The sequence below is a fragment of the Nestor notabilis genome, unplaced genomic scaffold (genome assembly GCF_000696875.1).
Source record: "Nestor notabilis isolate BGI_N333 unplaced genomic scaffold, ASM69687v1 scaffold11979, whole genome shotgun sequence".
NCBI classification, from domain to species: Eukaryota; Metazoa; Chordata; class Aves; order Psittaciformes; family Psittacidae; genus Nestor; species Nestor notabilis.
The window spans coordinates 27966-94927 of record NW_009944132.1 but is presented as its reverse complement, the minus strand read 5'-3'; the positions used below and the strand labels follow the sequence as shown (position 1 = coordinate 94927).

The 66962-nt window shown below is 36.5% G+C and overlaps 1 protein-coding gene across 1 annotated transcript; it reads left to right on the top strand.

Annotated features, from left to right (window-relative positions):
* Positions 1 to 6398: 6398 nt before the first annotated feature.
* On the top strand, positions 6399 to 60722 carry HMGCLL1 (3-hydroxymethyl-3-methylglutaryl-CoA lyase-like 1). The gene is made up of 8 exons (XM_010022285.1): positions 6399 to 6467; positions 7488 to 7595; positions 12411 to 12506; positions 14702 to 14850; positions 26020 to 26083; positions 30503 to 30691; positions 55314 to 55439; positions 60404 to 60722. The coding sequence occupies exons 3-8, from the start codon at positions 12411 to 12413 to the stop codon at positions 60515 to 60517; spliced, it is 738 nt and encodes a 245-aa protein (XP_010020587.1). The 5' UTR covers positions 6399 to 6467; positions 7488 to 7595; the 3' UTR covers positions 60518 to 60722.
* The last annotated feature ends 6240 nt before the right edge of the window (positions 60723 to 66962 follow it).

Genomic DNA, 66962 nt, shown 5'->3' with positions numbered 1-66962 from the left:
GCAGGAATGAGCAGAGGTTTCTTAACCTTGTGCTGAATACCACTCTTAAACCTCGTCTGTAGCTTTGGAAGGCCTATTCTAAAGGATTTCCAAAGGGAACAGTAATATATAGATGGTATTTAGCTTTTTTAGATTTATAACTGTATGTCCATCACTAGTGTAGTTAAGAACGTGATTCAAATTTTCTAGTTTTGTGTAATAATATTATTCTTAGCAGAGCAGTGTTTTCTTCTGATTTCTGAAGCATTCCCTATTGATGTCATTTGTTACCTTTTGCACTGTCAGTTCATCAAAATTTTGTTCACTTGATAGAATTCTTTTTACAAAATACTGATTTCTAGTTTCTAAATAAAAGTAATAGTTTTTCTTATTTTTTGTTCATTAATATTATTTGCACTTTATGACCTTTGTCTTTACTATTGAAGTCCTCTTTGTACACAGGATAAGATCAAACAACTGGCTACTCAACAGCATAAGCATTTATAGTTTAGTTGAATTCCCCTGTTCAATTTAAAACCATATTTCTTCTGTTTTTATATGAATGACTTTTATTATAAACAGCCATGTTACAATTTAGTAAGTGGACTAGCAGATTATATTAAAATTTAGGAATTAATGGAAATGACAGGAGAAATGTTAGTGCTATTACTTTACAGTAAAAATCCCTCCAGTGAATTCTCAGTCAGTTCAGATAATCTCCTGATATATGTAAATCATTACGCTTTCATGAACTCTCAAAAGCCCTCTAATAAAAGTTGTAAGCACATTCAAATTAAATGAGAAGAGGTGGACTAAAGTAATACCTGTAGGTTTAATCCCCATTATAAGAGAGACGTAGACATACTCAAATAGATCCAGCAAAGGGCCATGAAGATGATTAGCATATTGTGGCTTCTGTCATATGAAGAGATGCTGAGAGAACTGAGGCTATTTAGCCTGAGAAAAGAAGCCTCAGGGGGATCTTATCAATATGTACAAATACCTAGTGGGGTGAATAAAGAAGAGAAAGTCAATGAACTGAACAAAAGGCAATGGGCACAAACTGAAGTGCAATAAGTTCTATTTAAAGATCAGAAAAGTATTTTTTTACTGTGAGGGTGGTCAACACTGGAACAGGTTGCCCAGGAGTTTCCACCCTTGGAGATACTCAAGACCCAACTGAACATGGTTCTGGGCAACCTGCTTTAGTTGATCCTGCTCTGAGCAGGAGTGGTTAAACTAGATGATCTCCAGAGGCCCCTTTTGGCCTCAACTATATTTTGGTTTGTTCCAGATAAGTTAACTCTGCATTTAACTAATTTGATTCTGTAATGATTTACTTGCATTTTATATTTTGCCTTCCTATGGACGATCTCAAGTTGACTGAATTCTTTTTTGAAGCAGAAAGCCCAAAACTAGACAAAGAATTTCTAGTCATTAAGTGGCAGGCTACTGTTTTACCTATGATATCCCTTTTTATAGCCATTTTTTTTTTAATTTTTTTTTTTTGCTTGAGAGCAGGATGTTATAGACTCATATTCAGTTTGTTATTCACTTTATTGTCCCAGTCCTTCTCCACAGAAATATTTAGTCAGGTACTCTCTATCTACTATCTTACAAAAATCTGGTTTTACACTGTCAAAATTGAGAAAATGAAGAAATAACTATAATGGAATCTGTGAAAGATGACATGAACAAATTTTCTTAGTCAGTTGGCATCAGGTAAAGTAAGGATAGTCCTAAGTGTTGTACAATGTTTTGCTTTTTGTTGAAATTCATCAGATATATTTCTCTAGTATGTCAATGGAATTTTGCATTCTAGTCATGTTATCTAAAGCACTTGCAACTGCTTTGATTTTGATATTTCTATGTTGTAATTCAGCTCATGAATATGCAATGTTATCATAAGAAAAGTTTACTTACTGAAAGCTGCTCAAGGGTTCAAGAGTTTTTTTGCTAGTCATGGCCTGTTACTAGGTACTGTTCTCCCAGCAGTCATGTCAGCAGCATACGGCAGAAATTCTAGTGTGAATACTCAGTTTATTTTAACTGAGGGATATTTACCAGGTGTGTCTCACTGCTTTCTGAATATCTATTATTTATATTTCATAAGTGATTCTTCTCCATTTTCCCCCTAGTTGACTTGGGAATGAATATGTTTCATGTCTGCCCTCAAGTAGCATGAACTATATAAACAAGTCTCTGCAATATCACTTCAATCATTATTTGATTATGTACTAAGATTTTAATTTCTTCCCGTTTATTTCCTCTGTGTCTTGCAAAGTTTAGAGACATCTATGTGTTCAGAAAATTGACTACTCTTTTCTTTTTTCTCCTTCCAGCAATTGTATTATTTATCTCAGAGCCTTCACCCACTTTCTGGACACTCGTCCATGTCACTGCATATATACATATGGAGTTATGATGCCACCTCACTGCTCCATGTTTAAAACTACTCTCCTGAGTAATTTGTGCAAGATGGACCTACCTTTGTTCAGTTGTCCTCTGTGCCAGAACACCACCTTGTGGAGAAGGAAAGCAGAGCTTTGTCTTTGGTTGGTTGGAAAGACTGAAAAGACCTGAACCATCAGATTCTTCTCCCTTACTTTTGGGTCCTTTCAGTTACTTTTGAGCAGCTCTGGGTAATATTTGCCAGTGCTATTAGTGGCTATATGAATGAGCTGCATGGAGTAAAAATCAGAAGGCTGAAGGTGCTTCAGCACCTTTACTAGAAGTAGTGAAGCAGTGGCAGAGCTTAAAAAAGTGTATTTATTTAATTTGATTACGTTTATGGTTATGTTGAAATGATTATATTGCTTTAATTGAGGGTTACTAGGATTTCTATAGTAAACTTGAATTTTAAGCTATTTATAGCTCAGAGAAAGTGTTTGCCTACAGAAATTTGGCATTAGGTGTCTCAAGCTGAGTGGTATGGTTTTCCTTTTTCTAATTTTCTTAAAAGGACTCTTTGGCTGAATTCTGTTTTGAGGGAGGCAATTTTTTGTGGTTTTATATGCTTTTTGTTCTCCTTTGGCAAGGCTTGATACGTGGAAAAAACAAATTTTCCAGGCTCTTAGTCTTTTATGTTAACTATTTCCTTTTTGATATTTCAAACAGTATACTTTGGTAGTCATTACTTTTTAACAGAGCTGCTATATAATTCCATAAGCAGATACCACTAAGTATCTACCGTAACTACATTTTATACTTCATTACATAAAAATAATTCATAAAGATTTTTTTCTGAAACAAAATTATGTACCCAACATGTAATGTAAGTACTTGTGTATTTCTGTAAGGTTCACTTTTTTTGGATTCTCTTAAAATATAGCAACTATTTTTTTGCTTTTCTATTTATTTCTGTTTCTTATTTGTAGACCATTTAATGCCATGCTTGAAGGTCTTTAAATTCTCTAAGTTAGTTTCATTGATGGTTCTGTAAATCCTTCCTTTTGCGCCACGGGATGAAGCACATTTGGAATCCTCCAGTTAGAGCTCGGAGAACGTGATCACTCAGTTCATGAAGCCCAAGCCTTGGTTAAAGGTCTAATGCCATCTGGATAGTAAGCAGAGAAGCGTTTAGGGTCTGCGTAAGTTCTTAAAGGCGTCTGAATGCAGATGGCATCGAGCCTGACACAGAATGTGTCTGGTGGCTCAGGTGACTTCAGCTGTGTTTCAGGTTACATCCAAATATTCTGCAAATGTGGCAGTGTGATCAGAAGACCTCCCAAGAAAGCAGGGAGTTTCTTTTTTCTTCCCAACAACTTTGTCAAGTATATATCTCCAGAGTCTTGGAAGAATGTCCTAACAGCTAGTTACTGAGCATTTATAGGACAGATGGGATTAAGGTGAAGAGGTGCTCCTCTACTCCTCTGATTCAGCTTGGGCCACAGAATAGAAAAATGCTAGAGTCCTCTTAGCAGAAAATGGTATATGTACTCTATAGTTTGTAATTTTTTTCTGAGTTTTATCCAGTGATTAAATACTGTAAAATGCGTGAATAGCACACAGCAGCCTGAGCCTAAGTGTTCTGCCTCCATTTTACTTGTTATATGAGCTTCATCAATGCAGCATGAGAGAAATTATTAGCTATGCTGGGGAGAAGGATGATCAGAACAGAGCAATCAATGTACTCTAGGTGAAACTAGATGAAATTCAGTGCAAAGCAAGACTGTTCTAGACTTAGAGCTTAGAGTCCAAGCAAGATGTTGACTCTAAGCTGTTAGTTCATCTTGAAGAATGTAAGGATTTGTCTGTAGTACTGCCTTGATTTTCCACTATGTGGCCCTTGTGAGAGTCATCCTGTCCATGGTTCTCAGTGTTGTTTTCAAGAACAGTGAATTCAAGTTGGGACTGCTTAGTGGACAGAAAGACTATAGAGAAAATGAGGAGGTGAGAGGCCTGAACTATGTCTCAAAGAGTTTATATGCCTGTTGTATCACAGATGGAGAATAAGAATCAATACTTGAATGCCATTCTGCAATGTCCCTTCTAAACTTCTGTCCCCTATGAAATCCAGCGGCTGCAGACACCCTTGTGAATGGCTGTGTGAATGTGCTGTGGCTGTGTGAACTGTTCTGTAAAGACAGGTACAGATCTTTGATTACAGCAGAAGTTTAACCACAGTAGGAACTGAATAGGATTTACAGGATTTGGCCTAGAAATTGAACATTTTTGCCACCAAAGTTTTATATATATTTTTCATTCTCTAAATTAAACTTTGGTTCACATAATCTATTTTACCTTCTTCCCTCCCCCTGCCCCCAGTCACAGTTTTACTCATAGTGCAGCTGTGTCATTTGTCTTGTAACAAGAAGGATCTGATAATCATAAAATAACCCAGATTTATGCCCGTAGTGCTGAAGCAGTGCCATATTTGTGAAAATAACTTAGGAGAAAAAATATGCAGCAGATGTGAAGGTTTTACCTTCACATTTAAGTAGGTTTATACTGTCAGCGAGTGTGGGCTTAGCACAGCCTGACAGAGTTTTAACTTACCAGATGTTCCCTGTGATCAAATAGATACTATACAGCTGTTTCCCATTCTTTCTACCGGGCTTAGATAAATACAAAGTAAATGCTTCGAAATATGTTTACTGTATTTTGGCTAGTGCTGCAGAGAACTTACTTTTATCCATGGGCACCAAGAATGCAGGGAGAAACCAAAGGTGCTGCAGTAATGCTCGTATTCTGCTACTGTGAGGAAAAATCAGCAGCTGTTTGGTGGAACGAACCTTGATGATACTAGCCGGTGAGGGATGAAACTTGGGTTTTTCATCTGTTTGTGGATGATGTGAGATTAGTGGCCATATTTATGTACTGCAGAAGTGACTTCTGATCTCTGGGCAAGCTGTGACTCTGCAGGCTGGACCCATCCCCCTGGGCTAACTGTTGTCCTTCCAGTGGTGTTTAAGTCTCACGGGAGGTGGTGGGTGCAGTGGGAGCAGCTGTCCCATAGGCAGCTAAACTAATCCCAGCATGGGCTTTCAACACTGGAATGGAGACCTGTCTCCTCCTCTGGGCATGGGCAGCTTGCCTGAAGCTGGCCATTTGATGTGTTTTTTAAGACGTGAAGCTTTTGGGGGTCAATCTAAGCAACTACTCTCAACTGTATCAGGACTTAAAGGCCCAGGTTACATGAACTGCCATACCTGTCAACTTAATTCAGTAACAGAGCAGCTAAATAATAAAAAAGGAAGTTTCATTTCCCTTCACTGGCTTTTCTGCTTGCTTCTCCTTTCTCCCCCTCCAGCTCCCTGTGCTTTCCTTAGCCCATTGACCTTACTGGTGCCTTCCTTCCCTCCTGTCACTGCCAGCCTCCTGCCTTTCCAGAGCTGTTCTTACACCCAGCAAATTCTTCTTGTCTACCAGGAGCCTGCCTTGTTCTCCTTTAAATCCTTCTTTAAAACCTTCATCCTCAGGCAGAGGATTTAATTTCATCTTTCATTAATAATCTCTTCAACATTTCTTGGCTGCTCTGTTCTTTTTGGATTTATAGCCTAGTCTTGCAAATGTTTACAGACAAGTAAGTGTTCAGTTAAATTGAGAACATTCAGGTAGAAGTTTGGAGGACTGGGTTGTTCATTGATAAGCTTTTCGAAATGGGAATATTTCTCACTCTGTAAAACACAGTGTTCATTTATGATTCTATATACATTTTTATAGTAAACATTTGTGGCCTCAGAGGAGCAGTGGAATATGCACATGGATAACTTTGGCTTTTAACTTTTATTCCCTAACTCAAGGTGCAGAACATGTTCTCACAGATTTTTAAAGGCCGTGAGCAAACAATGTTGACTTTATACAGTATGACTTTATACCTAGAATCATATGAGAAGACAGGTACAAGCTGTACCTTTGATCTCGGTGACCTTCATTGTTTTGTGTTTTAGAATTGATTTTTCTTTCAGGAATCTCAAGCATCTGGACTGCCTGAGTACATAAAGATTGTAGAAGTTGGGCCAAGGGATGGATTACAAAATGAAAAGGTAATTTTCATCTGTGGGTTTGTTTTTTTTTTTTGTGTATGTGTGTGTGTTGTGACATGGATATCAGTGTTATTTTCATTGTGTAAAGCACGTACACGCTGCTAATCATGTTTCTTCTATTAGGTACTATAAATATATTTATTTCGTTTTATATTAATAACTGTTTTGTATATTAGAAGAGAAGTATATTACTATGTAGCCAGGTGTTAAATCATATGATTTCTTTCTATACTTGGTTAACTAGCCTTTCTGTTACTCAACTGCCATATCTTATTCTAGAATTTGTCTTGTCAGTCAATAGCATTGTGTCATGACGTAATTGGTAATGCAATAAAACACTGGCTATCTTCATAATACATGTTTGTGCTGGAAGTGCTATGATAATAGGAATAGTACAGTAGGTTTTGTCATGCTTCCTCCTGAACAGGCATGGAAAAAAAGCAGGTATTCTTTTGATTTTGTTGTTATTTGACTGAAGTGTGTCTTGGAAGAAGATTAAAAGAGACTGTAAAATGGGGTACATGTATCAAAACAGTCATCTGTTTCCACAAACAGGAGGATATGCGGATAGGCTTGCATATATTGGTGTGCTAATATGAAAGATGTTAGTAGTATTAAGAGAATGGAATTACTCTGTCCCAGCTCTGGAGCTTTTTTTCCTCCATTTTTCTCTGGTTGGACTGTTCTGTGTTACTATTTCCTTTGTCGCTTCTTCAGTAGGTTGGTGTTTGGTTACTAAGAATTACTGAGGCCAGATCTTTAAGCAGTTACAGTGGTTATAAAAGTGCTTCCTCATTCTTTTGTGGTGGACAAAAAAGGGAGTAGGATGATATATACTGCCTGATGCTTTCCTTATGCAGTATCTTCCTACTGTCAGGAGACACTGTTGTTAATGGTATAATGTATGAGTATAGTTCATTATTTTAAAAAATATTATTGTTTATGTACTAAGAACATTTGACTTACAAAAGTTTCTTACTGAATGAAATACTGTACTATAGTCTGTCTCCATGTCCATAGGTGATAGTCCCAACTGATATCAAAATTGAGTTAATCAACCGGCTTTCCAAAACAGGCCTGCCTGCAATAGAAGTGACCAGTTTTGTTTCATCCAAATGGGTGCCTCAGGTATGTAAATCATCACCATTCAGAACTATTTCAATTGAGATTTAAATGCCATTACATGCAGTGGAGTTTTTCAATAGTATAGCCTGTATAATTATACAAGAATCAGATACAGTTGTCAGACACAACTTAGGCAGCTTTCAAGTTTTATGCTTTTATTTAGATTGGCTGAGGTTGGGATAATTATTAAAAAATAGTTAAAATTGAAGAAAATTGAAGTAAGCTGTGCAGAAAGCGGCTTAAATCCCTAATTTAGCAGCAGCAAGAGCGGGTTGCTTCAGAAGAGAAGGGGAACTGGAAGCTAAGCATGATAACAAGGGAGCCAAGATTGCAGCCTTGTTGACTAAAAGGCAATCCAGCAGTCTGTGAGAGCAGAGCAAATCCAGCGAGGGTAACCAGGGCAGCCAAGACTACACCCGATCAGGTGAGTTCACAGTGATGCGGCAGGTCCCAGGTTAAGCCAGGAACTTAAGTCTGGTAGACATAGGACCCAGACAATAAGCTACCTGGCAAACCATGGGCTTGGCTCTTGCTCTGCAGCTGCATTGTTTCTCAGGCAGGGAGGGAGCATGACAGTGTCTCAGATAAAAGTTTCTGTGAAGCAACTTTTGCTGTGAAATTGAGTGAAAGGGGAGGGAAGGCCATGTTAAGACTCCTTAACAGAGCTGTTTGGGGAGCCTTCGCTGATCTGCTTTCCAGCTTTTATTGATGATCTCTAAGGCTGATTGAAGCTTATCAAGTTGCCGTCTTATCTGTGAGCTGACCTTGAGTGCAGGAAGCTAAACTCTTCAGAGGGGAGCACTCCTGGCCTGATCAACAGAAATGCTAGGTGTACAACTTGTCATGATTACTACATCGGGTGTATGTGTGTATATGCGCAAGGAACAGTAGTAAGTGTGGAATGAGAGAATTGGTCACAGGATGCTGAAAGGGCTTAAGAGATATGGGGATGATGGATCAATACCATGAATAAAGGGCAGCTGGGATAGAGGATACTGATTGTAGCTATAGTGATAAAAATCTGAGAATATGAAGCAGTTGGGATGCAGAGTACTGAGTGTGAGTATCCAGATGAATGGCATTGAGGCTGATCTCTGGGAAACAGTCATGGTGGAAGGGACTTCTTGTGGAAGCAACACCAGTTCAGAGGCCTAGAATCAGGGCAGGAAAACCTAGATGCTTGTGCAAACCACATAAACTTTCCAGGACTGCTCCCTAGCACCAAACCAAGAGAGTAGACTCCCCAGGCCTGGGGGTTGTGTGGACTGTTGTGGAAGCTTTAGTGCCCTGAAGCCAAATACCCATTTTTGAATGTCTGCTGCACTTGGTACATTTCTGTGTATCTATCCACCATGCGGTCCTTCTTTTTGAGTTAGCTTATAAAAGGGCAATGACTTTTTGCAATTAATAATACAGAGAAAATACAATCAATGATAATATTGTACTGTGGAATGGAAGCAAAGAAAGTACTTGTGCATTTTATTTTGCTCTTTATCTCTGTAAACATTCAGTTCTAACTAAGGAGTTGGAATGGTAACACGTCATTCCTACCTCTTTTCTACTCTTCCAAGAACAAATAGTCATTGATGTAAAAAAGAAAGATAAAAACCCTTTTGTTTGGTTTTTTTTTTCCTTTTTGCCTAAATGAAATTTCGTTTTCCACATTTGAAAGTGTGTTTGGAAGATCTAAATCTGGGACTTTCATATATGTAGCAGTACTTAGGCACGTTAGTTATCTTGCAGATCTAGCACTCTATCAGCCATCCATACTGAGTTTTGATGAATCACGAAAATTTTCTCATTATTTTCCAAAATTAATTTTTACACATGGTACAATTCAGCAGAAATCCTAACCTTTCTGAAGTCAGCAGCAAAACTACATTGGCACTAGGAGTGGCAGGTTTTCATTTGAGATTTAACACTTAGTCCTGAAGTATATATTATGTAGCTCCTGTTTGTGCAAACTTAATTATTCCCTGCAAGTAAGAAAATAAGTCAATACTTGTCTATATAATTTAAACTAATTTTCAAGAAATTACACACTTGTTTTCACAGAAACATTTAAGTATTACATGTTTAGTAAGGACCACACAAGTTATTTATAAAATAAAACATGAAATTAATTCACTTGAGAAAATATTTTGATTTTTAACATTGTTTATTGCACATCTTTTGTCCAAATGTATATAAAGTTTGTCTGTTTTAAACTGAGAATACATCCTGGGCCTGGACTGTATTCTAAGCTTTCCTCTGGGAAAAACAGTACAATCATACTTTTTCTTATTCATGAGTTAGCAGAGCAAACTGTTCAGCACTCTGAGGGACTCCTTTGATTTATTTCGGTGTTCTTGGGATCACTAGGGAAGGGTCTAAAGAAACGATGATAGGAAAAGGGAAGAGCAACAATGCAGAATTTCTTTGGTGTCAATGTAGGGGCAATGATACTGTGTCTGTTAAAAGTGACTAGGCTTAAGTTTTTCCAAGTGCCATCAAACTTTGGCAGTTAAAGCCACAGAGAGTAACGTAGGTTTTTAAATGTTAGAAGGAAAAGTCTAAAGCAAAGGTGGATTTCTTCCTTTCTACTTTAATTATTTCCTTTTCCTGTGAACCATTAGGAGTACCAAATTTAGCACAGGTTTGTCAGGTTTGGAAAAAAATGAACAATCCCTTCTTATCTTAAATTCATGTCTGAATACTTTATCTTAATGGCTTAATTTGTGTTTAAAATGTTTTTTATTTAAAAGATAAGATTGTGTTGCTTTGATAGGGAATGCAGTCTCAACTTTGTCTTTTCTTTGCTCCTTTTTTCTTTTCATAGGTCATGGGAATAGAATTCATGGTTATGTTTAGTTCACTCATTCACTTATTTCTTTTTTTAGTATTTTAAAGCTCTTTTATGGTTTCCCATCCACTGTTCTTCTTGGCAGAGATTTTTTTACTTAAAAAAGCTAAAAAGAAACAGTTCCACAGTAGCAAGGTGCCATATAAAACAGGATCCCACACCTATAACCTAAATGGCCAAAAATTATAAATATCTACCATTAGAAAGCTTATTTTTAAAGAAATTTGGAAAAGAAATATTTTATTATAATTTAAAATCTTATAACAGGCAATATGTGTTAAAATGGGATTTTACTTACAGGAAAAATAGTAACGGGACAAACGTAATATGTATAATATTATTTGGATCTGGCAGCTTTATACTGTGGCAGCTTTATAATGGCTGAAAAAGTGTCATTTTGGTTTTCTAGTGTATTTTAAGTCAGGCCATAATTTTAAAGTGTGGAATTGCTTCCAGCATTTACCATTTAATTAATCATTTGGTTTCAAACATTATTCCCTGTCCTGAGAAATGTAGACATTATTTCTATTAAATTAAGGAGTGAAAAATTGTTCATAAAAAACTAAGGCATTTACCAATGTATTTTGTGAGGGTGGTCATACTGCTTTAGTTTATGTAGAAGCAATTATAAAAAGTTGTTTTGTGCCATCACTTGTTTCCTGATGAGGAATGAGTTGTGTCTGGCTCTAAGGCACTTTTCATACCACACATCCACTTCCTTATAGGTACATGTTGAGCTTACGTTTGAGGAGAGATACATGCATTTTTCTGATATTTTTAGTCTCTTCTTTTTTGTAGTAGGAAACCAGTGACAGGAAGATTTCAGGTTGCCAGTAGTATTGTCACTTAATAATCTGGTATAATTTAATAATACGTATTTAGAATTGGGGCACTGCAAAGCTATCAATAAAATATCCATTGAAAATAAGGAGTAACAAAGGCTTGTAGTTCATATATCTTTTCATATGGTACCCCTCAAATGACTTTTCATCAGTGTTGAAAGAATCAGAAATTGAATTTAATATTGTTTGCTTGGAAGATTTACTTTTATAAGACCTGATTTAAAAAGCTTCTAAAATATACTATTAATTTCTTTAAACTCAAAATCTGTAAGCCATGAAATAAGAGGGACATGTTTTATCAACTCTATTGTTTCCAGCCATTGCCACCATTAAAATAATACTAATTTTTCCTTCACTTCTTTCAAGAAAATTTGCTTGTCTAAATAATCTACAATTTATTACATGAATAAGACTTTGATCCATCTTCTTGATTAGTATATGGAGTTTATTTAATCTTGAGTGAGAAAAGTACAAGAATATCTCGAAAAGGCAGAGTTTCTTTTGTGAGGGGAGACTAAAGAAAATAAATGCCTAAATACAGTAACGGTCTTCTTTTGAAAAAAAATTCTGAGTATATTAAAATGTTACATGACACAGAGAACTGGATTTTGCTATATTTTTAAGGATAAACTTGTGATTAGTCTTTTCAAATACGCTGATTAGAGTGTTGGGTAATTCAGGTCCACTTAAGATTGTGAGGTCACATTTATCAGAGTGCTGACATTTTCAGGATTTAGATGATTTTTAAATGTCAATTATTCCATTAATTCCAGCTATTGAATCAACTGAGTTTAGTTTAACGTTGCAATAACAGTTGATGATGGGCATGATCACGTCTGTAAATTTATGATGCAAATTATGTTTTTACAGATACGTGCAAAAAAACCCACTGTAGAAATCTTAACCCCAATTCCATATTCATATAGAACTGGAAAGCTTGCAACTCAAATACTCGAAGGTTAAGAAATAAAAAAATGAACACTTGTAAAATATCCATTTAACCCCTTGGCTGTTATACTTTTTGTTTGAAATGTATACCCAATGAAGGCAAAAGCACAGTCTAAGCCAATTTCTGCTTTGCTGTGTAAAATCAGAATTAACTCCTGATCAATAAAAATGGTTTGTACATTTTAGATGGCAGATCATAAAGAAGTAATGAGAGGCATTGAGCGGCATCCTGGAGTCCAGTATCCTGTCCTTACGCCTAATCTTCAAGGTTTTCATGCTGCTGTAAGTGCCTTCATAGATGTCCACAATTAGCTCTTTCATGTTTCAGACACTTTCAGTTCTGTACTGCCTGTCCTGTTAAAACTAAGTGTCCTGGGTTCAGCTACAGCAGTCATTTTTTTCACCTTCTTAGTAGCTGGTGCAGTGCTGTGTTTTTGACTTTCAGTCTGGGAACAACGCTGATAACACTGACGTTTTTAGTTGTTGCTAAGTAATGTTTACTCTGACCAAGGACTTCTCTCAGTCTCATGCTCTGCCAGGGAGGAGGGGAAGCCAGGAGGAAGCAGGGGCAGGACACCTGACCCAAACTGGCCAAAGGGGTATTCCATACCACAGCACGTCATGCCCAGTATATAAACCGGGGGGAGTTACCCGGAAGGCCCAGATCGCTGCTCGGGTTGGGATGGGTTTTGGTTGGCAGTTGGTGAGCAATTGTATCCTCTACCCTTGTTATTTCCCTTATCATTATTATTGGTAACAGTGGTGGTTTGTATTATACCTTAGTTACTGGACTGCTCTTATCTCAACCTGTGGGAGTTACATTCTCTTGATTCTTCTCCCCATCCCTCCAGGAGTGGGGGGAGGAAGAAAGGAGGAAGTGAACAAGCGGCTGCGTGGTTCTGAGTTACCGTCTGGGCTTAAACCACGACACTAAGCTATAGCTTTTTAAATTAAAAACTCTCAGTTTTCATTGTGAAAAATGGGCAAAATCACGGATGTTAAGTTCTGTATATTTTAATGGAAGTATTGATCAAGCAGTCTCTGCAAGTTCCTATAAATGTATTAGATTTCTTAAATTCTGCACTCCACTTTTGTAGGGATTGAAAGTTTAAATTGTTTCAGTTCATATAAAGTAATTATTCAAAATTAGAGGCTCAAAGTGTTTGGAATTGCAATAATGGAGCAGTTCAGTCTTCTTAAAACATACATACACACACATTGCTAGTAAAATCTTTACACTTTTTTGTTTTCTGAAAATTTTTCATGCTTCTATGCTTTTGTCTTGATATAGGACAAGCCATGTTTGGAAAGCATACTGCTTGATGGACATCTGTGATGTAGTCTATCATTCAGTTTCTATACTACGTATGAAATCTCTCTTAAAACAAAATTCTGTACATAGGCAAGTCAGTACTCAGATTGATAGTGCCACAACTTTGCAATAGTAGTTTGTATGAGTTGAAGTAAATCTGCTATATCTCTATACTGTAGTTAGTTATATGATGAAAGGAAAACAAAGCAAATATAGTTGTTGGTGTTTGCTGAGTTCTTTCTTGCTGCTTTTTTTTTTTTTTATTTCTGTTTGGAAGGGTTACTGTTTCTATAAGTGTTGCTGAAGCTTGGACATTATCCTGCAGAAGCAGAGTACAGGGAAAAATTCTGTTCCTTTTCACAGAACAAGAGTATTCTCACTAGAGAATGAGAATTAATGAATTGGGTGTTCTCCTAAGGTTAAATATTTGCTCTCCTATCATTTGGCTTTCGGCATTCTAGTTTGCCTCATGTTAGCTGACTTTACTGAGTATGGAGTTACTGAGTACAAGCTCAGACTAATTGCCTCTTCAGTGAAGTCACCAAATTTACACATTTTCTAGACTGCTATTTGCTCTGGGACTTTTTCTCAGCAGACTCTCACATACATATTTTCCATATTGTTCATACTGACTATGACACCAAGACCAACGGAGCCTTTGATCCTAGAGCTGGCTCTAACAAGGAAATCCCTTTTGGTTATTGTTGCTGCTCTAGGCACATGCAGGCACAGAGCTTTCCTAAGCATAAGAATGACTTCCTGGCATTCATGAGGAACAGGTTTTGTACAGAGGATGAATATTTCAGAGTTGTTATATGATCTTTTCCTTTTCTGAAAAATGAATACAAGTATCAATCATTGTTATTTTCATTGTTGGTTCATGTGATTTCCTTTTGTAATGCCTTAATCATTTGTCACCTTAAAGATATGTTTTCCTAATTGCTAAGAAAAGGAAGGAAATATACCATAGTGAATGAACTCAAAATTTGATTCAATCTGGTTTTATGCAATAGATTTAAAAAAAATTGGAATGAAATGTATATTTTAGATATGGATGATGTACCTATAATGTACTTTCAAATTCTAGAATGTCTTACAGAATTAAGTGCTTAACAATCTTTTAATGTAAAGTTATGATTCTGTTTTATTGAAACGTATTTTTCAGATTGCAGCAGGGGCCACAGAAGTCTCAGTATTTGGTGCAGCATCTGAATCATTTAGCAAAATGAATATTAATTGTTCAATTGAAGAAAGCATAGAAAAATTTGAAGATGTTGCTAAATCTGCAAGGAATATGAATATTCCAGTGCGTGGGTAAATACAAAAATTCTTAAATAATACAGAGTTATTAGAGTTGCTGTTACAGGATGCTTTTGTACCAGTAGGAAAGTAATAATACCAATTTTTATATTTTAGATGTATTGAAATAATAGTCTTTATTGTGGGGTGTTTTTTTGTTTGTTTTTCTTTTTTTTCTTTTTACAGTTGCATATACTTAGTAATTTTTCTCTGTGTTTGGTAAGTACTAATAGTGACTAGCTTTTTCTAGAAATTTAAATAAATAAGCTGTGTGTATAAACATACCTGATTTATTATACAAATTTATTTTTATCATCGCTGATGCCAGAATAAAATTTATTTTGTGCTGCTGAGAATTCATAACATTGTTGCCTGCACCTTAGAAAAATACCATGCATACTTTTATTTTATTATATTATTGATAATATATCACTTCATACACCATAGAATCAAGGTAAAAATTTACTCCTAAGAAAAAAATATTCTTGATATAAGTTATTCCGAAAATTCCAGGTGTTGAAGTTTTTGGAGCCTCTAGTGCATGAAACTGGAATTGTCCAGTATTTATCTTTCTCTAGAGTACCTTCTTTTAAACTTGAAATAATCCTGAACGTTACTCACTCTTGAACATTCATTTTATGTCCATTTTCTTTTGCATTACACAGAGCTACTTACCTAAGATTATTTGTGAAGGTCCTTGTGAATTCAAAAAAGGCTTACATAGTTTCAAAGAGAAACTCAGCAATGAGAGTCCTTGAGGATTACTAGTAATGTATACTACTACATCATGCTCAGAAAATAGCTGGACTTGAAAATAGGTAGAGGTAGATACCTCAGAGATGAAGTCTGACAATAATACTGGATCTCTCTTTGCTTCAGAAATAAGTAATCCTACTGCTCACTTTCTGCACAATAATGTGGTAGTTTGAACATTTCCTTTGAGAGAGAGGTCTGACTTCTAGTTATACCTCAGTCTCAGAGGATCACAGAGTAACAGAATGGTTTAGGTTGAGAGGGACCTCTGGAGGTCATCTTGCCCACCCCAAGGATTTTAACACACATATCCAACTAACGATAGTTCACAAATGCTTGGGTCCTTTTTCCCTAGCCTGGTTATAAGTTTCATGTGGAAAATCATTGAATAGAAAAGTAAGGGCTTTCATTGTATTAAGAAACAGTAACTTGTACCAGAGCTTAAATACTTTAACTAGCTTCTAATCTGTCAGATAGAGTCAGGGTTTGCCTCTCTTACAAGAGATTTGTTGTTTTAAAGGTCTCTGTCACCACTGTTTGCCACATTTTTCTGGTACTAAATTCTGAGTTGAGAACATAATGGACTTTACAACTGGTTCAGAACATGTAAACTGCAGGTGATAAAGAAACCCCTGTGGTGTACTCTAGGTTAATGTTGGAGCTTCCAGTGTCACCTTATCTTCTGTTCACTTGTTTTCACGTTTAGGAAAGTGGCAACCTTCTGGTTTTTCTTTTTCCCACAGACTGTATATCTAATGCATTTGTAATACGCCAGTGGCAGTTATTCTGGCACTTAAACACTGATGTGATGGAAATGACTGTTCCCATGACAGCATCCTGCAACATTCCCGTATATTTATTGTCTATAATCTGATGAACTGTGTGGCAGGTGTTCTGCACACAGCAGAAAAAAGTGAGAGAGCAGCAGTATGAGAAGGCATGTACAGAGAGGAAGAAGTACGAGGCAGAAAATGCTCAAACAGAATCAGAGCACTCACACAAACAAAATAGTATTTTAATAATTAAGAATAAAAAGAAGGAAAACAATGCAAGGACATACAAAGAGAGGAGTATTAAGAACCAGGTAATAAAGCAAACAAAAAAACCACTGTTTTTCACCATTGTACACAGGTGAAAAAAAGTGAGATGAGGTAATAAAAAACTATAAAAACTCAAAGAAAATACAATCTGATTGTGTTTAAAAGTGCTTGCTTTGTGCACCCAGAACAAAGGTCTGTAATTTCACTTCAGCACGCACACCCTAGCAAACTTCACAGAGTACATGCAGGACAATTTTATCAAGTCTGTTGTGCTATATGCAGTACATTACACAATGCTTCAACAGTGGACTGCATAGTACCAGGTACGCTACAAAGTGAACAGATTCAAAGAAGTCATGAATGAAAGTGATATAAGTTTGCTCCAGCTATAGCTTTCTTCCTTAGGCTTACAGGTCTAAGAAAAGCGAAACATTCAGAAGTACGAAGCCATTGACAGAATCATTTGATTTGTGGGATTATAACCAGGTAAAGAATCCAATTAGGGAGGATAAGTATATTGAAGAGAAACTACATTTATGTTTATGTGTAGCTATCTTCATCACAGGATATTAGCTTGGGAAGCAATTTGTCCAGTGAAAATTAGAGGTTGAGGCATGAGGAGATAAGATGCTGGATTAACATTACACTTCAACAAATCAAAAATTTTATATAATAAAGCAGCTAATCTGCTAAAAATCTGATGAAGATCTAAATTGCAGAATATGGAGCCTTATTTCATAACAAAAAAGTAACTAAGGTAATAATTCTGACTGTCTAAACCATCCATTGAACTTGGATTTAAGTATATCAAAATATTAGAAAGAAAGTTTTGGGCGTGCTTATGGTTAACACAGTCTGTTTGGACTTTGAATGCACTTTAAAACAATCCCTCACAGGGAGATTTTGAGGAGGCAAAATAGCAATTAATGAGAAGTAAAATGTCTCTATGGATCAAGGATTAGCCCCTTGTAATTTGTGTAAATAACAAAAGATATAAGAAATCTATTAGGCTTTGTGCTGCAAGGTAACAAAATGAAGCTATGGACTACATGGATGAGGATTTGTATTCTGTGCACTGAGAATCAGTGTTTTGTTTTTCATCACCCTTTTAGAGATTGGCTACTTTTAAAGAACCATGGCCAAAACCTTCAGCCTTTGCTCAAGCAAGCTCCCAGGACTACTCATTTTGGCTTCTAAAACAAATTTCGTATGCTAAATATTTTGCTTTAATTAGTTAGATAATAAAAATATTAATATGCATAAATTGTATTTATATTAATTTCAATACAGAGATTGTTTCCTTTCTAAAGCACTATTATTGTTTGAAGTTTTATTTATTTTCAGGAAATGGATAATTTAGTGCCTTGCCCTAAGTCCTTATGTATGCAGTTGAAAAATACTTCCAAAAATAATTTTAAAGGGTTCAAATTTTATTTCCTATTTTTACTGGCAATTTAGAATTTATGTAGTGAGCATAAATCATTGGCAATCCTTGAATCTTATGAAAAATGTGCTCAAACAGTTGAAACTAAACTTTAAGCCTTTGCATGTCTTACTGTTGCTACAGCTGCACTAACATTGACTCGATCATCATCCAGAAAATTTATGTTGTCAGCTGTCACATCTAAAATCTGTAGCACAGTACACAGTTTTCAAAATGTTTCCTAAGTTAGTTCAGATGTTTATGAAATCTTGTGCATGGTCTTAGAAGTTAGACTATTTATTAACATCATTAAGTTTTTTTTTCTTTTTTTTTAACATGCATAAAAACTTTTCAATAGTATCTCTCTGACACATTCTGAGAAGACACTGACCCAAACTGATTATAAACTGTGTGGTCGACTAATTACTACTATGCATATTTTGCATTTGAAATGACACAAAATACTACTAGTTTTAGAACTGCATAATTCAGGTACTATTAAAAATATCATATCTTTTTTATTGATTAAAAATGAAGTCTAACAGCCAGGAGTGGTGAAAAACTGTGGCAAATGCTAATTGTAAGTAGTCACTTGGATTGTGTTTTAATTTAAATGTAATTGTAATGTACAAATGAAGAAAATGTTAAGTAAATTCTGGTTAAACTAGATTATTCCAAGTTAATGTATTCCAAAATTTAAGGAGACACAGAAATAAATTGCAATTAGTACAATAGAACAGTATGGGAGAAAGGATTGGGTTTTCCTCTTTTCCACAAATGATACTTCACTACATAGTTTGTGTCCTGTGACAGTGAAATGAAGTCAGACTCTCTCCCTCTGAAATATTCAGTTCTGTATAGGACAGTCTTAGTCCTAATAAAAATTAACTGGGAATAGAAGGGCTGAAAGGTTGTTGGTTTTGGTTTTTGGTTGGTTTGAGTTTGTTTTTTTTTCCTACTAAAACACACTTCTGCATGACCAGCAATTAAAAACTCTATTTTACGTCCCAGTCTTGAAAAATTTTCATTTGAATAGTCCCTTTGAGGCCATTTGTACTATTTGCATGTGCAAATCTGAATGTAGATGCAAATGTTTAGAGGTTCAGTGTTAGAAAAACAGATGCAAATGTTTACTGTAAAATAACTCTAGAAGCATTTCCTTACAAAGCTGCTGCTTCATAAATTAAATACATAATTGCACATTAATTTAAAGTGGTGTATATAATGCTATATATAGTGCTATGTCTTTTAAGAAGAAGCAGTATGGTGAAGTTCACAATACTTAAAAGCATATTGAAATATGTCAATATTTGGATTACATGTGTGCCTATATCAGATTCAAATACTGGTTGATATATTTGAAATAGCAACATTTTTTCCTATGACAGATATCAAACAAATAATTGTATATAATTTTGTTATTACTACCTTTTATATTATGTTATAATAAGGGTTATAGGTTACAATATATATAATTACTTTTGACTATAGGACATAATTATTATTTAACTTTGATGCTAATACACAAGGTAAGACATGAAATAGTGGCAAGTTAAAGAGAAATAATTGATTTTAGTTATCTTTATTTTGTGCTAGTGATGTTTGGATTTTGGGAAAAAATAAATAAATCCAAAAAACAAATGTGGAAGTACATAGCAGTTTAATTTTAGAATATTTTATAAGAAGTAATTTCAGAAGCTAATACGAAGTCTGTTTTGCTTATAAAGAAACATCTTAATTATCTGAAACTTCTGGTTATCAAGAAAATCTGATCTTTATAAGTCGGTTCAATAATGCTCTTATTTTATTACAGCTCATCATAACTAGCTTAATTCAAGATATTTGGATGGCCTTAAAATAGTGTATTTTATATACCTAACTAAAAGTACAATGGGATAAACTCCAACAATTCAGTTTTGCACAAATCAATACAGTTTAAAGCTTCACATGTTTCACAAATACAGACAGAAACTTTGAACTCATATTTTCTGGTATTCTGGAATACTAAAGGCTGAAGTACACATGTTTTTTCACATTGCTTTAAACCCCCATTTTTAGACTACACCGTGTAGTTTAACATAGCCACAATTATACTGATAATAGGGTGATTTATACCATTATAATTTCTTTAGATAGTAAAATCAGTTTAACACCTTAATGTCACTGTAACTGAGCCCATATTTGATATTATGGGAACAACAAAATATAGATGAACATTTAATAGACTTGGGAGCAATACATTTTCATATGTGAATGGTAAACAAATCTACAGGGTTAGATGGTCTTAAGCCAGCTGGTTGCAGTCCCTAGGAGAGGTTTGAGAAGCCAGAGACTGCTGGGGTGTGGGGACTTGGTGCATTTCTCTGTACTGGGGACAGATTAAGGAAAGGATGTAAAAGCCATTGTACTAACTCTATCATACTAGGTGGTTGCACTATGTAAGAGGAGAGATCTTCCTTAGGAATAATTTTATACCAAAGTTTATCCATTTTTTTTTGTGCTGCAGATAGAAATTATTATTAGGAGGCCAGAAGAAGAGCTGCTTTAAATAAAAAATAAATAAATAAATAAATAAAAAAGAGTGGGATGCCTGTGGAAACTAAAATTGATCTCTGTTTCTTTTTAAAGGGTAGCGCAAACTCAAACTTGAAATGTTAGTACGAAGTTATGAAGTAACGATACAATGTGTTTGCATTTGGTCCATGAATAATTTGATATAATTATTAGAAGTTAAGTAGTCCTTCATTATAGTACAAAACAACATTGTAGTACAAAATAACAGTTTTGTTCTGGATCTAGACAAATTATTTTCTAGAACATAGTTCAGAATGTAATGTTGTTTTCTAGATAGTCTAAAAAAATAATAACAAACATCATTCCTATAGGATTCGCTTTGAAGAGCATATATATGACTTGCAACTGGGCACTAAATACATGGAGAGATGTTTTTTTTCTCTCTTTTTTTTTTTTTTTTCCTAATGAAATGGGGAAAAAAATCCTGGCCTTATTTACACATTTAGGCTTGGCTTGGAGATTCTGTTTCTGGAAGAATCTTCTTTCCCTCTTCTTTTTATTTCCGCTCTTCTTACAGTAAAGATTGTTTTTTAACAAATGGCTTCCTTTGCGAAGAGACAGAATATATCATTCTCAATAATATGAATTCACCAAATGATAGGCATATTCATTTTAGCACGAACATCCAATAAAAATAAATACATCTGCAGTGAACATGGTAAATTATATGTGAACTTACACTATAATAATAAACAGGAAACAGCAGCATCTGAGTCTGCAACTGGCTTCTCAGGAGGCTTCATGCTTCCAGCTGTGGTAGCAGCTGTGGATCTGGCTCTGGAGCTCTTGCTGAAACAAGCTGACAAAGGGCTGATTACAACATGGAGTTCAGTTTCTGCTCGGATTCATTTTCCTTTTAACACAGTTTGGCTATGAAATGTTTGCTCATTTAGCCTGTTTGTGGTTTTATATCCTGCACTTCACAGTCATTGGGCTGGTGTGGTGCTTATCACCATTCCTAGTGACCTTGATCGTGGAGACCTTATACTGTCTATACCATTTGTGGAACATTGCAATTTGGTTTTGGAGTACTGGAAGAAATTGAAAACTCTCTTCCTCTTCCTTCTCCCTCCCCATCCCCAGAGGGTGTTCAGCATTTTTGTCCAAAATATTACACAGTAAAGTTGTTGGGGTTTATTTTTTAATTGTTTTTATATACATAGAAAACAATTTAGGAGAAGACCAAACAATACCTGCAGTGTAGAACAAGCAAGAGACTGGGTAAGCTGCCAGGTGAAATAAATAGAGAACTTCTTTTTATCACTTTTTATTAAAGGGAGACATTCTGATTCCACACAACCTGAGTGCGCAAAACAGCATTTACTTACTGTGTGTCCTTAAAGCAGCTGTACAGATATGATCATTTATTGCAGGTACTTCTTTCCACCTCTGGTTGCATGGGCTCTTTTCTTGATTACATGCTAAAGATGCAGTTAAGCTACTAACATGTCTGGCCTTGATTCAGCAAAGATTTAAGCACATACTCAGAATTAAACACTTCCATTGCAGCGTCTGCTTTGTGAACTCCAAGATAGTTGCTTCTGCTCTCATACTGTGGGGTGTCTCTGGTGAATATCCTGAGACGAAGACAGTCTTTTCCATTACAAAGTCTTTTTGTCTTTCAGTCCTGCCACCTTTTTAGAAAACAGCTGTATTCTCCAACTTAATTGAATCCCCAAATTAAATTTCAGTTGCCTCTGTAACTCATGGCTCAAATTCTTCCCTCTTTTTCCCTCTGCTGCTTTTCCTCACGTAGGATCTTGCTTTTTCTCTTAAAGAAAAATAGATACAGCATACTCTTCCTTCTGTCACTCTCTTCTTCCTCTCCCCATATCCTTTCTCTTTCTCCTCCATTGTCAAAGCAGCAGGAGTTTCTTGTCTACTTTCCATCTGTACCCCTTCCACTTATCCAAGTGACCCTATGTTCTCTTCTTCCTCTTTTTTTCTCCCCTCCCTTATTCTCTTTCTTAACCTCTCACTGTCCTCTGGCTCTTTTCCACTGCAATATAAGCAAGCATTTGCCTCTTAAAAATTGCACCTTTGACCCTACTTGGTTCTTCATATCATATCTCATTGCCTATCACTTCTACATTCCTAAATTCATTGAAGGTGCTGTTTATAATTAGTCTCTGGAGACTTTTCTGTGATTCCCTCCTGTAACTCCTACACCTTGGCTTCTGTTCCTTGCTTGCAACTGCACAGATCTCACCAAACTCCCCATTGACAAGATCTCAGAAACAGTAGTCAATCCTCATTCTTCTTGACTTGTCAGTAGCGTTTGCTGCAGTTGACCAGACTCTTCTTTAAACTTAATGCCTTCTGTTGCTTTCTGTGGCTCTGTCTTGTTAGCTTTTTTCTTGCTAAGCAGTTCTTCAGCATGTTCTTCAAAGTTGTTCCCCATTTTGAAGGGGTATGGGTGAAGATCTTGGGACTCTGCTTTGGCTGATTCTATTATGCTTTTAATGCCTTATGAGTTATAACATACGCAAAAAAGAAAACGTAACAGCCAAATATATCTGTAGATAACAGATCTACCTTCCTACTCAAATCTGACTTAAGCTTGTTAATTTGGAACTACAAAAATGTAATTACAAAGCATCCCACTTGGTGCTGCCTGAAGTCTATCTGTCTTGGCAATGCTCAGACCGGACACATAGTTATCTTTCCTCTTTCACAGATGCATATTTTCTCCTTTCATATGCTAGGCTTTCTGTACCCCTGCCCACTGTACTCAGCCCTTCCCTGCATCTGTTCCAGCTTGCATTACTTTTTCTACAAATTACACAGATTGTATCTCCTGTGTCCAATAAGAATACATCAAGAACTTCTCAAATTGAATTAATACTTTTAATCCTCTATTAAAAATGCTTATCCTGATATATGTTTGGAATGCATTTTACTCTTTACTCATTTTAAACATTTCAGGTTTTTTGTTGTCATCAGCTGAGTTCCATTTCTAGTGCTTTTGTCCTTTCCCCATGGAATCCCTGTGGGGTTTTTTTGTATTGACAGTACTGAGAAATTCAGTGTTATCACCATATCTCTATTTTTTATACCAATACATTAAATGAATTAGATAAAATTCTGCCAAGCTCATCCTTTGATGAACTCTGCTGAAAAAACAGTTCTTTCGTTCTCAACAGGACTTTGTTCTCTCTCTGGTAGGAAGTCCTTTACCTGTCACATTCCTTCAGTAATCCTCATTTTCTCCAGTTTAACATTGAATATCAGATACCCAGATAGATTATATCTATCATATTTTCCTTGTTTAAAATGTCAGTCTAGTTGCAACAGTGTAAGCATGCAGAGAGTTCATAATCTCAAACAGATTTGTACAGTATAGTAGGCAGATTCCTCAGGTCACCGCATACTTTCATACCCCAGCAAGCCCAGCTGAATTATGTGAGCTCAGGCAAGTTTCTGCTCACTGGTGTGAACCACAGGGAGTATTCCCTTGTTCTCTAGGTACCTTTTGGCCTGCTCTTACTTTTGTTTGCCCTACTCAATTCCAGATGTCATTCATGCCACATTATCACTACCAAATGCACGTCTTCTTGATCTAACATATGTAGCCTCTAGGAACATGTAAAGATATATGTAATTAAAGGGAACCTGTGCACATACTCACTGTATGTTTTGCATTTACTTTGTATTTAGAACTGTTCTTACTTCATAATAAGTGCTGTGGCTGATGTTGCAAAATAATTTCAGTAAAAGTCTGTGTATTCACTACCTCTAGGCACTGTATGATTATGTAAAAAGTAATCCTTTGGGTCTGAAAGTTTTCATGCTTGGTTTCATTTGAAAAACTGTGTATGCATTAAAAATTAGGGAAATTATCCTGAATTGGTTTTGAGTTATGTGTCACTGAAAAGCAGGCCAGTGTTTAACTGTTAACAGTAGCTGCTTTTTTAATCTTTAATGTAGATAAGAAAATTTAGGATTTTGAAACTCAAACAGTGACATCTAAATTGGGGGTGACATTTAATGAAGTCTGTGGCCAAGTTTCAAAAACCTGGTTTTCATAATGACATGTAGATAATTGAAATCATGCCTAGTAGGTATCTGGACTAAAAGTACAAGCAGGATGTAATGGACCCAACCACTTTTGTGGCAACAAAATTAATTTCCATTTCTTTGTCAGGGCTAATCAAGTTGTTTTTGTGGTTCAAGTTTTGCTTCATTCTTATTGCTACTTCCAGTGTGCCAACAGTATACCTTCATGTAAGAGATGTGATATATTCTATGCATTGAATTGTTGACTTTTTTTTCCCCCCACAGTTTGTTTTTGTCTATTATGCATCCTAATTTCACATTCTATCAGTTTCTCCTCAATTGCAAAGAAATAATATATTCTTTTCCCTGCAGACCTTGACTACATGTAAACTAGCATTGGTTTAATACTGTTTGCATTATACAGTGTATAATTTTACATTATATCCTTCAGTGTTGAGGAAAGGGGAATGGTGGGGAATTGATGAAGGCTCTCATCCTTCTATTAACCACTAAGCTACTTCCCATTGGAACTGGTGCTCTGCCCACCTCTGAACCTGTTCTAAATCCCTTTTATTTTGAGTTTCAATGTCTGTTTCTAGTTAGTTTAATCCTATTCCTAATCAATATAAGATAAACAATTAGAAGTTTAATTGGAATTTCATGGCTCTTAATTGTCATTAAAAAAGGGAAATTTCAACCAAATTCTATGCTAACACAGCATTAGGACTGAACAATGGAGGCTTGGTTGTGGCTTTCGAATTTTGGGCTTTGAGAAGCCAATAGCTGCTGAGAGACACAGTCTGTTTTCTCAGTTTCTTCTTGTCCCAAAGTGTACCTAAACTGCAGCTTACAGCGGAGCTGTAACTCTTCTGGGAGACTGGGACAGAAATGCCAGTACAGACGGAGAGGCTGAAAACTACCCCATTCACCACAATTCTAATGACTTGTGAGATGATGGGGTTATAAATTGCTTCTGTCCATGTGTTGGTGTCTAAGATCTGGGTAGCTAGTACAAGGAAGAAAGTGGTATTTTCCTCTGAATACCTTGTGTGGGCCAGGCAAGGCAATACTTGAGTTGGCTCTTAAAACTTTAGAAGGAAATGCCAAGAAAAATTGAAGTCTCCTGCAGCAGCATTAGCTTGGCTGTGTTGGCAGTCCTTTACAACTTGTGACATACATTAAGCATAAAGAAAGTTATAAATCTGTTCTGTGGTTTAAAAAGAAAATGGATAAACCTTCTATTTTCATCTGATGTGATTCTAACTTTTCATTCAAATCTTTATTGATGGCTTAAATATTCAAAATTATGTTTAATCTTTTTTTTTTTAATGTAACATGGACAGACACAGATGTGCATCTATAAAACAGAACTATCCTTGTGTGTTCTTTTTATTGTAGGTATGTGTCATGTGCATTGGGATGCCCATATGAAGGAAACATCATACCAGCTAAAGTGGCAGAAGTAAGAGTGAACTTCTGAGTTGTCTTTTTAATGAATCAAAAATACATTTTAAGATGTCTACAAGTAATGTCCTCTACTTAATCCTTAAAGATCTTTAATGGACAAAATTTAAGGAAAACAAACACAAAACGTAGCTAATGCTAAAAATGGGTGCATAACATCACTCGACCAGATGCAGTGAAATCTGAGGAAAATAGTATATTTTGAATGTTATCACTCATGTGAAAAAAATATTATGTGCTGTTTCATCCAACAAGAAGGTTAGGAAATGCTTAAGGAAACAGACTCAAGCACATCGGTCAGTGGGCCATGTTGTATGAGAAGATTTCCAGCACCACTTCTTGCAAAGGGTATCTGCTTTTAAATCCATTTTATGTTGGCATAAGCATACTGTGCTGTCAGCTGACAGAGCCACTGCTACAACATTGTGCTTCTGGTGAGTGTCATGTGATTGACACATGAACCAAAATTCATCCCCAACATAATTTTTTAACTTGCTCTACTGCTATGATGGAGTTGTACCTTCACTCCCTGCCCCCTTTTCCCATTTAGGATAAAAGAGAAGGAAGATGTCTTAGTCCAGCTTTTATTTTTATTTTTTTTCCTAGCAAAGAAAGGATGAGTGAAACACAAGTGTTAAATTTTGCAGGAAGGCAAAGGGGGCATCAAAGCTGAAATGAACAGTAGAGAAGAAAGTGAAGACAGAATCCAAGAAGCACACAGCAGAACACAGTGGCCTTCCTCCTGAAGAAAGACTTGTCTTCTCTGTTACACTTAATAACTCATTTTTGGTGATCTGGCAGAATCTCCAAACCACTATTTTTTTATTTGGTACTTGCAGCTAGTCAACATTTTGTTCTGCATGTGTGGCTTTCAGGTCATGTTCTCCTGCATCTTCTTCTAGTATACATTCCAGACGGAACTTGTGATAATGCTTCTCCCACAGCAGCCACATATACTCACACTCTTTGACTAAAATAGCTAAATTGGAAGGTACTCAGTATTTCTGAATTAATTGGGTTTAATATGAAGTGAAAGTTAGAAGTGACACAGCTTTGGTTAGAGCAGTGATGACAGATTCAGCTGTGCTGTTGGTAAATTGCTTACTGCAATATCATGTTCCCCAACAGGCTTCTTTCCATATGTTGCTTGTGTTTTAAAACTAACAACCATCCTTACACAGAAGAGCTCCTTTTCGGTTTGCCAGTGGGAATGCTATTTAATGTTCCAAACCTGCAAACTTTTCCTCACAGGGTGATTTCATTTTCTGTCTTCATCCTAGTCAGTGTCTTCTTGTATACCTGTACATCAGTGTGTATGTGTTTAAGAAAAAAGCTACTGTATTAGAGTTATTAATTCAGGCCCTGATTCAGCAAGCACTGATGATTATATAGAAGCATCTGATGAGCTGTTGATGGATTTTATGTAAACACATGCACTTATCGCTTGCTGAATCAGAATTATCAAAATTACTGGCCATGTTGCTAAATCCTTATAGAGAGCTGCCACTCTGGTCGTCATTTTTCCTGGGATGGGAGCGTTTTGGCTTCCTTGACTCTACATTGTAATCAGCAGCTACGATTGAAAGTTTTAGGCTGTTTCTTTGGCAGCCAGTGACAGTGACTATTTTTTGACTCAATCAAAAGCAATTAGAAGAGGTGGATTATTTACACGCATTTCTGGCATACTAGATACATAACTGGTTTACACATAGTTACCTAATGAGTGCAAATTTCATTGCCTTCAGGCTTCTATAATCCATCAGGTATACCCATATTGGTCTTTACTGACACCCCCCTACTCCTGCCAATTCTCTTCTCTTAAAAGAAACTGCATAATCCTTTTTAACCACTGTTGCTGCTTGAAATGAAGTCACTGTTTAACCATTTATCATCCTGTGGTTTGTAAATTTCAACCTTAGGGAAATAAGGCTTGAAAGTTGTTGGAAACACCATATAACATCCTTGAAGCTAGTTGTGTTATTCATTGAATTCCAAGTTGTATACTTGGCTGATTTTATTTTTCTGTCTGCTTCTTTCTCTCCTTAGCTTTTGTTTAATCTAGAGCAGTGAATTCATTCAAATATTACCCAACATACAGGCTGATCAGGCTACAGAAAATGTAACTACTCTTGTTTGAATGTTGTTGGACTATCAAAGTTTCCCTTACAGCACAAGGACTGCAGTGTGGGTTTACATTGTTTTTTGCTTAAAATAATCTGTAACTGGATTATGACCTTTTGCATTCTATTTAAGAGTATAGTTTTAGATATTATTTCCAGCAGTAATATTATTCCCAGGCCTGAGAGGTTGCATTGCTGGGTCACCAGCTCCTGTTTTGATCAATGCTTGGTGTCAGAGCAGTGTTCCCAAGGGGAACAGCAGAAGACTGATGCATAGAAAGCTGCTCAGTGGTGCAGAACACAACCCTGTTCAGTCAACAAAGCTGCAAGCTGGCAATCACATCCTGATTACCCTGACAAAACAGTGTGTTCTCTTCTCTACCACCCTCCTCCCAAAAATTCACATTGAGAACTTAAAAACTGTAACTAATGGGCTGCCTCCTACTATGGTAGGATAGAAAATTCAGTATCAAAAACTCCCATTCAGCTTTCAAGCGTGCACATTCTTCTTGAAATTAAGTATAAGATATCTTTTTAAGGGTCAGTTTAAGGTTAGATCATGACAAGTCAGTGATGATGCTCAGCTTGTTAGCAGAGTTTCCCCCTCTCTTCTTTCATCTTTCAGAACTTTATTTTCGGAAAGCTGAAAGACCTAGGGACTAAGCATGGGAAGGAAGTGAATGCAATACGATTTCCAGCAGTTTATGTGGTCTCTTTGTCATGAATTTAAAAGAGCATGAGAAAAAATTGCAGCCTGCTTCCTTTATTCTGATTTTAAAACCTGAATTTTGGGGATTAACTAAAGGTAATCCACCACTAGCTGCAGATGATCCTGTTTTTTTCTTACAACAGTAGTCCAGTTAAAACACCTGCTATGTGTTGATGATATAAAAATATGCCGTGGCATAAAATCCCCTTTTGCAATCTGGTGAATGTCCGTTTCTTAAAGCATATATTGAATTTACGGTGATACGAACCAGGGGCTCTTTGACTTTAAAACACAAAGAGTTATACTGCATTTGCAATAGTCATAGCACTTCCAAGCTTTAAGCAGGATGATTCAGACTACTTGAAATTCTTTTTCAGCTGTTCTTTAAATTAAGTGAACAGCAATATTAATCCAGCGCTTCCGAGACTGCTGGTGCAGCACTTTGTCAGCTTCCTCAGACATATTCACAGCAATCCCACTGATGAAGTCCTGGAATTGCTTTAACAGTAGAGTGCAGTGCAACTGAAGATGTCTTGGAAAAGGGTCATATTTTTTCATTTCGAAACAGTTAATTTCCAGACTGGGATTCTGTTCAAGAGTAGTGGCCTTTTGGGATCACTGGTACACAGTGGGGAATCCTAAAGGTAACAAACATATTTAGCAACTGAAAATAAGGTGAAATACTTTCCAAATAAATTCAACAAAAGTAAGGTGGAAATATCCTACATCCAATTTCTAAAGCAATATTTTTTTTGCAAAAATGAATATGTGCTTCTGAGTGCATGTCTCTCTCCATAAAAACATTATGGAGCCAGACCTCAATTCTTTTACTCATACAAAGAACTCCTCAATGATGTAATTCCAGAAACATTTAGGGCTCTACCTACATAAATAAGAACTATTTCTATATGGGTTTGTTTGGGATTAAGTAAAAGAATTTTAAACCTTAAAGACTAGAATGTTAGTTAAGTTACAGTTTTGCTCTGTTAGTATTTTAATGTTTAATTTCATGAAAAGCAAGCAAAATTAATATTAACTGCAACATGTTAAAACTTTAATTGTCATTGATGTTTTCAGTGCCAAGAGAAAGCAAAATCAGACTTCTTGTTAATTATTTATTGTCTTAGTTCAGCCATGTGCTTGGCCCCATGTAATAAGCAAACAAAAGGGCAGGTGTTTACCCTGCACAACTTGTAAGCTGAAAAGTACACAGAGAAAACCAAACAGCTGGGAAATCGCCAGAGAGAGGAAAATGTTGGGAAAGGGTTTGCCAAAAACTTAATTCATAGTGTAAAATCTTGCTTATTTGAATTATGTGGGAGAGTCAAAAAGCAAGTTTTTGATAGCTTTGGCTTGGCTGGTTATTCCACTTACAGGAGAACTGTAAATTTAAAATGAGAGAATCTATGGGATGTTCTTCTTGGGTGACAATTTTCAAAAATGAATAGAGGGTTTCTGATACATAGGTCCATTTTAGTGGATCAAAACTTGAAACCTTTACAGAAGTATGTCCCTTTTAAAGCATGTTCTCAACCCTATTTTATATTCTTTTATCTCTACCTCTTTGTGTTTCTCTGTTTCTAATCAGGTATCTAAGCGGCTGTACAGCATGGGATGTTATGAAATCTCCCTGGGGGATACAATTGGTGTGGGGACTCCTGGAAGTATGAAAAGAATGCTGGAAGCTGTTATGAAAGAAATTCCTTTGCATGCTCTTGCTGTTCACTGTCATGACACATATGGCCAGGCGTTAGCCAATATCCTCACAGCCATACAGGTAACTCAGGTTGTCATTTTATAGATGTGAGACTAGTAGTCTTAGTTTAATTCAAAGGCACAATTTAAAAAAACCCTCGCCCTTAAAGAAATCATTAGAAGTTGAAAAAGACACTCACTAAACTTTCAGAAAGTATTGCCTAGACATTAGATTGCCTACAGGTATTACTGCTGTTGCTTTTATCAGGAAATTCAATCCCGATGTATTTATTACCTCCAATTCCATACAAGTCACTAAGAAACAGTTATTGTTATTATATTCCATTGATTTTGGATGAAAGAGGGACATGAAATACATTTTTTTTCTGATGTCTCAGGTTCCACTTTTCTTAGGAACATCTGTATGCTTGTTGTTCACTAAACTAAAATTTCTGTTTTGCAGACGTTTCTAAACATAAAATAGAATAATGAATAGTTGATTTCAGATGGATAAATTTAAATTATTGGTAATTATGTACATAAACAGAGTGTTCTAGATAATTTTAGCACCGTTAATATGCCTTCACTATGCTTTTATATCAATTAGGCCTTCCAAATAAGATTAGGAACACTGTATATGGTATTTAATCTTCTTTCAAATCTGTGGCTAAATAATCAGAAATAATTAATTTCCATAAGAGATATTTTTTCCTTTCTGTTTATCTATTTTTAAGAATAGGACACAATACAAGAAACAGACTGCAAGTTCTAATGCACTTTTTGTAAAGGTACAATCTTGAAAAGCGTCTTAATGTGTACATGCATTCCTAAAGAGACCTGTTTTTACTAAATGCTGCAGAATCAAAAGCTGTTTACAAATTGTAGGCCTTTATTGTTCTGTTTTATACTTAATGGCACTTTCTGCTTCCTAGCAATTCAGGCAGCCAATTTTAAGGTCAACTTTCTTTTGTTCAATGTATGTTGTTTAAAAATAACAGCAGAGTGTTAACAGTATTAGTGATATAAGCCACAAGAAGAAACAGGGAAAGATTCATTGTGGGAATCTGCAGGTATTTGATTAAATAGTGAGTGAGAAAATGTGGTAAAAAGGTTCAGACTTTTACTCACAGTGTTCACGATTCACCCTTACTCACTTTTACTGTTGCAAATATGTGTATATGTACCATGGGATAAATAAATTGCTAATTTCACAGTTAGCTTCAGTTGCAGATGTAATAGCTAAAAGCATGAAAACCCCTGAGCATGGGAGGAGTTCACCATAAAAATACTTAAAGCATTGTTTTTCAAATCCTTCCTTAAAATAATTGCTGTCATGGTGCCTACCAAACAATGAACAATGGCTTCACTTTGTTAACCCCAGTATTTGTTATGATTCTTTTCTCATATTTACCTCCTGGTCCTATCTTTTTATTTACTTCTTAAATCAACTGTGTAAGAATTAAAGGAAAAAAAAAGCTCTTAGGTAATTAATGTGCAGTTCAGGCTAACTAACATGTAAATTCAAGAGAGAATAGACCTAAAAAACCCCCCTATCCAGCCTTCTCAGTTTTCTGCGAAGCCAGGGGTGCGTGCATAAGACCCACCAGAAAACTTCTCTATGTGCACAAGTTCTGCTACAGTGCATGTATAAAGGTGAGGTGGTTTTGGCTGAGCTGAACTTGTCATAGATTTTGCCAACAGTCCTTGATGAAGCAGGCATTACGCAGTCTCTCTGACTGGATTTGTTCAAGCAGCTCCTTGGCTCGCTCTAAAGGTAGGTCCCTAGACTCTTGGATCCTCAGATGGGGCCCGCACCTCACAACATCCTCTGCTGTCTCTGGTCAAAGAAACAAGGCAGCTCTAGAGGTGAATTATAGCTAAGCAATACTCCTAAAACAGGACAACTTTTACAAGTCAGATGGATGGCAAAGTGACAAAGACAGTGGATCAGAGTGCCACGGTCACTTCTAGCCCCTGCTGTCAGGCTTGCAGGTACTTTCCTCTCTGCCAAAGATATATGAATGGCAAAGTACTGGAGTAAAACCCCTTGTCTTCAACTCAGCCATGTGTTTCATAGACTAGACTCTTAACAGAAGCAATTACTTGCTCTTCCTTCTTTATGGGTCTGTGCAACCAACAGTATTTCACCAGGAATTAAATGTGTTTGAGGGGTTATAGAAACAATGGGCTACAGTTATTGTTTGAAAACAAGTTTAAAGAACATTGAGCAGGCAAAATACACTGTTCCTAAGACACTGCAGACTACAACTTCAGGCTGAATATTATTGTATTGTGTATTGTATTTCCTAAGAATTAATGAATGACAGCTGGAAAGCCACAAATCACTCTGCACTAATTCAGGCATTGCTTCAATGGAAGATCTCCTAGGAGTGGAAAGAGGTGCTGGTGATTCAGTAAGTGATTTTTTACACAGATCACATTGTTCCATGGAGGATTATACTAGCCAGAATATTTTCTTTTGTTTGGGGCTGGTCCAAAGTCATCTAGAACTGACAGGCCATATCTGTATAAGAAATTAGCAGGGAAGTAGCCTTGTAATTTTAGTAAGCAGTTTTATGTGTGTTGTTTTAGCAAAAGGATAGGTAGTGAAAGATGGGAGAGAGATTAGCCAATTTTTAAAGGATAAGTAATTTTTTAAGTTGTTGAAGTGAGTAATAGAAGGCATTGCCCAGAGAAAGGATATTCACTATCTTTTACGAAGAGAATCTGTGTAGAAATGTGAGGAAATGAAATGATGTTTCAGAAGAAAATGGTAAACATTTAAAGTAGAAACACAGCTGGATCTTGGTTAAATGGTTTAATATAAAAATATCGGAGTATACAATTTAACAAAGGGACAAATTCAGAAGATGGGAAGTGATGTGGTGATCTAGTTAGAGGTTGTGGTATTTTAAGTAAAATTACATATGTGGGTTAGCTAATGTGACAATCACAAAATGTGGCTAAAAGAAGTAGTAAAACATTTATAGAAAATTGTTACAGACCTCCAAGGAAGGGTAAAAAAGATGGGTCAGGAAACTTCTGTGCTGGAGAGGCCCCAGTAAGTTAGACCATTGATCTGAGGAGGCTTGAGTTTTACCTTGGCAATTGACTCCCGTAGTGTGTACAGAATGGGCAAGAAAGGGGAAGTTTTTTAATGGAAGTGATACAGAAGTCTTTTCTTGCATAGCTTGTCTAGTTGCCAGAAATAGCTTTGTCTGTTTTCATAGCACATACCTGAACATGAGAAGAAATATGCTAAGAGGCAAAGAGTTTTGGCCGGCATTGTTACCTCAGTGAATGAAACAATTGCATGGTAATCCCATATAACTTTATCAAATTCAAGTCACTATCATAAATCATTAATATAAACTGATCCCTACACTACTGGGATCAAATCCTGACTTAGAAAAAGCAAGCATAAAGCTCTAATGACTTACAGGGAGCAAGGATTTTACCACTTTGTGTAATCATTTCCACCCTACTGGACACAATATGAATGAGATTGATGATTTGCCACATGAAATTACTTTTTATTAGTGCTTTCTATTTCCAGAATATGGGAATTTTGAAATAAATTTCACACCTTAGAACCAGAACAGAATTTAGCAAGCGTCCAATTAAACTTTCAAGGTTCACACTGCAAAACTTAAATTTGTGAATGTAGGTTTTTCATTACAAACATGAAAATATAACCTCTTACAGAAAGTTTAAAATATTTAGTGATATTTCATTAATGTCTTTAAGATCCTTGAATTTTAAAGATTTAATTTACCTTTGGGGTTTTTTTGTTTTTTTTTTTTCTTTTTTAAATACAGATAAAAATGGCTGGTTGCTGACCCCTTCTCTTGATTGCTAAACTAAATAAATTCTAGCTCCTTTGGTGCATGCTGGAGAGACTAACCAACTTGCATTTTTTTGTGAATCCAGTTTACTTATGTTGATATGGCTAAGTTTTAACTGCCAGAACGAGGAAAGAAAGCTGAACATAGTTGCTGAAGTTCATGGTTTATTAATTCACAAGGATCATTGAATAGAGTTGACAGTGACATGAAGGTATGGATAGCAGCAGTGGCAGGCTGAATGTGAAGAAGTCAAATACATGTGTATACAAGTCATGTTTTCTATTGGTGATTTGTTACCTTTTCACTGAGTTATACTTACAAGCATGTATACAGTCACAGTTTTTTCTCTTGATTTAAAAAGAAGCAACAGGATAATTTTTTTGAAGTACAATTTTATGAAACTTTGATCCTCCAAAATGATGACCATTTATATCAGCACATTTATGTGTTATTAATTTCATCACTACTTTTTATCTGCCTGCAGTCTAGGTTTAACCAACAACAAAGTGTATGCACTGGCATTGAATAAAGATTTAAAATGCCCTGTCTCCCAGCTTTATCTATCATTGACTCCTGTGATTATGTTCATCACTGGTAGCTCAACAGCTTCTTCCTAATGACTGTTGGTAGGATCATAAATTTGCTTATACATCTCAACTCCTGTCTAACTCATTAGCAACCTAAAATTGAACTTTCAAGATGATATCAAGGAAGGATTAAAAAAAAAAAGACATCTTATCATTCTTTATTTGTAAAAAATGCTCTCTTTTTAATTCCCTGCAAAGCACAATCATTCAGAGCTACAGTGTAGTAGAATAATTTGACTCTTCTGTTTCGAGGTGGAGAAAACAGACAAACAACCATGAAAAAGTGTGAAGCCTTGCATGTAGTCATTGTGCTAGACTTGAGCTAGGAATTTCTCATCTAAGAGTGAATATGAACCTTCTAGCTGAGGAAGGTAGTCTAGCCATATTTTTCTGTTGCTACACAAATCAGAAAATACTGGTTTTGGGGAATTACATAGTAACTGAGGAAATGAATTTGTATGTAGTGGACTGCCAGAGTTCTTGCTTGAATAATACCTTAAACACCACTAGGATTTTCTTTTATTATCAGCAGCATGCTGGGGTACCCACTGTCTGGCAATTAAGTTATTTACATATGAACTAATTTTTAACAGAGAAAAAAGTAGTCATGATAGGTTAGTTAGAATTTTGAGCTTGTGCTACGGACAGGTTTTTTTTTAAGCCAACAGGGAGGCACTGTATGAAATTAGTGAGGTACAGGAGGCAGGAACCATAACATCTTCGCTTGTCTTTTCCTGATTGGCATATCACTGTGTACATCACTTCGACTTTTTATTGGTAAAACAGGAATATGACTAATCTCAGTTTGTGAAAGGCCAATGAAATCTACTGAGGAAGAACATCGGACAAGTACAAATTATATTTATGAAGTCTGGATTAAAACTTTATTTTTGAAATTGAAGTTTACAAACTGAATAAATTTTAAGTTTCAATAGAATGTAATTTTGAGAATAAAAAAGCTAAGGTATATGAGTGGGCAAGCGATCAAAATACATACATGCCCAATCAAATTATCTGAGTTCTGCAACAGTCTATTTCCTTTCCCCTGCACAGCCTGGCACACTGATGAATTTATGTAGCACAGTCTGAGGGTAGGAAAGACTTGCCCTATAAAGCAATGTGTATTGGGATCCTGAAAAACAGTTAATAATTTTGCATTCCTATTTTGTGAAATGCATAGAAATGGAAAGGTTTCAGCAGACCTCACAAGTTTACTTTCCTCTGCTGTTTAAAAAGATCTGCTGGGAAACTAAAGAAGACTTAACAGAGATGTCCAGAAACTAATTTCAAGGTTCAGATAGGGAAACATTAGAAAACACAGCTTGACTGAGAATAGCTGTACAGGATTCAGGAAGGGCTGGTCATGCTTCAATATTTTGCTGGAATTCTTTGAGGCAGTCACTGCCAAAGAAGACAAAGGATATACAGTGGCCATAATATGCTTTGATTTTTCTGAAAACAATTTACAATGTTCTGCACTGGAAGTTAATATTAAGGCGTGGAGGCATGTAATAAGTGGAAAGTTGGATAAATGGCAGGAAATAAATGGAGTTATGAAACACAATTTCTTCAAGCTGGAAAGCACCCATCAGTAGGGTTGTGGAAGTATTGGCCTGTGGGTCCCAGGATTTTCTGCTTAAATGAATAATTTGCAATACCATCATGCTCATGTTAAGGGCAATTGCTCTAACTTGTAGGGATTAAACTTTTCAAATTTTAGATTTCCATTGTGAGAAACAGGATAGCTAGCACTACTTGTAATATTCTAAATCACATAAAAGAAGTTTGGGAATACATAAAATTTTAGGTAAAGCAAGAGATTATTTATTATAACATGCCTGTCCTATAAAATAAGTTTCTTCCTAGAACTTTCTACTTTTGGATTTCTCTAGGAACTGATTTATCCTAGGTACATACCAGGTATTTTCTGGGTTTGAAAGTGTACACAATACTTCTGAATTACTTGTTAGCAAACTAAAAGAGCTGTTAGCAATAACATAAAATTCCTTAGAAAACATTAGTTTGCTTTTTTGTTTCTGTTTCCTTTTATTCCTTTTTCCTCATAGAAACAACATAGCACTTAGATAAATCTAGTAATTAAAAATGAGATCATAGAATCATAGAATCATAGAGTAGTTAGGGTTGAAAAGGACCTTAAGATCATCTTGTTCCAACCTCCCTGCCATGGGCAGGGACACCGATGTATGAGCTGAAGGAGTACGTGATATTAGGAAAGAAAAGCATAAGTAGAATTATTTAAGATTGAAAGATAACAAGACAGAAGTGATTAAAACTGTGTATTTGAAAGAAGATAAATTAGGGATAAAATGTCAGGTGAATTGTGAAAAGATACCAGACTGCAAGGTTCCTGTGAAGAAAACTTAAAAGAGGGTGTGTGCTTTAGGAAAGTAGAAAAACACTTGAGTTTTATCAAATAATATTGCTACTATGAGCAGCTAGTTACTTTTGTAAGTGAAAAAGCATACTGCACAAATGAATAAATCAGACCTACATATGGGAAGAAAATGAAAACATAGGCATTCATACTGAAAATCTGTCAGATGTTTTCCAGTATTTTCTCTTTTTTTTTTTTTCTTTTTTTTTTTCTTCTTTGTTCGGGTTTTTGTTTTTTGGGGGTTTTTTTGGGTTTTTTTGTTTTTTTTTTTTTTAATAGGTACTGGTTTTACATTGTTTCCTGTAATTTTAGCAAAATAAGAAAGCAAGCAAATGAAAAGGCAGTTTTTTTCCTGCTCTTTTTTCAGATCAGTACAAAAGAAGTAGCAAACCTAATCTTATCGCTTTTGCTGCATTTTGCAGGATGTGCATACTGTGCAGTTTCTAAGGAGCTGAAAGTTTCTAACCTTTCTCCTCATGCTTCAGAAAACCTTGATAGTCTGATAGTTCACAAATAAATTCCTCATTGCCATTATTACAACTGTTAAACTATTACTGGAGAAAATGTTTAAACAGTAGACTTTGTTTCAAGATTTTTATTTTTTGAACTTTTTAGGATAGGAAAGAAAATATATTTGTTACTGTATACTGAAATAGCTTTACATGCATATACCAATAAGTAGCCTGTTGGGTTTTTTTTGTGGGTTTTGTTTTCTATTTAAATGAAACCTAGTATGTTGTAAATGATTAATAAATAATAGAAATCTACATTGTTCTAATATGATGATTGAATTTCAGAAGCTTTTAAACCTAGTTGATGAACTGACAAACCTCAGCTCTAAGTCTGTTTCAGGATACTAATCAGACTATGAAATCCTCCATCAGTTATAGATTATTCTCATCTCCAAATTCCTTCACTAGAGCTGGTTGGAGCAGTAGACACAACTTCCCTTTGGCTTATAATCGAACCTGAAAATGTTTTAAAATATTTTTAAACCATAAAAATCAATGCATATTTCTTTATATCTCTGCAAGTTCATATAGATTTGTCACCCTAGGTCTAAATGGAATATGGATACAGAAATGCCCTATTCTCTTTTTCTGTGCTTACATCCTCTTTGCATACTTCTACTTTTTTCTTGGGATGCTGTTTTATTGTAGCTTTCCTGATCACATTTTAAATATTTTCCATTCTGTGTTTCCCATGCTATAAGTGGCATTCATTTGCACATTTCCTTTTTCACTGTCAGTGGCACATTCCAATATCAGCTTCATTGATTATTTTCTGATTCATTAAATTTAGAAGCATTAATGCCATATTGATTTGGTTGACTAATACCTAAAGGTATTCTACAATTGCTTTCATTATTGTGCATCTTTATCCTCTTGTGAATGCACTTCTTCCGATGCAAAAATAAACAGATTCAGAGAATTAACTTCAAATGATTCTTCAGTCTTCATCAGATTCTGTTCTGCTGCATCATTCTTTAGTTGTTATATCTAGAACTATATACTTCCCTTGTAAAAAGGAAAGGAATTAATAAACTACAAGAAGACAATTCTTATTTCACCTTTTGCCTGCTAAGAAGAGGCTTGCAAAGATTTGCTTGCAAAGAAGAATTACACATTTGATGATAATCTCCCTACAGACTATTAGTGTCTACCTCCCCTCTCTTTTGTTCTCCTTTTGAAATGTTTTTTTGCCATTCTTTGCCTTTGTCAGTGCTTAAGCAGAGTAAATATCATGTTGGCAGCACACTGAAAAGAAGGGAGAATGATGTGAACAGATACTGTGCTCCTACATTCACCTAATCCTAATATTTTCGCTGGCAGTTATGTTAATTTTTTCCTCTCTTTCTCCATTTTCCTAGTCACTGTTTGATAGTTGTAAGTCCACATGGCCAAAGCAATAGTCTTTTTACAGACCTCCTTTTATCATCCCAACTGTGCCTTGTTTAACTTGACTATTTAAATGGCTAAGAGTCAGCATCATCCAGTTCTGAAGTGGACTGGGCAGTAATCCAGCTCTTTCTGTTAGACACAGACATTCATTTTTTTGGACTAGAAACAAATTACTTCCAAATGCTGGAAATATAAGAAGGCTTTTCAAAAAAGGTTTTCAGGTGTTTATAGAACAAATTAGTATAAAATAGTTTTCAAAATGCTAAGCCCAATTTAAAATAAATATTTAGTACTTTCAGGAGTTGTGAAAATATAGCACTAGAAAACTGTAGTTACTGATCTGTAGCATTCATAAAAAATATAGTGAGGGCACACTGGTGTCAGATTCCCCATGCATATTTCTATTGTGCCTCAACTGGATTGCATGCATAAAAAGGTGGTATATGAGGAGATTTTTTACGTGAGACTACATGGCTGGCTGTGGGTTTGATGAGATGACTGTAGCAGTCTGAAATTGATCTGATAACTGTTACTTTACAACAGTTTTTAATTCAGGTCCTGGAAATGAGTCTAGATTATCAAGATGACTGGAAAATTAAGAGTTTGCATCACATAGGCACTGTTTCATTCACAGAAAGAAAATCTAGTTCTCCACAGCTGTTACCTTGTTCACTTTTGGTTTTATGATGTCTTGCTTGTCTCTCACACACCTTCCAACTTTCACAACAAATGAAATGGGATTTCCACAAATAAGTATCCTACACAATTGGTTTACCTCAGAACTGCTTCATCCTTGCAAGCCCATCCCATACTCCTTTCTCAGCACCCCTCCCACAGCATGCATTTCTTCATCAATTTCTATCTCTTCAGCTGTCACATTAATTTTAGATATGAGAATGCGTGTCTGAATAGACTTATGCACTCCTACAGCAGCCATATCGCTCCTTTAAAGTGTTCCCATTCTCACTACCTCCTTCCATGTCTCACATTAAGGCCAATTAATATGAAAAGCTTGCATCCATAAAATCAGACTCTTAACCTCCTAAACAAGCACTTCCAGACTGCCAGCTAAGAATAGTCTCTAAATGGTACTAGTTCCCAGACTATGCCAGAAATTGTTCAGTGGAGCACTACCAGGCCCAGACCAAAGGTGTGCCATGGACTGCAACAAGAGATACACACAGTTCCAGCCTCGATGCCATTTAGTTTATTGGTCACATATATATAGCCACAAAAGAGAACAAGTTCCTGTATATTAACAGCACAAAAGAGAGATCTTTGATGTCATTCCTAGTGGCTATTGGAAGATGTCTCCAAAGCTGAGATTTCAGAGGTTCTGGTCAGCTCTGAGTGTGCTGGTGGCATCCCTGGGGATTTCATTTAAGAGCTGTTCCAGGTCTTCTTGAAATATCTGCACCTGCCTATATCTCTACAGCTAAGGTAGAACTCCCCACATTACACGTCTTTGATTTGAGATGTGGGAGCATGAGAACTTGAGGAATCCATCACTATTTAGTAGCATGACACACTGAAGTGTTCATATAAGTTGTTCTGGAAAGCTGAACCGTTTTGGCCAAGTTTTCCCACAACACTGTAGTTCAGGGCAGGTATCTCTCCCATGGGATATCAGCTTGATTAGTAAAAGGTTGGCAGAGTTCTGAGCAGTTTACCATAGGATCTCAATATGGAAAATGTGGGCCAGTCTTTGTAATTGACATGGCTAATATGCCGATTTAAATTCAATTTCTGATGTAAATACATCACAAAAACCAATGTCTACATTTAAAAAATAGTCATCTAAAGCATCTAAATTAGTACTAGGTTTATGTTCATTAGACCACTTATTTGTTCCTGCGATTAAGATGTACTTACGATGATGATTCTAGGATGTATAGTTTTAGATACTGTCTAATTTAGAACATAGGAGTATACGAGTAGTTGTGCATCTAGCTTTGTATTTTCAGCTAGCTTCCTTCTTGACTGACTCTGATAGTCTTATTTATTTCGCTTTCTCTTTCTTTTGAGCTTACATGCTTATATTTCAACATAATTTTAAAAATAATTCTGAAAAAATATTTCAAAATTTTGGTAAGGATGCTATTATTTTAAGTACGTTTTAAAACAGGATCTTATTCAGGATTTAATTCCTCATTCAATTTTCGTGGTATTTTGAAAGTAAATTATTTATATTAGAGTTGCTTGACTTGTTTTTAGAAATTCTCCCTATAATCATATTGCACTTCAGTCTGGCTGTGACTACCTATACACTAGCTAGAATAAGATAAATGGCTTTTAGACATGTGTATTTTTCTACTTAATGGAAATGACTCTCCCTCTCTTTTACGCTGAGTTAGTTTTCCTTAAAGTTTAACAGCAAGTGTAAAATAATGACAGAATCGCTACAATGATTCTAAATTTCCCACTTAGAAATTATTGTTTCTTTTCATTATCTTTCATTATTTGTGTGTGTGCCTCTTCCAGTTTCTGCCTGAAAAAGAGGGCACTGCATGGAACTTGACTTTCAGACCCAAGCAAGGGTCAGAGAAGTTTGCATGGCAGGAACAGACCTGGGAAATCACAAATCCCAGTGTCTCCAATAGGGAAGTGCAGTGTTTACAGGATGATGCTTTCGTCTTTTTTGGGCAGCTCTACAGACAGCTGTGCTGAGGGGGTGGAACTAAACTTCTGGCCATTCTTGCATATTTGTGGCTCCTCAGAACCAGTTTTGTTATCGTCCAGCAAACAGTGAAGGAGAGAGAGTTTCTTCCTGTTGCTGAGATACGTCAGGTGGCTTTAAACAGTCTGTCAGGGTGTTTCCTAAGGTAAATGAAAGTGAAGAAGATTTGGAGATACTATTATCAGGCAGACTAAGGTTCCTGAACAATAAATGAGTGTGTTGGGTGGATCTTTGTAGCTGTATGAGAACAAGTGACCACTTGCATAAGTGGAATAAGTGGAAGATGACTCTTCAGTTCAGACAGAAACCAAAGCTGATGCAGTACTGAAAATATGATAATAATCTTTTATTTCTGCACTGTGCAGAAGCAACACTGAAACAGTCCCAAGTTAAATAATACATCATTTATCTTTTTTTTTCCTTTTGAAAGATGACAGTACAAATAGAAACAGCCAGGCTTTCAGAAATATAAACTTTTTTTTTCATTTTTAAAGATAAATGAATGGTATTTTTACATGCTCCATGACTTTTGCTAGCTTGCATATTTTCGTGTTTCTTTTTCTTTGTTGCTTAGTGCAAGTGCTATATGGTGGCAGATTGTCAGAGGCAAATGATGTGATTTGCTTAACACAAGAGTCCTTTCAAGTGAATAAAGTAAACAATTATGGAAAGAAAGATTTTTCTCAGATCTGTATTCATAACAGTTAGATTTTGCTTGCACTGAAAGTTGCAGCAATAGGTAAGAATTCTTAATTTGATGCAGTATCTTTTCGTCTTAAGAATAAACTGAGTGAACAGAATAAAAGTAGACTTAGCAAGGCAATATAATGTGCATCTATAGCAAAAGACAAGATGCTAAGTTGAATGTCATTTTAAATGAAAGAAGTGTTGTGGCTTTACTGTTGGCAGATATACTGGATGAGCAATTTGCAACTGTCTTTTTTAAAACAGGAACTTTAATACAAATAAGAGAAAAAAAATTGAAAGACTGATTGCATTTTGTGGCCCCCCACCTTAATGTTGCCATTTAATTAGTCAATGTATTGGAAGAGAAGATTCTTTTGGAGCTAGTGCAATGTGATAAGGTATTGTAATGTGATGAATTTGACAAAATTGATCCAGTTATAATAGAATAGTAGAAGATGAGTAAACTTGAAAACTTATTTTCAAGTTTCCTGTGTTACGGTGAAAACTTTACATAAAGACATAAAGATTGACATAAAGATTCACTCTACCTGTGGTGTCCAAAAAGGTGACTTATTCAATTGCATCTTCTTTGGTCAAATTGCTGTAATAATGAATTGTTTAATCCCACCTTGGAATTCTACTCCAGACATTATATTTTAGCACAAAATGTAAAGTTCTACTTCCTTGAAATTATAGAGATGAATGACTTAAACATATTCGCTAGAGCTTTTAAAGGGAAGTTGTTCCTTGGTTCTGAATCTTTGCAGTAGATGCTGTATTTTCCAACAAGACCTTAGTGGTCACATTTGTTAAATACATTTGTCTGAGTCTTGAATCAAATTAAGCATGTGCATAGTTGTTTGCAAATTCAGAGGCTATTTAGTGAGAATGAATTTTAAGAAAAAAAAATGCTGATAGAAATAATACCTTATTTTTTTTTCATTACAAAAGGTGTAAGGGGAATAATCAAATTGAAAGAAAATAGAAATATCTAATACTTTCTTATACTGTAATGTCTACTGCCGTATGGCCATAACTTTTGCTTAACTAATTGGGAACCTAGTCGTTAGTTCCTCTAGAGAATGAGGTGTTCAAGAATGAATGCATTTGGTTTTGTTGTTGGGTTTTGTTTTATGTTTTTTGATTTTGTATTTTAATCCCTTACAATAATTTTCAGAACACAGATACCAATGAAGAAAAGAAAAGAAGCTGTATAACTACTGTAAATATTTTATGAAATGTCCATCTGAAGCCCCTCAACCTCTGGTAATTAGAGACCATACTGTGGAGATTGACAGGGTAAATTACCAGTTAATGTTTACACAACAAAACATATGCCTAGTACAATATCCTACACTGATGTTACTGAAACCAGAGTCCGGAAATGTACAGTGGAAACAAGACATGGTACTTTTCTTGTGCCAACACAAACAGCAATTACAGCACAGTGTGAGAGAAGTCATAAGAAATACTACTGCATATCAGTAGTTCAACAAAGTCAGCACTTTTGTGTAATTGCAGGAGAAGAGGGCTGAAAAACATTACAGATCTCAGCAAGAAATGGCCTTTTATACTTTTAAACTGATCCTTGATAAAACAATGCTGGGGTCATGAGAAGGCTACTCTGCCAATTTTGCTTCACTGTGGGATCCATTGACATCTGGCTGAGCTGCGGAAGCTGGAAAACTTCTTTAATATTCTCTTGACAGTAAAATGGACATGTGGAAAACATTCTAATCTGTTAATCTTTGGTGCTCCTGAAGAAAAAGGACATTTGGCTTTATACTTTGTGATGATAAATATTAAGTCTCCAGATTTAGCTGTAAATAAGTTAAAAGCATTTGAATGGAGAATGCAGGTCTTATTTTCCAAATATGAGAGAAGATGGATATGCACCTGTGTAATCCAGATGATGTAATAAATGCCAGGAGGTTTTTTAATAAGGGTAGTTTATGTCTTGGCAATCCACTTTTCTTTATGCTGAGTAAGTTTTGTCAATGAATATTGGAGAGCAGAATCTCTGAACTTCCTTGCCTCATATGTACTGAAATAGAATAAAATATTCTTTCACTCAGGAGATTATGAAGGTAGAATTAGGAGAGATTCAAAGTAATAGGTATGTTTTAATAAAAAGGGCAGGTTTTATTTAACAGCATTACCTGTACAAATTAAATCTAATATGGAGTGATAGTAAATGATGGATATAATGATCTATTCAGCTTGGGATAGGATGCACAAGTCTTCATTTTTGTTGTGAGATGTGTATCCCCAGAAATCAGAAGAGGAATCTCTCACATTAGAAAATAACTGCTAAATAACTAAAACAATGCATAAAAACAACCCTTTTATATGTTTGATAAAAGTTAAAGTGATTTCCTAGTTCTAAGTAGCAAATTATATCATTATAACACATGTACCCAGCTTGAAATATGTGACTTCCTTTGGAAAACTTCAAGTATCTTCTTTTGCAAAACAAGTAGCCTTGGGAATTAACAGAGCTGGGGTTTGGGTTTTTTTTTTTAGTTTTGATTTGGGTTGGGTTTTTTTCCTCAAAAAAAGATGAGAACTGTAACAACAGTTAAAAAGATGAAAACAGACTTTTTTATCCAACACAATCAGGTCCTTTTCTTTCTGGCCACTTATTAAAGAATTCTGATATTTCATTGATTGTTATGGACAGCCACAAGAAGAATCATATCTATGAACTCCAACTGCAGCTTCACACTAACAATAATAATGATGCAGTCTTGAAGTCCATACCCTTGCTCAAGCAAGCTCCCAGTGAGTAATAGTTTCAGTAAAGTAAGAATGAATGCAGTCCACTTCTGTGCAGTTGAGGAATTTCTAGAGATCTGGGTCTGTATAAAATGACAGCATGTTCTAGGTTAAACTGCGCTGCTAGGGCTCTACATCTAGCTGTTGCATAAGAGATTAAAAGTGCAGCAAAATCTAATTGAAAAGTGGAGGGGCAAAGATGAAGTTAGAGGGAGACTAGACTTCTTGGGGATGTGCACAGAACCCACCACCTTCCTTGTGTTTCTGAAGTAGATGAAAACTTAAGCTTCAGCTGGATCTTCCATTTAGATGTTGTTTGTGTTTGTGAAGCCCAACATAGTTTAGGTCTCAAATGAGAAAGAAGCCATAGGCAGGAGTTTTGTGGTTCACTGCCTGGGCATTCCAAATTACCCAATAGTCAGGACACTTATTTAGAAGGTAGGTGAAGAAAAAACCCAAGCCCAGATATGATAGTACCACTGCTTGACTGTTGGATATATCGTGCTTGGAAGCATGTGTGGGGTTTTTAGCTCTGCTCTTGAGTATGCTTCATTTCTGAGTTAACTAAATCTTTCTAGGATAGTTACTGGGGGGAGATGGGGGGTGCGGGAGGGAGGGGAGAGGGAGGAGAAGTTGACCATAGCCTAACTTGATTCCTGTTAAATAGGTGAAATGGGAAGGAAGATGTTGTAACAGTTAGAACAGTAACCTGAGTAACTTTTTGAAAAGCATAGGTACTGACATCAGAGGAAAAGCCTTGAAAGCATGAGATAGGAGTGCTCATCTACTTAAATTGAAATGTGCAACAGTGACAGATCGATACTGCCATCATGTTTGGAATGGTAGTCAAAAGCTTCAGCACACATTCTGGTATGTGGTAGAGACAAGGGTGACTTGGATTGAAGGATATTTACCAGCTGCTCCCTCACACTGTATTTCATCACATCCAGGAGAAACAAATGTAGGTCTAATTGAAAGCATGTGAGTGAGAACAATACTAAAATATCACTAATATCTGAAAAGTTTTTTCCACTTTAAGTGTGGGAGCTTGTTATGCAGTTGAGATGGGAAGCAGTGGCTGAAGCTGAATTAGTGCAAGAAGACATCGTTGTAGTAGAACTTAGTACTAGAATCTTAGTGTCCAACAACTTAAACTGGAGGCTCACTTTTAGTCTGCTTTAACATTCTTTGGAGAGGGCTACACAAAGGAAGACAGAGAAGAGTCTCACATTAGCATACATTTTCAGACAACTGAAGAGCTCACAGGAATTCCTGTTGTCATGTTGAGGTCCCTCCACCCATGTTGGTCCATTGAGCTTCACCAGCTTCCATGCTAAGGAACCAGTGGTGGTTTTCAGACTGTGAAGACCACACATGTTGCATGGGCATTCATCCCCAGACAGGGAGCTGATAATGGGACTCTACAGCACATCTGGAGATGAGCCCTGAGGATGCGCGGGAGGTCCCCATTTTTTTCTCAGTGGCAGGTGTGTGTGATTTCAGAGATAATATGGGGAATGAAAGTCAAAACAAAGTGGGTTTTGTGGGTGGATGATGTTCCTAGCTCTAGGGGAGTCAGGTGCTGCTGTGTGAGGGCTTTGGCTGAATTGAAGTCAGATGGGATTTTAAATGCTGTTACCATTTCATTCCTTTAGATACCCTGATGCTGACATACCATAGTATTACAGTGGAATGAAAATAGTTCTGCTTTGCTTTCCTAGTTTTCTCATAAATGCCATCATTGCTACAAATTTATTTTATGAAAGTAAATATTTTCTGACACGCAGCCTATTTTGTTTGCTCAGATCGGTACCAAGTGCCCTCTGCCACTTGGTGCATCATGCTGAAAGTGTTCTGTTTTGCAAAGTGAGGAAAATTACACTTCTAGGAACAGTTTTGGCTGTGCGGCTTAAGCCACAGAGTGTATAAACAGAAATTGGTCTTCCAGTAACAAGACATGTTGGGAGTTGGCAGAAGTTAACAAAGACTGAACAAGAAGAGTGTAAGAATTTGTGGTTTCTTTTCTGAGGTATAGATAGCCAAGGAAAGGGGTACCTAAGGTAGATGAACTAGGTTATATGTTCCCTGAATGTGGAAAAAAATAGCTGTTTCAGATACTGTGATGCTTGAGTCAGATTTGCCATTTACATTGATAGATTCACATGTTCCATATTTGCCACATGCACATCAAATACTAGATCAGTGCCTTTCCCTGATTCTCCACAGCAGTACTCTCTTACAATAACTCAGTGAAGTGCACTTTCTGCAGCCTGCATCTCGAACTTTTTACCTGTGGTTCCATGCTTCATTCCACCCATTCTCAGGTCATGTCCCCTAATTATGATGATATTATGATAGCTCAGACATTTTATTTTAGTAGTTATTTCTCTACTTAGCTTATCTTCTGTGAGCCGTACCTTGTAAAGTGAATGGATTTTGTTTCTCTATTAGACCTTCACTGTCAGCAGTTCCAAACATACTTTCTCCAATCCCAGCAAAATTTTCTTCTCCCAGAGCAACCCTCAGTATCTTTACCCTCAAGTCAAGTAATCTTTTTGTCTTCGCTATTCATTCAAAACCCTGGGTTTATTTTCAGGTTTATTTTTATTCATTTACACATGCATGTAGCACATGAAAAAAACCTGGTTGTCACCTGGATGCATATAGGGCACAGAAACTTGGTGCAGTTGTTGCACCTCTGGATTAGACGGTTCTCTTCCTGCCTACCCCTAAGCTGCCCTTTGCCTCTCCTCTCTAGTTTCCCCCTTTCCCTCCAGATCCCAAGATTCTGCTCTATCTGTTTAACTGGTCTTCTGACTGTTTCCAAACTTAAATCTACAAAACTAATATCCTGTATTTTTAGATTAGATTCTTTCACAAGACAAAGAGAGCAAACAAACAGTTAAACCACCAGAGGTTTACTTGAGAACAGCAACTTCTGCTAAAGAGCATCTGGGTCAATAACTACTTGCTTCACATCAGCAGCAGCTGAACTGGGAAGTCTGGCAATGCCCTGAGTTGCTTAGGGAGGGAAGGGAGTGAGACTGGAAAGTGACTCAGTGTTCTGACGATCATTGCATCTGCATGGATTTCAACAAGACCTTGAAATGTGTCTCCTGCTCCCCCTGCAGGCTTTGTGACCCTGAGCAGAACAGGGGTTGTATACAATCCCGAATTAGCAAACCCTGGTGTTTTGTAAATAAAACAGTGCACGTATTCAATCACTGAGCAAAATAAGGCTGTATAGGCAATACTAATAGTGATTTGTGAACATCTACTTCCCAATATTAATTCTGTTATGGCATGGGATTTTTGTTAGGACTTTCTAAGCTTTTCAAAATCTCAAAATCAGTCTCATGTTTAATGACATTGATTCCCTCTGAACATCCATGAATGTTCTCTGAAGAAAGGGATCTGCAACAGATCTCAGCTTCTCAAGCCCACCGATGAGAGGCTTTTTCGTGTAGATGATGCATTGTTAGACAGAGACACAGATTTTCCAATTCGGTTTCACAGAAATTGCTTCACAGTTCTGTGATGAGTTTTGGGGAAAAAGCATGATCAGCTGCTGTTCTCTTGTCCCTCAGGCATTTTAGCTATGAGACTGACCAGTTTCTGACAATGAAGTGGAACTTTCCTAAGCTTGTAACTAAGTCCAGACTGTGTGATCTGTTAAAATCAGTATTCCTCCTGTGCCAAATTTGAGAGTGCAAAGCTACAAGAATATGTCCAAGAATCTCATGTTAGAATTACTGAATATTAGCATAACAAAATGTTTTTCTTCCCCAAAACTTGTTCTCGGAAGTGGCCAACCCAATTTTTCACTAAAACTTTCCAAAACAATCCAGCCTGAGGCAGAGACAAGGCATGGGAAATATAAGCTCCAGCAGTTAAAGGCTGACAAAGTAATAAACAACTGAAAGTCGGGCCTTATGATGGAAAGTGTTAGGGAACTTTAACTCTAGATGTCATTGCCAGCTTTGCTTATAATAAATGTGTCAGTAGCAATATGAAAAGATGTGTGCAATAAGTTAAAGGAATGCTGTATTAACCTATTTAATGCAGCATGTCTGCCCACAAATTGCTTGCATCTCAGTATGTTTCGGGAGAAAAGGAATTTTTTTTTTTCACTGAATGTATTAATTTTCTAACTAAATGAACTAGGAAATTGGAGCTTTTAATGTAACAGTGACACCCTGTGGCCAGTAGTGATGGAGTTAACTCTGAAAAGAGTCTTTTCTTTCGTGGCGCATTAATCTTTAGCAAGAGTGAAGAGAGAAAAAGAAGCAGGAAGTAAATGCAGTTAACTTTCAGGGTTTTGCACAGAGAGATGTCGTCCCATTTTGTTGCCTTATATGTAGAAATTTATGCTTCCAATTGCTCAAATACTAAAATAATATTTATTTACATACATTTGTTTTATTGAAATAAAGGGTGATGGTAAGCCTTGATTTTAGGCAACTTGATAATGTAACTCATGGAAGGGTCTCTGTGGGCACAGCCAACTTACAAAGTGTGGCTGACATAGTTATTTATATTTTTATGGTTATATTTATCTCTACATGAGAAGTTGTTTTTTCCTGATGACACACCAAGATCTGATACCAGAGAGACATAATAAAATGACAGTACCACAACATGCCAAGAGCACCAGCTAGTCACTGACAGGGCTGCAGAATTTAATAGGATCTTTAAGGTGCCGTAGTACTAAGCTTCTCAATGCTGTGGCCTTTAAACTTCGTGGGACAACAAATCTTTTCATATTTAGTGCATACCTAAGATCCTTTATATTATGGTTTCGAAGTCTAATAGTTTAAAAAAGTCCTAATTTATGAGAGACCTGATTTATAGCTTCTGATTTATACCTCATGCATCCATGGAGTTACTGATGCTGACCTTCCCATTTTTAAAAAAGGGACAAAGTTAAACTTCCGTCAGGCAAAGCCAGGTTTAAAGATCAGTAAGGAAGGAGACTAATTGTCCCAGCAAGAAGTTATGGGGAAGTAGTAAAGCAAACTGAGAAACATGAAGCATTTATTATTCACTGGCAATAATGGTTTCCTGTTAAAACTGGCTATTTGACAAAGGTGATGAATTTAATTCCTTTTTCTCTCATTGGGAGGAAGTTAGCATGGGACAGGAGTCTTCTGCCTTCTCTAAAGAGTAAGCTAAAACTAGCCAAAGCTAAAGTTTGGAAGGTGTTCAGGAACCACTTTCAGGAATTTAGTGATTATCAAAACTCTGCAAGTGTCAAAAAAGCTTGGAACACTGAAGCTGTCCTGTAAGCCAAGCCATTGTTCACCCACACACACATCCATACATAAGCAGCCCAGTGAGTACTCGTCTAGGACATATCCTACAGAATTTCTCATGAATCTCAGCACAATTTAGTGCCTCTCAGGAAGTGACAATAAGACTGTGGGTTTCTTAAAGATCTCATATTGACAGCGAATATGAGATCTAATTGACAGTATTGCTGAAAAGCTTGAAACTCATTATCTCTTGTAAAAGGCTGAGAAATATTGGACATATGATGAAGGAAGTGGCCTTGTTTTACACATTATGTCAATTTTTAGCTTTTCTTTTAGAGCTCCTTATGCTCTTAATGACTGAAAAAGCAAAACAGCTTCATAGCTGCTCAAACTTGCAGAAAAGTTATTTATTAGGTGCTATTTCAGACTCTGTGCTTGAACAGGCTGGGTTGTAATATTAGCCTCCAAATTAGTTAGTAGTGCTGCTGAAGGATGTTTTCCAACATCTGTTTTTAGCACTGTTAGAATGGAGCTTGGAGAATGGATTATTTAATCCATATTAATGGAGAATGGGACCACACTGGAGATGAACTGCAGTGATTGTGCACATGAATCAGAAAACACATTACGTTGCCTGTACAACATGCAAGAGCAGACAGATGCAGCTGAGGCTGCTGCTGAAATAGCAGTAGGTTGCAGCAGACATCTTATCAGAAGTGCTGTGAATAGAACTTTAAAAAACAGCATTTTAAAGGCAGAGACACATGCTTAATTGCATATTAAGAGCACTGATTTGAAGACCTGGTAGATCTGAAGGTCAGACAGAACTGCTGTATTTATACACCATGTCAAGACCTTGTCTACAACTGCCTGAATGTTAAAATGGCAAATCCATCCAGATGCAGATACAATTTTAGAAACATAAACATGTTTATATAGTACTTCTGGAAAGTGAAGGTTTAAAGTGTCCTGTACTAGGATGAAAACCATTGCCACAAAAAGGATGTTACCAATGTAAAGCTGTGACTAGACTTTCCCCTTTTTCTGTTTAGCCGTTACAGTTGGTTTAAAAGACAAAGCAGTTGTCACTGCCTGTCACCTGGAGGTTAATGGTCCCACTGTTTTGCCAGCAGAAGGTGTCGGGTTTATGCTCTTGCATCTACACTAGGCAAAATTGACTTAGCTTGCTCCATTTTCCAGTGGGGGTTGTTTGAATTATCTCAGATGAGGCTGCCTGAGAATACTAGGATGTACTTAGACAAAGATAAGTGTTTCATGTTACCTTCATGCTGCTTTGGTACTCCATACCCCTCCATGTATTCACAAACACTTTCAACAAGCAACGATAAGCAACATGTACCCCAGTTTTAAGAGACTTGTAGTGCAAATGCAGAATTACAGTGGCATCACAAAGGTTTGTACAAGCATGTAAAGAAATTAATATGTGTATATATACAATGCCTTTAGAAGACACCTTTTTAATGCTGACAGTATATAATTTATTTTATTTTATTTTATTTTATTTTATTTTATTTTATTTTATTTTATTTTATTTCTTTTTCTTACAGTGAATGCCCTGTGAAGGACTGCAGCAGGCTACTGATAGTAATATACACCCCACAGGAGGAGTTTCTCCCCAGCTTTGACGTGGCAAACTTTTCTGGCTGTTCTAACCAAATACAATTTAGTTGACATTCATCCTGCTTTTTTGCACAAGGAGAAGCATTTCATTCACTGGGGTTAGAAAGTGGCAGCTTTTATACTACTAAAGTTGTTTCTGAGTCTGCTGATCTTTCTGGGAAGTTTAACAATAATGACGTACCTCGGCACATTATTTGCCTACACCTTTCATTTCCATGTAAAAGTTACTGAAAATAACACCAAGGAGAATGCTCTAGCAGTTATGACATAACCTTACAGCTGGGGGAAAACTCCATGAAAAACACTTTCTTCTACCCTTTCATCTCTGAAACAGCAATTTCTGATAGAAATCTTAAAATCAGACTGAAAGAGCATATATGGTAGTGGGATGCATGCTTGTACCATACAAGCACTTCTACATGTTAGTGTTCCTTTTCTCTTCCCCAGATCTTCACCATACCCTAAGTCTTTGCACTGAGGGTTTCTGCAGGGACATTTATAAGCCTGAAAGCTGCCACTGTGGAGCTTGAAGCAACAGCTTCCAGAGTAAATGTATGCATCTTAGCAGCTAGTGCAAAAGCAGACAGAATTTCTGGTTGAAAGCTATCATAAATGCATATCCTCTGTGAGCTGGACACAGATGTGCTGTATAACATATTTTCTGACCAGTGGGTTACACAAACAAAGTGTGTGACAAGTGACTGAAATGTGAAACATGTACCTTGGTGATTCACTCCATAATTCACAGATTAGTGTACTTTAAAGTACAATATCCCTTCTTAGAGAGTCTTATTGTGTGAGCAGTATTAAACAGTACTGCCTTGCCTGTCACAGTTATGTACTTCGGCTTCTTTAAGGTCTTTATTACAGGCTTTGAGCAGCTACTTAGCCTAAGATGATGTTTCCTCTCTAAGAATAGTAACCTAGACAACACTTCATTGGATTACTCTTTAATATCGCCCTTCAGAAATGATGGAACTTCAGAGTCTGCAAGGCCAATGATAAAGCTATGGAAAGCACTGTTAAAACTTGAAGCAAATACAACAAAACATTAGAACTAGAAAAAACCATTCATAGGCATATGTAAAAAGGGGACTTAGCAACTGCAGCATGCAGGCCATCACCTTTTGCCTACCTTGCCACCTAGTTGTGTTCATGGCTGTGACAGAGAAGTTGGGCTCCCAGACTACCCTGCAGGGAAGGAGAGCAGCAGAAATCAGCTGTCTATGAAGCTAGGCCTCTAAGCTGATCTTACTGACTTGAAAATGTGATTAACAGGCATAGTTCAACCTTGAATCTCTCTGAATCCAAAGTCGAAGTTGGAGTTTTGAAAACGTATCTGCACAGGAACTCCTGTCCTGAATCTGAGCTGTGATTTCACTCTGATTCAGTCTGCCAGGCTTCTAAACTTCTGGTCTATGTCTGCCTGAATTAACCCTAGGGGGAGGAGAACCCTGCAGTGTGCTTAAGGTAGAGAGAAGTTGGTGTCTTTGAAGACCTGATGACTTTTCTGTCTAATACCATTCCCTGCTTCTGATGATCTTTAGAGCCCGAAGGCCTCCAAAGGCATCTAATCTTCTTCAAGAGGAAGTCTGAAGAGCATTTTCTGACAAGGGGAGATCCAGTGTCCTGGATCACATACCTAACATGTTATAAGAGAAAAAAATGCTTCCCAATTTCAGCTTTATTTTAAAATCTAACTACGGAAAGAAGAGATTGCAAGAGGTCACTAAACAAATCAGTAGAAACTACAAGGTCAGTTCTTTTCTCTACCTGACCAATCTCCAGGGAAGACTTTATCCCATAGGAAATTTAATATCTGCTGGGCGGAACTGGTAACTGGTTTACAATTTTTTAATTATCAGTTCTTGATAAAAGAATATGCTGAGAGAGGATCAGGAGAGAGAAAGCATTTGGGTGCAGTAGGAAGAAAATAAAAGTAGGAGGATTATGAATTCATGATAGCTGAGTGTGGTTTTTTTTGAGTCTTAAATTACGTGAGAAAGGTTAACACTGTGCAGCAAGTATTCCCTTAAAAATATTAAAAGTAAAGCACAGAACCTATTTTTTAGGGAAATTCCATGATATCCACCTATTCAGTTATTTTAAGCATCTTAAAAACTAGGCTTTCGGATGCCTCTCCAGGCCTTGTAGGGTGTGAAATTTGCTATTTTGGGGGTTGTGTTTTCTTCTAGACTGGTGAATATGGTAAACAATGGGTCAGATTCACCAGGATAAGGTTCTTTAAGCTTTTATTTCCAATTTATTGAACCCATGAGCTCTTTAACAGATCTGCCAAAATTTCATTCTTCCTTACATTGTGGTGTTAAATTTGAGTGAAAATATCATGCAGTGTTCCTCATAAACAAGAACAAAAAAATTATTTATATGGTGGCTTCATGATCTTTTTAGAGGAATGAAAAGAAAATTAGAGGAGAGAAAATGCTCAGGAAATTCTTTATGGGAGAATAACCATTAATACAAAACACATTTTACAGGGTAGGTGTCCCAAAATCTTTTGGATGACATGTAAGTCAGATGCTAATACTAAGACTTCCAACTTTCAAAGACATACATATGCTTAAAATTATACATTTGTATAAATGCCTTGATTGTGTTTGGTTGCAGAAATAGATGCAGGCTATTTGAAAACAACATGTAGAGAGATAAAGAGAGAAAAATCATAAAACTTTGGCTCTAAAACAGCAATCGTCTTATCTGCCAAAATCACATGTAATTCACTGTTAGTTGTTTATTCCACATCCTGTGTTTGAAGAGTCTTACCTTATAAAGATGTCAGAATGAAGACCATTATATGGAATTTCCCCTAAGGAACACACCCATTTGTGGAGAAACTAATATATATATATATAGCCTGCAATTTATGAATAATTATAAATAATAGTCTGTGCTGATGTCGCATTTCTGTGTTGTTATCTTCCAGATGGGGGTTGCTGTAGTGGATTCATCTGTTGCAGGACTGGGTGGTTGTCCCTATGCAAAAGGTGCTACTGGAAATGTAGCCACAGAGGATGTAATATACATGCTTAATGGTCTGGGGATCAACACAGTAAGATATTTTTACTTTCTACTTAAGACTTTAAGGAATACAAACGTATTTTTCTAAAGAACATATAATACATACCTGACAATTACTTGTGCTGTAAAATAAAATACTGGGAGCAAATAGTAGTTTTCACAAACTCACTTCTTTAACATGGCTTGACACATAACATGAGTGATGTGATGTTCTCTTCACTAGCAATTTAGAGTAAGATTGGTTTGCATATTTGACAGACATTTGAAGAACCCCCCTTTGCCTACCTGGAGCTATGAGAAGCTCAGTAGCAACTGCTTTGAGTCATTACTTTGCCCGAGTAACCACAAAAAAATCAGTACTGTAGACATTGCTGCAGAAGGTTGACTAGCTTTACGGTGGAAAGACTGAGCAGACCTCAGCTTTGTACGCATGCTGCTTATTAATTTGTTATCACTTTTTCTGGCTTCAACGTGGAGAAAAACTGTGGTGTTTGGAGCCCAAGCACAGGATATTGCTATTTCTCAAGTGTCTGCTTAATTTATTTCAGAATTGTACAGAATCTGTTACTGGCTAGCAGGTTTCACAGTCATTTTTATTTCCCACCTTGTTCTTGGAGGAGGGGGCAAAGCAGCTTATCTGCACTGAGCTGCACTTTAACAAACCTTACCAGTGAGCACCTACACTTCAAAAGCACACATTTAGTATCCCTGGCTTGGTTGGCATGTTAGTTATTATGTATTCCTGAGAACCAAATGATCATAGAATCATAGAATCGTTACGCTGTCTTCTGCAATGAATATGCTCTTTGGTCTTCCTGTTGATCACCATTGTTCTAGAAACTGACATAATGAGTTTGTACTGACCCAAGCGATACAGTGACTTTACGTGTAACTTAGGCATAGACTTAATAGATTCAAATTCAAGGAGAACATATGAAGGGCTCCATATCTGCAATGTGTATGGTTTGTATTTAAACTACTGCAGAAAGAAACTGAAAAGCCTGATGTCCGAAATACAAAGATCTGAGTTACTGGGGTGCTTATTACTTGTCTGTAGGTTGCAGTTCAGTGTGGCATACATGCCAGTGGAGTTCCTTGACAGAAAAAGATCGTGGAACTTTTCCCTGATTTGTACGTCCCCTGAGCACTGTGAAAGCCTATTCAGAACCTTAAAGAGTTCACTGAAATGCTTATCTGCTTTCGTGTGCTTCTTAAGGAGTTCTGTGTGGGTCTCAGATACCTGTTCAGAAAAGGTTTAATCACAAGTGCCTGTTGTACAAGTGGACTCTGTTTTGAACTGTTCATACATGCTTTGGAATAGCTGTTTTGTGAAGAAGGCATTTACTCTTTTGAAACAATACAGTTCTTTGGAATAAGGAGGAGAAATTGTGTATTTCACTTTATATTGCTGTGCAACTTAGACTTTCTGTACAGTCTTTCCTTGGGCAAAAAAAACCCAATCAACTTTTCCAAAAGCAAAATGAATCAATTAAATAAAAATATCCTTATTAAATCAAATATACGTTGTTCCAGGCTTTTTGAAGCAGGAAGCAGGAATCTAGCTTGTCTTGAAGGTTGAAACCAAATCCCACAGAGACAAGAATCTCACTATCAAATGCTTACTTCCCCTTTTGTCTTTTTTTCCTTTTTTTTTAACATTTTTTTAATTTAAGATTATGCAATAGCAATACACAAGGCTTTGTTTCCTGACCCTTTTCTGGCCCATTAAGAAAAGTGTAGTTTACTGATTGAGAGATACAGACCCTCAAAATTATTAGCTTAATATATGATCTTTGGTCTTTGCAGTGTTGGTTGGTTTTGGTACCATGGCCAATTCTGTAAAATCGTATAATCATTACCACAAATACCTATTAATATGTCCCTTTTTGTGTAATGGCACAAAATGAAATCATAATTACTACTGCTCTCCATTTGCAAGGAGTGCTTTCTAATGTTCCTATCAGCTGTGCACTAAAGCTTTAATTTTGTTGACTGAAGTCACTGAAAGTGTCAACCAAAGGATGGACAGTATTTAAGCATACATTACTGGGTTCAGATTGACTACATAGAGCAAAATAATAATTTTGCTAAAATAAAATAATGATGCTAAAAAATAATGATGCTTATTCTATACTGTTCTTCAGAACATGTAACCAAGAAGTGATGCATGAACTGAATCTCAGGCTAAACATGAAATAATTTTCTAGCAGAGCCCATCTACAAAGAGATTTATTGGTTCTACCATGGTAATGGATAGATAATTGTGTCATAGGTCATTAATGCTTATGCAACTTTGTAGGGAGACATGCACTTTCTATAAAAACATTTTCTATATGGTTCCTATGTAATTACGGTAATAGTATTTGTGTTTATGATGCCTTCAAAGTGCTTGGCAAACAATAAGCCTTTCTGAGAAACAACTAAGTACTGTTTGCCTCACATCACTGACACCAAAACTGAAGTACAGAAAAATAGTAGACTTGGTATTTATGAACGCTGAATCACAGAATCATAGAATCATAGAATAGTTAGGGTCAGAAAGGACCTTAAGATCATCTAGTTCCAACCCCCCTGCCATGAGCAGGGGCACCACACACTAAACTATGTCACTCAAGGCTCTGTCCAGCCTGGCCTTGAACACCTCCAGGGTTAGAGCATTCACAACTTCCTTGGGCAACCCATTCCAGTGCCTCACCACCCTCACTGTGAAGAACTTCTTCCTTTGATCTAACCTAAAGTTCCCCTGTTTAAGTTTGAAGCCATTACCCCTTGTCCTACCACTACAGTCCCTAATGAAGAATCCCTCCCCAGCATCCTTGTAGGCCCCCTTCAGATATTGGAAGGCTGCTATGAGGTCTCCAAGCAGCCTTCTCTTCTCCAGGCTGAACAGCCCCAACTTTCTCAGCCTGTCTTCACACGGGAGGTGCTCCAGTCCTCTTATCATCCTTGTGGCCCTCCTCTGGACTTGCTCCAGCAGCTCCATGTCCTATTTATGTTGAGGACACCAGAACTGTACACAATACTCCAAGTGAGGTCTCACAAGAGCAGAGTAGAGGGGCAGGATCACCTCCTTTGACCTGCTGGTCATGCTTCTTTTGATACAGCCCAGGATACGGTTGGCTTTCTGGGCTGCAAGAGCACACAAATGACAACTGATTAATTGAAGTCAATGGGAGTTAAAGGACTTTGCCTTCTGGCAGAAGCTTTTCTGACTTAAAGCACTTATCCAAGTTCATGGGTGCTACTGGAGGTACTTGTTCTTGTGTTTCACAGTTTCATTCCTTGGTGTTAAGGAATAATTCTGGATATATGGAGTGGTTACCAAGTACACTTAAGTACATTTCTGAGTATCTGAAGTCTGAAGATACATTATTTTGGCTCAGCAACCTTACAAACACCTGTCACTACTTTTTCCTTATCCCCATCTGTGAGTTGTACTTCTGAATGCTAGGTTTTATGCCCTCGTGGTAATCGTCTTTGGTTCACAACACTTACATGAGAAAGACAATTTAAAAGACAGAGATGCTTCTATTCCATTTAATGAATGTGTACTGTGAACATGTGTTTCTTATCAATACATATCACATTATGCAGTGTTACAGTGCTGACAATATGAATTTTGTATAGTTTGGGAGTTTTATTTTGCTGTCTTCCATAATCTAACTACCAAGTATGTCTATGGTGGTATGTTTCTCATTTGTTCTAGTAAAAAAACTACAGATGCTCTAAGAATTTTTGAGATTATGTTTTATGCAATAGCACTCTACAAACTAAACCTAAGTAATGACCGGTAAAGGATAAACAGAATAAGCTGAAATCAAATTTGTTATAACTGTCTTAAAATGAGACAGACTACTAAATACTAGAGCCGATTAGAAACTTTGAAGCTTTTTTTTTTTAAATAAATTAAAAAAGTTTTTTATTACATTTCCATGAAGTAATTTCTATTAACATTTTAGCCAATTCCAGAAATGAAAAAGGCAAATTTTACCATAGAATATCAAAATAAGAACTAGATTGAATTAAAGGATTAAGCATCTAAATCAGGTCTTGGTCTGAACTTTAGTGCATAAATCTGTAAGTGTTATGAAAGTCTATTTCTAGTGCAGTACGTCTTCTACTCTTTAATGTTGGGTGACATATGTATCCCAGTTTTATGTGACTGTACAGTGTATTGGTAATTCAAAGTCCCCTTTCACATCCCTTCTACAGGAACTTTACTGGCTTGTAAATTCCAGTCTTCAGAGTAAGTACTTATATCACTCATATGATCTAACTCTAAAACTTTTACTATACATGAGTAATCCAGGAGACTAATCATGAAGTATTTTTTTCCTCTTTAATCAGTGCTCTGATTCCATTTTAGCAACCAGCCGCTACCGATATGTATCTTATGTTAGTTAACGGTTGCTCAAGGGACTTTTTTTAGCATGGGCAGATCAAGCAACTGCAGTTTTTTGCTCAGTTGTGCTAGGAACGTAAATTGCAATTTTGCATTGAAAGGAACTTCTTAAAGGAGATGGTATTTATTCAAGAGAATGCAGGATCCTGTTTCTCATTGAACTCAGTTGCCAGTAGAAGTGTGTTTCCCCTATTTTCTGAGCTGTAAATGGGATACTTATATGCACAAAGTTTCTTAGTGCTGGGTGACAAGTAAGTACAGCACTTAAGTAGATAGGATATTTTTCTTCCAACTTCCTCTAATTGTTATTCCAGTTCTTTATTCCAGATTCTTTTGATTTTGAAAGATATTACTTGAGTATTCGGTCTACTGATGTTAAGATAAATCACTCAAAATAGTAGGTCCTTCCAAACAACTGAAGCTGTGACTATTGTGTAAGTCACTGTAACTCTACTGATGTTCATTTCTGATCTGTGACATGAAGTGGGCCCTTTGTTTGCAAAAATGAGACTCTAGCAAAAAAGAAACCTTAGAGTTTAAGCATTTTCAACATGTGAATTTATTATTATTAATATTTTTCACTTCTTTTTTAGGGAGTAAATCTTTATACAGTGATGGAAGCTGGAAACTTTATCTGCACAGCTTTGAACAAGAAAACAAATTCAAAGGTTGCACAAGCTTCCTTCAATACTGGAACTGTCAATTAAATTAATGGGTTTTGCAGCTTAATTACATTTTTCATCTACATTGACCAAGGACATTTATATCAAGAAAACAAATCCAAGAAAATAATTTCAGCAAAGAACCAAAATAGAACCCGTATATAACTTTTTATTATGGGAAGAGTTATTGCACTGTACTGTTTTGTCAAGAATTGTCTGATTTGTAAGTAAGAAATAAATGACTGTAATACATAACCCTGTGCTTGGAACTTCTACAGATGAGAAAAATGTATAAACACCAGGATACTTAATTATGTTTTAAATTGAATTTTGATTCTTTTCAGGAAAACTGGGTAAAAGCAGGGAATGCATAGTTAATTTTTAATCAAGATGACTTTTAGAACAGTACAAATATTTGCAGTAGTTTATGAGATCCCACACTGTGTGTGGCCATTCTGTTTTGTGTTTTATTTATCTGAACCTTTACTTTTCATTTGTCAAGTCAGTTGTGTTATGAACATGGAGTCAAATCTGAATTCACCATAAGAATATTTAGCAATAGCACTTTTTTATTTTTGTTTTGTTTAACATCTGTTAAGTTATGGATGACTTTATCTTGTTCCAAGACTTTGTGGTGAGTGGCAATCTGCCAGATCCTACAAATCTAATGCAAATTTCCTTATTTGTTACATATGTTAAATTTGTTGTATTTGCTTTTTTTTTTTTCCATTAACTGTATTAAAACTTGTATGAAGCAATTAAAAATTGGCAAGGTTTTCAACCATCATTCAGGATAATAGTAGTGTAGAAGGGGATGAATTTTTGTCCAAGATCTCAGCAAACAATTTGATTTTTTTACTCTATAGTCTATGAATTGACATTCTTACTTAAAAGTAATGAGTCTTTGAGGTTAATAATATTCTGCTGGACTAGCTTACACGAAGCTACCACTTACATGAAGGGAACCACTTACAATTTTTCTCAGTGCTTTACTGATAGTGATACTGTTCTTTTAAATGTCTTAGTTCAGCAAGATGCCATTGAACTGCATGGCCATTTTTAGATCAATAATGGACAAATTCAAAGAGCCTTTTCCTATCTATAAACTGTTCAAAAGTGCTGTGAAAATACTGTAATTTTTTCAGCCTGAAACATTGGTACTCTTATTGGTCGGCTGTGTAGGATCATTCTGTATTTAACTTTGATCTACACTTTTTTCTGAACATAGCCTGTTAGCATGAAAACCTAAAATACTGGACTATGATCTTTTCCCATATTCTCCATTTTCCTCCGAAATATGAAAAGCTGGGAAAAGGTAAGATGAAAGAAAGTGAAAGATAACATAAAGAAGGAAAAGACTGAATCATTTTTGTCTGGAACTCAAGTCTGCCAAGTTACAGCTGAGTCTCAATTTGCCTTTGAAATACTTAAGTGAACTTTTTCTGAGATCTTTTAGGCAGTATTGTAGTTTAGAATTGGCACAGTTCAAGGAAGTCAAACTTTACATGCCAAATAACTCAAAGCTATAAATTTGATATAAAACCTCTATCCTGTTTATGCCAAAATGATAGTCAAAACTAATAGAAACTACATTGTATCACTCTTCTCATGGTAAGAGTCAAAGAATAAGCAAAGAAATTGTTCAGGTGAGGCAGGAAATATCCTGCCTATTAATCCAAAATACTAAATGGTACACTTTCCTCTGGTATATAGTAAGAAGACTTTTCAGTACTCTTGAAGATATGAACACCGTTACTTGCTTGACCTACTCTGGATGCACACAGTTGGATCACCACAGAAAATGCTCTGTCATCACTTTCCCATGATTCAGCTGGGGCTTTGTTATTTAGCAGCCACTGTAGCGCATATATCAAGCCACAAACTTTAATAAAACCAGGTCTTGAACCATTCACAGATTTAAAAATTCTGTAATGGATTAGATCAAATGAAGAAGTGAGGAATCTGCAGCACAACTTTGGCTGTTCTTGGTCTAATAATTAGTAGTCATCCTAAACGAGGTGCCAGAATTGACATTCTAAAGACTCTAATTCAGGTTCCATTTACTTCTGAAGGTGACTAACCACACTGTAATACTTTCTTGTTTAACAGTAGAATTTCCTCATTATTTTGCTTCTGTGCAGGCACAGAATTAGCTCATTTTGAGCTGAACTATGCAGTTCTTATGTATGGCCTGATGAATTTGCTTCTACCCAAGATCCTATGGGCATGTTTAACTGACATAAGCAAGACTGAGCCTCTCAAAGAATGAAAGTAAAGTCACCCCTTGGGGAAAAAAAAAACCAAACAAAAAAATTGTGATGCAAACCACCTTTTAAATATTAGCCTAAATGTCAGACTAAACAAGTGATCTGAGATTAGCTTGCTACTCAGCCTGGGGAGAGTGTGATACACATTTTCTGGCATCCTAATCAATTGAAAAAGAACTGACTTTATAGTAAATCTGGTTGAAGTTGTGCCACCACTGGGCAGGATGGAATTAAAAATTTTTGAGACCAGAAAGATCACAAGAAAAAAGTGTCTCTGCAACAAGTAAGAGTTATTCCTTGCAAATGGTGGTGAGGGCTTCAGCTGTAGGCCAAGTTAGGAACTGGACTGATACTGTACAATTTTTCGGTAAGTATACTAACTACAACATCTTAGATAAAAGTGAGTGGTTTCACTACTACCATGATTTTTGTGTTAAAGAAAATACTTGTGCAGAACGTAGACTATAGAATAAAAGAGCTAGCTCTGCTCAGTTCTTTGGAAGTTTTAGGCATCTATGTTCCTAGTTACCATGAAGTATTACTAAGTTTGGCACTAGGAGACCCTTACACTGTGGAGGAGTTTTCAGATATGCCTCTGTGTATAGTGCAGATGCTTTTCAGCATCTGGGCTGTCCAGTTTGCAGTTCTAAGGCTCTTAACTCTCCCTATGCACTGAAACAGGGTACCTATTAAATCACAGGGATGGACAACCTAAAATGCCTTGGTTCTTTATTAGGTCTGTTTTAGAAACTACTTGGGAGCTTGTGGAGAGCCTTAAATGCAGGTCTGTTACTCTGTAGTGATGTGAGCATTGGAAAAGATGAGCAGTCACATCTGGAGCCTGTTCTTTAACCGTACATTCAGCTTTGACCACATAGTGATTTATAGTAATCCAGGGTGGAGGTCACAGACAAATAGATTGTTTGTCAGGATCCTTACAAGGGAGGAAGAAACATAGAGCCAGATAAAAAATAAAAAAAAATCCCATGTTTATATGCCAAAAGTGCCACCTGGGATGAATTTAGGTCTGTGGGTCGAGGCGAGCAATCCCCATAAAAATCCTTCTTTACTTGTAGTGTGACTGAGAATCCTGAGACATCTCAAGTTCCTGCTACTAAAACTTGTTAGATACATAAAGTGCTGCTACTCTGCTTTCCTGGGTTGGCATCGTTTTGACTGTGTGGAGCATTTTAATGCCTGATCTTTGGCTTTACAAAATAAGCATATATTGCTTTTAAGAACAAGAGCTAATCCAGTAGATGCCATGAGCGTCACTCACATGGGCAGCATTGAATTCAGCACATAATAAAGTAGTTGAGACTACATCCCTTCAAAAACATGCCAAGTCATGCGATGGTGCTACTGCTCTCCAATGCTTCTGACTTTCTAAACATTTATGCTTATATTCAGTGACCCATCACTAGTGGTTTCTGCTCTTTTAGTCCCTATCAGTGTCCCTCACTCAGTACATTGTTGTCCCTTCACCCTGAATTAACCCTCTAGCTGCAGAAGGCTTACATCCAGGTGTTTGGCTTCCATAAGCAGATGTTCTTATTACTATGTCATTATAAAAATTATATGTGTATGTATTTGTTGAAAGGTATGAAGAAAAAGCAGCAGAGTGCTGAATATCATGATCACACTGTTGGGAGGTGGGGACATACTGTCTTCCTGTCTGTTTTGCTGATGGTCCTCTGTAAATGTTTAAAAGGAGGTAGCATAAACTTAGAGCATGGAGGTGAGAAGTAGTTACTGACTGGCCTGCCAACTCTTATTGGAGACAAATTAGGTATACCAAGGCATTTACTTCTTTGTAGCTCACTGTACGAGTCACTGCAGAGATCTCACAGAACAACACTGAGATCATCTTACTTGTGCCAGGGCCATGGAGTATGTAAACTGGAGTTCCCAGTGTGGTCTTTGGCCTGTACCCTGCTCTGAACCTGTGACCAATGTCATGTTGCTGGAAATTTCTCTAATACTTTCACAGTAGTTTTGCTTTTCCCCATGTAGTTTGGCAATAGCTAGAAAGTAAAATACTGGCTTCCTTGGCAGGTCAAGACATTATGTTATTCTGAAGGCGTGACTGGTGTGATTTTTTGGAGAAGTTAATCAGTTCCATTAGTAATGGGCATAAGTGTTCTTCAGTGCCTTTCGCAAGACAGCAGTGACATGGAACCCATACATGGATAGTGCTAATGTATTCCAGCAGCAGCTTGCTTTGTAGTTTAAACTTTTATGTATTTAGGCAACTTGGCTCTGAACCAGCACTTTAATGTTTCATTTTCATGTATAAACAGAGTTTATGGAAATAAGTGAATATTCTGGTCTTGAAAATAAATCCAGAGAGGCTTTGGCTAATTTTCCTTTCTTAATAGCATCATTTGAGTTCATAAAACTTTTATTATTGTAATAAGGATTCATGAATGAAGACTGCAAGTCTGTGAGGTAAAATTCCTATGTTTTGGATCAGTGCTGTTGAAATGAAATACTATTTGTCCACTGAGTTATTTTTAAGAAGTAAAAATATTGTTCAGTTATTGTGACACCTGAAAATGAGTATTCTCTGCCACTGGTTTGTTTTTGGTTTTTTTAATATGATTTCTCAGATTACCTTAAGTTCTCTTTATAGATTGTGAAATGTCTAGAGAACTGACTGAATGGAAGAATCAATCTGGAGAAGTGAATGAAAGACACCTTCCAGTTCTTGACTTACTGATCAACACTTTTCTTTTGTTATGTTATATTTTTGAAGATTTTTTTTCCTCTATGGTCCTGCTCTAATGCGGTGTTGGTCTTCATTGCTGCAGTAACACCGCAGGCGGAAGGACTACAGCCAAAGTCAACTTAGTCCTTTGAAACCTATGTTAGAGAGATTATTTGTTTTTTAAGGAATTATCTGGTACCCTCTTGGTTAAATGCATTTATGATTTTGCAATATGCAGTGTTAAAGCTGAAATAAAATATAACTCAGTGTTTACTGAAACTGATATGCTTATGTATTACACCAGATACAGCAGCTCTGACTAACCAGCTCACACATACAGCATTAGCAAATATAAGCTGTCACTCTGACACGTACACCTGTGTTGACTTTGTTACCTCATAATCCATTTGGAGTGTGTTTTCTTCAGATTACCTTTTTGTCAGTTGTTCCTCTGTGCTTTTATAGATGACAAATCTCTTCTAAGTTACTGGGGAAATATTTCTTCCTTCCATTAACTAAACATTAAAAGCTAGAGCCAGGACTGGAGGTAGGAGTCAAAAAATTCAATGAGGCATTATCTAACTTCAGATGTTCCACTGCAGAGTAGAAATCTGTGCCCTGTAAGTGATGTCTAAGACGCCCTACACACTTCATGGGAGACTGAATGGTTTCAGCGTGTGGTTTGAAACATGATTGTGTTGATCAGGGAATGTTCTTGGAAAAGTAAACACTAAAATTCCCCATCCCATGCTACCATTGAAGTGCAACAACATGAGCTACAGCTAGTTATCTTCACCCAGCTTGAATCTAACAGTTAGTGTTTTCGGTGGTGGAAAGACACATAGTAAATTTTTATAAAGAACTGAATGGTGTTCACTCTTTAAAGGCACCATCTTCAGGATGGTGTTGGTGCTGCTTCCATCTATCTTCCATGTTACTAGCTTGATCTGACATGTAGCTCAGAGTACCAGGATGTGATTCCCACAACAGCCTGAAAAGGCTGAGTCCACACTTGTCTGTCCAGGCAGCCCATTCTTTCACTGCGCAAACAGGTTGGCTGAGAAAAATCTTCCTTTTGAAGAATTCAAGACTCACTGTGTCAAGACAGGAAAAGTGGAGACATTAAAGCCTGGTAGCTTCAGTACTGCATAAGGAACAGCTAGTTCTGTGCACTTGTCTCAAAAACTCTTTACACATCTAATTTGACAAAAATCTTTAGATAAACTACATAAGCAATCTTGAAAGAAAAATCTGGAACCCATTGCTGTAAGACTAAAATTTATGCTTTCTCCCTCTAGCCCAATTGGTCTTCATTTCTTCACTTTGCAATGTCCTAGCTACAATAGAAGGGAGGTGAACGCCATGTCCTTACCAAAATGACCCATGTCCTGGGAATCCCAAGTCGTCAATGAGACCTAATTTTCCTCAGCTGGGAATTAGGTGCAGATGTCTCACTGCAGGGGAAAAGATTTTAATGCTGATGCTCTTACAAAGATACTACTTCTTCCAGCACAAA

Excerpts from the sequence above, each read along its gene's own strand:
- HMGCLL1 (XM_010022285.1), top strand. The coding sequence starts at position 12,411 with ATGGCAGATCATAAAGAAGTAATGAGAGGCATTGAGCGGCATCCTGGA. Across the intron at positions 12,507-14,701 it reads TTCAAGGTTTTCATGCTGCT|ATTGCAGCAGGGGCCACAGA; the intron begins GTAAGTGCCTTC and ends CGTATTTTTCAG. Across the intron at positions 55,440-60,403 it reads ATGGTCTGGGGATCAACACA|GGAGTAAATCTTTATACAGT; the intron begins GTAAGATATTTT and ends CTTCTTTTTTAG.